This window comes from Apodemus sylvaticus, chromosome 6 (genome assembly GCF_947179515.1).
Source record: "Apodemus sylvaticus chromosome 6, mApoSyl1.1, whole genome shotgun sequence".
Lineage (NCBI taxonomy): Eukaryota > Metazoa > Chordata > Mammalia > Rodentia > Muridae > Apodemus > Apodemus sylvaticus.
Genome location: NC_067477.1, coordinates 131304862 through 131367822, shown reverse-complemented (window position 1 = coordinate 131367822; position 62961 = coordinate 131304862). Strand labels below are relative to the sequence as shown.

The 62961-nt window shown below is 45.2% G+C and overlaps 1 long non-coding RNA gene across 1 annotated transcript; it reads right to left on the bottom strand.

Annotated features, from left to right (window-relative positions):
• Window positions 1-10555: 10555 nt before the first annotated feature.
• LOC127687650 (uncharacterized) lies at window positions 10556-33474 on the bottom strand. The gene is made up of 4 exons (XR_007978446.1): window positions 33306-33474; window positions 19178-19275; window positions 11448-11508; window positions 10556-11112 (listed from the first exon to the last, which is right to left on the bottom strand). It is a non-coding gene; the product is annotated as an uncharacterized LOC127687650 (long non-coding RNA).
• Window positions 33475-62961: the final 29487 nt, after the last annotated feature.

Sequence of the window (62961 nt, the reverse complement as noted above, 5' to 3'; positions counted from 1 at the left end):
GTTTTGGTTTCTTTGGGATTTTGTTTGTTTTTGTTTGTTACTCTGCCTTCTAAACAGAATCATGTAGCCATTTTTTTTAGATTTATTTATTTATTATATGTAAGTACAGTGTAGCTGTCTTCAGACACACCAGAAGAGGGTGTCAGATCTCATTACAGATGGTTGTGAGCCATCATGTGGTTGCTGGGATTGAACTCAGGACCTCTGGAAGAGCAGTTAGTGCTCTTAACCCCTGAGACATCTCTCCAGCTGGTTGGTTACCTTAAAAAGGAAATTATCCTTAGATTATTTTCACTTAGAGATGTTTAAGTACAATTAAAATTTTTTTATTATACTGTATTTAGAGCGCACTCTGTGTGTGTGTGTGTGTGCGCGCGCGCGCACCCAAGTGTTATAACAGAGGAGAAGTTATAGGTTGGCTCTTTCCTTCCACCATGTAGGCCTTGGGTTAACTCAGGTCACTGGGCTTGGCAGTAGGTGCCTTTACCAGCTGAAGCATCTTGCTCAAATTAACTATTTAATTAAACAAAATAAAATATGTACCATTTTTCATGAGCTCAAGTATTACCTATGTTATATGTAGCTATGTCAAGTACAAAGACTTAAAACTTGGTTCTTTCTTTCTTTCTTTCTTTCTTTCTTTCTTTCTTTCTTTCTTTCTTTCTTTCTTTCTTTCTTTCTTTCTTTCTTCCTTTCTTCCTTTCTTTCTCTCTTTCTTTCTCAGACAGGGTCTCAGTCAATACAGGTTGGCCTCATACTCTCTGTGTCCCTGAAGATGATGTTAAACTGATCCTCTGCTCTCATCTCCCAAATACTGTGATCGAAAGCCTGGGTGTGGGAAGAGCTTCAGACATGCGCTCTTCAGACACGTGAGGACACGCAAGACCTGTTGTCAAAGCTCACGACTGGAGATAAAACCACAGCCTCCTTTGCTGACCTGTTTTACTTTTTCTCGTTAGATGGCCTTTGAAAGTAACTGTAAATGCTTGCTTTTCTCTTTGATATTCTTTTTAGTGTCAAGAGAAATTAAGTTTTGTAAAAGAATGTTGTCTTTTCAGCCCCTTGAATTTTATTGTTTGAATATTTTTTAAAAAATGAAACTAGCCAGGTGATGTTGGCACACATCTTTACCCTGGCACTCCGGAGCTGGAGGGGCAGGCGGATCTCTGTCAGTTTGAGGCCAGCCTCATCTACAGAGTAAGTTCCAGGACAGCCAGGGTTACACAGAGAAACCTAAATAAATAAATAGATAAACACATAAATAATAAGATATACTTACTCAGTGATCAGTACCAGTGCTGACTTGAGTGCTGATTTTCACCTAAGACTTCCCAAGTTCTACCTGCTTTCCAAAGGAAAAGATTAGCGGTGTTGTAAGGTCTTGGTGAGCACTGAAATCTATCCTGTGACTTGCCAGCCATGCCTCGCACAGGGTGTGTGTCTGGGGGAGGGGGAGGTATTGTTTCAGGGATTCATGAGTAAATGAATGGACACCAACTGAACCTAGTTTTGACAGTCCCAGTGGTGCCATCTCTGACCAGCTCAGGGAAGAGAATCTCCTAGGCTATAGAGCTTTCCCCCAGTGCTGACCTAACTGGGATGTCTAGGGGTGGGATCTGAACGTGTTGAACCAATAACCAAACTTGTCCATTAGAGAATCAACTTTAAAGTTTCTTTTTATGTGCTTGAGTTTCCCCATTTTAATAGATGTTGGGCGAGCCTTAGAGATAATAGCTAATAATTTTCCTGTGTCCATCAGGCACACTGAATCTTTGCCCCTTAGGGAATTCCCAAGCAGCCGTTTTCAAAAGTAAAATTCTACAAGGAAATACTTTCAAACAGCAATATTAGGATGGAAAGCAGCCAATTAGGGGGATTTAGTTCTCAAAGATAATAACACAGGAAGCTCTCTACTTGCAAATAAAATATTTTCAAAAGGTCATTTGTAAGTCAGTTGTTTGAAATTAGGAACAGTGCTATAAATGATGGTTAGTTTGCTGCTCTGTGCCCCCAAAACATGTAGCGTGCTGATCCTAACCTGCCTGTGCTGAAACCACGGTGATGACAACCTTACTTAACCATCTTGAACTAGACAGGTCTGAAGTTGAATATTGTCCATTGTAAGCATATGTGTGGGTGATGTTGCAACCTAAATACAACGTGTAACGCCATTTAAACTTTCAAAGTGATGACTTACAGATGCCCCATGAGATGGTTCTTATTATCCCGACTCTTCAGACCCAGAAAAGGAATCTGAAAGAATACGGACTAGAAGGGGGTGGGTGATGGGGAGGGATCAGGATTTGAACCCTTATCAGTTTGCTTCTGAAGGCCAAGTTCTTCTCAAGGCACCTGTTTGCCTTTGGTGTTTGGGATTTTCTGGAAATAGGTGGACGCCCCGGGGAGGCAGGGCTCAGTAATACAGTTTGAGAACCAGTGGTGTGATCAAAGATCTGCTTTGTGGAGATTAACCTGTGGGTGGATACTCGGGAGGGGGGAGTGGAAGTGTGGAATCCAATTAGGATTGAGTAGGGATGTCACAGGAGGGACAGCAGTCGCAGAAACATCCGGAAGAAAATAGGGTGAAGGAAAACAATCCACAAAACCCTGGCTGACCCGCTTGGCGGGTGGCCTCCGGAACCGGGGTAAAGGAGGGTCCCCAGGCTCCTGGCGAGGAAAGAATGGCGGTAGCATTTACTGAAAATGGGAAGCTAGGGACAGGAGAAAAATGGAGACGAAAATATACAGTGATTAATTTCCTTCTGTGGGAAGCTGAGGGGAGTCAGAGGTTATCTTTGGCAGCTGGGGCCCAGGCACGTGACCTAAGCCATTTGGATAGTATAAGCGAGCTCTTCCAACCTGGAGAGAGTGGCCCAGTGCTTAAAAGGGGACTGAGAAAGTGAGGCATCTCCCTGATAATGTTGGGGGGTGGCGGCGACAGTAAATACCAGCACAGCGTCCTCACCCGCTTCTGTCCGTAGGTGAAGCCATGATCTCTGTGCCCAAGACTTCCTGGGTTTTCTGCCAGCTTCCTGTGGTTGTTCTTCCAGCTTTCCTGCCAACGAGCAGGCCACTTGATACCCTCTCAGTGAGTTTATTCTCTCCCTGTGTTAGCCAGAGTGGGTTTCTGTTGTTTGCAGTGGAGAACCCTTGAGTGGTACAAATGCCGCCTTTAGTTTTAAACAGACTGCACTTGGTTCATAACCAGATACCCAAAATTGAAGTCTCCACTGCATGGCTTCAAATGCGGAATTCAAATTTAGGGTAAGAGTTGGGGCTAAGTCATAGAAATCATTAGGAGAAAAACTTTGCAAGGGCCTGGGAACAGGCTGAGTGCGGAAGCTGGAGGCGCTCCCATACCAGGCAGGCAAGAGCAGGCGTGAGGAAAAGACACAAGGACAGAAGGCAAGAGGGTGTGGACGAAGCCTGCCGCCCAGCTACAGGGTCCTGCAAAGTATCTCTCTTACGTTTTAAACTATTTATTTTTATTTTGTGTTCATTGGTGTTTTGCCTGCATGTGTGTCCGTGTGATGGTTTCAGATTCCTTGGAACTGGAGTTCCAGACAGTTTGTGAGCTGCTGTGCGGGTGCTGGGAATTGAACCCTGGGTCCGCTGGAAGAGCAGCCAGTGCTGTTAACTGCTGAGCAGTCTCTCCAGCTCCCTGTTAGATCTCTCCATTGAGAATCTTTGGAATATCCAGTATTCATATAAATTCCCCAAATTCTCCTTCCTTCCTTCTTTCCTTTCTTCCTTTCTTTCCTTCTTTCTTTCTTCTCTGTGTATGTGTGTGTATATGTATATGTGCATGTTCATGGGGTTAAACCTGCATGTGAATGTTGAGGTCAGAGGCCAAACTTGCGTGTCTGGCTTTCTTGGCTGGGGCTCTGGGACCCTTACACCTGTGGGGTAAACAGTTTACTCTCTGACCTGTCTCCTCAACCCCAAACACCAAATTTTAAATTCAAGAACTAAAAAACCAAATACAGTATCAAATTATTATAACAAACTCTTTTTTGTTGTTGTTTTGTTTTTTGTTTTTTTGTTTTTTTCAAGACAGGGTTTCTCTGTGTAGCCCTGGCTGTCCTGGAACTCACTCTGTAGACCAGGCTGGCCTCGAACTCAGAAATCCACCTGCCTCTGCCTCCTAGTGCTGGGATTAAAGGTTGGTTGGTTTTCCAAGACAGGGTTTCTTAGTGTAGCCTTGGCTGTCTTAGAGCTAACTCTGTAGACCAGGCTGGCATTGCACTCAGAGAGATCCACCTTCCTTTGTCTCCCAAGTCCTGGAATTAAAGGCATTTGTCACCACCACCCTGCTATTTTTATTATTTGAATGTGGTGTGTGTGTGTGTGTGTGTGTGTGTGTGTGTGTGTGTGTGTGTGCATCTAAGTAAATGAACATTTCAAATAGGGCATTTCTATAATTAAACTGTGGTACTTCAAGTGTTGAAGAATCTATGATTGAATGCTTTTCTACACGCTGGATGCATAGATTATTTTAAAACTGAAAGCTTCATCCCACAACAGCACCATTTTTGAATCAGCCTATGAAATGTGATCTGGCCCTTACACACACACACACACACAGTTCCTAGTGAAGAGGGATTTACCCAATCAAGAATGAGAAGCTGTTCCTACCGAGGTGTTCAAGGTCCTTCAGGGTTAAAAGTGGCAGAGAACACATCTTGCTGTCCGTGCGAAGGAAGGGGCTGCTGATCTCATTTATCCATAGGACAGTGCAAAACAGGGGTCATTATGGTGGCCACACTGCAGGCTTATAAATGTTGGCATAAAAAAAAATCATGGCAGGCATTTCCCAAAGGCAGAAATATAAGTCTGTAACTGCACATAAGAATAGGAATAGCTGGGCGGTGGTGGTGCACACCTGTACTCCCAGCACTCTGGGAGGCAGAGGCAAGCAGAGTTCTGAATTCAAGGCCAGCCTGGTCTACAGAGTGAGTTCCAGGACAGACAGGGCTATACAGAGAAACCCTGTCTCGAAAAAACCAAGTCCAACCCCCCTCCCAAAAAAAGAGTTAAAGAATAGGAATATTTAAAACCTAGTCACCCACCATGTCTGTGCAAGGATGCTTGCAACCATTTTGTTTCTAATTGCTTCAGTCTTGGCAACATCTCAGCTCTCCTGCAGTAGATGAATGGACAAACTAAATACTAAATACCATTGCTAGCAAAGAAGTAAGCTAGGGAGCCATGAGGAGACATGGGGCTGGCAGGCACAGGGTGCAGAGGATGTGGCTCACTCAGTAGCTTGCCTAGCAAGCCTAGAGTACTAGGTTCAGTCCCTAGTACTACAAAAACTGGGCGTGGCATTGCACACCTGCAATCCCGACTTTAGAGAGGTAGAGGCAGGAGGAGCAGAGATTCAAACTCAACCTCAGCCACATGGTAAATCGGAGGCTGGCTGGACTGCTTGGGACTCAGTTTTAAAAAGGTATAGCTAGGTGTCCAGAAGGTCACCAACAAGGCGGTGCCTCCAGTTCAGGTTTCTCCCCTCAGCAACCTGGGCAATACTCTGCTCTGGTCCTTGGCCTGGCAGAGGAGGTGAGGAGGGTAGCGTCACAGGAAAAGATGGGCTGAGACAGAACAGGAGACGACGCTCAAGATGGCAGCATCCTCGACTGATGTCTTTCTCTAGTCGCTGAAGAAGAATACAGCCTTGGGGTATAGAAAATACTCAGGTGCTTTCTATACCCACATAAGGGAAGCTATACTGAGGAGACTTAAGTGCACACTGATATGAAAAAAATCCTACTATAATACATACTGCATAATTCTAAGTATCCAACACTGTATCTAAGTGAAAGGCAGAACTGTAGAGACAATTAAAAGATCACACCAAAGGTTTGTGGGACAGAACAGTAAATATACAGAATGTGAAAGATTTATTTGCATGTCTTGGAAAGTGACACCTACTCTGTGTCATAAAGATGGGTACAAGTCATCATCAGTGCTCAGAGCCACAGAACGTGCAGCACTGAGAATGACCCGGAGCATACCTCGGGACTTTGTGGGTGAGAGTGGATTGTAAAAAATAAAAGCAGCACTTTAGGGAGAAAGGTTGGAACCAGGCAGGGTGTGCACTATAGGAACTGGGCCCAAACGCAATATCAAAGAAAACAGAAATGGGCCGCGATTAGTAAAGAAGAGAATAGAAAAGGGAATAGTGGACTGGGGAGAGCTCAGTGGGCAAGCCACTAGCTGCTCTTCCAGAGGACAGAGCACCATATACATGGAGGGTCACCACTGTTTGTAACTTCAGTTTCAGGGATCTAACACCCTCTTCTGACCATTGTGGGCACTGCATGCAAACAAAACACACACACACCCTCTTCTGACCATTGTGGGCACTGCATGCAAACAAAACACACACACACACACACACACACACACACACACACTGAGGAGGTAGTGTTTAATAATTTAATCACTCAAGAGGCAGAGGCAAGAGGATCACGAGTCTGAAGCCAGCCTGAGATCCTCAAAACAACAACAATAAATTGGTCAACAGAATTCAAATAGAGGCCAGCCTGTTCTATATAGTGAGTTTCAGGACAGCTAGGACTATACAGAGGAAAACTGTCTTGAAAACAACAACAACAATGACAACAACCCCAAAAGAATTCAAATAGAAAAAAATGTGTTTTTTTTCAAAGATTTGTTTTTATTTTATCTGTGTTCATGCCCACGCACATGTATGTGTGTGCGTGCATGTATGCATGTGTGTTTGTGTGTGTGTGTGTGTGTGTATTTTCGCATCACCTGTGTGCCTGGCACTTGTAGAGACTATAAGAAGGTGTCATAGCCCCTGGAACTAGAGTTACAGATGTGTAAACCATCAGGCAGGTGCTAGGAACTGAACCTGGTCCTCTTCAAAAAGAACCCGTGCTCTTAACCCCCTGAGTCATAGCTCCAGCCCCCAGAAAAAATATTTAAAATAAACAATGTAGATAAGAAAGGCATGTAAACAGGACTCCTTTAAACAACTGGCAGAGACCCAGGGTGCTCAACGGATAGGGATAACTATAAGAGCCTTAACCTGTGAGTATCTTTACCTCAGAAATTAAACTTTGAGTACTAAGCCCAGAAGAAATCATCTGAGCTTTACCTGCAGGGCAGTTACCTGAAAATATCTTTTAATATCACAGAACCAGATTTCAAAAAAAAGCTTTTATGTGCAATTAAAGGATCATGATTCTACAAGTTCTAGCTGTAAGCTGAAATACCATTCAGCTATAAAAGTCATAATGTAAGAAACTGTTTAAATATGCAGAAAAATGTTGCCATTTTATTAAGTGAAAAAATTTACAAAATAGTACTATTGTATATTCTTGAGATTTCAAGGAGCCCATAATCTGTACGTGAACCTACATATGAAAAAAGCAAAAACTATCTGCTGATGCGATTGTAATGGCCACTTCTAAGTTCTGGGGTTATAGAGGGTATTTTATTCTTACAGTGTTTCCTACTTTGATACGGTATATACGTGACTTTGGATCCGTGTTTGAAACAAGCAAAAAGGGCCAGGTGTGGTGGCACACGCCTTTAATCCCAGCACTTGGGAGACAGAAGCAGGTGGATCTTTGCTAATTCGAAGCCAGCCTGGTGCACAAAGACAGCCAGGGCTACACAGAGAAACCCTGTCTTGAAAAAAACAAAACAAAACAACCCAAAAAACTAAAACCAAAAGGAAACGCCCAACACTAGTTTGTGTTCTATCTTGATTCAATTGTGAACCAGGTAACTAGGCACAATAGCACATGCATGCTATTCCCAGCATTTGGGAAGCAAAGGCAGGAAAACCAGGAACTCAAGTTGTGTAGCAGTCTGAGTTCACCTGGTACCTATCAGTTAAGAGTTCATTTCAAACAACCAACAAAACGAAACACCGTCAACAACAAAAATTCTGACCCAACAGCTTTTCTGTTAGAGCAGGTGTGGGGTATGGGGGCTGTGTGGGGTTGTGGGTGTGGACCGTGCGTGGGGTGTGTGGAGGGGGACAGGCGGTGGACTGTGGGGTGAGGGTGGTAGGTTAGGGGAATTGGATACCGAGGGCTTAAATTGCAAAACTCAGCTCTAATGTCCTTCTAGAGGATTAGTTCTGCTGAGTCAGAGAAGTCAGAGAAAAGCGGCTTTCTCTCGACCATGGTCATTAAACGCTTGCAATGGTTTTTGGCTAATGCACTCCAGTTTGGGAGCAGCGCTGACAATAGAGCAGTCTGTGTGTAATAAGTACCCAGTTGTGTCTACCTGGGGCTCTAAGCTGTTCATCGTTGTCTCTGCATTAAAGGACACAGTAGAGAGAGCGTGAGGCAGCTGATATGAGGGTGAGCTCGGTCCTGGTCCGTAAGTCTTCGTAAGCCTTCTTATCCTAGCGCTCATCGTTGGGTAAGGCAGATCATCCTAGGAGCGATCTGCTGCCACTTCCGGTTTCCCCCTTAATCTCGCCCCCCCCCCGCCCCGTGATGATATTTACTCTTTTTGAAACTATGTTTTTAAAAAATTTATCTTCATATCGTTTTTATTTTATTTTTTATTTTTATTTATTTTGGTTTTTTGGATTTGGTTTTTTCGAGACAGGGTTTCTCTGTATAGCCCTGGCTATCCTGGAACTCACTCTCTGTAGACCAGGCTGGCCTCGAACTCAGAAATCCACCTGCCTCTGCCTCCCAGAGTGCTGGGATTACAGGCCTGCGCCACCACCTCCTGGCTCATATCGTTTTTTAAATCATGCGTGTCTGTGCATATGAATGTAGGTGCCTGTGGAGTCCAGAAGAGAGGGTTAGATTTTCTGGAGATAGAAGTGGTTGCGAGTCACCTAATGCAGGTGCTAGGAACTAAGTTCAAATCTTCTGTTAGAGCAGTGGTTCTCAACCTGTGGGTCGCAGCTCCTGGGGGGGCAAGGGGTGTCAAACAACCTTTCATAGGGGTCACATATCAGATATCCTGCATACCAGATATTTACATTGTAATTCATAACAATACCAAATTTACAGTTATGAAGTAGCAATGAAGATATTTTTATGGTTAGGGGTCACTACAACTTGAGGAACCATATTAAAGAGAACAGCTTTAGGAGGATTGAGAACGACTGTGCTTGCTTTTAACAGTTTAGCTGTCTCTTTAACCCTAACATTTATTTATTCATTATAGAAACAATTAGCGGTAATACTGGTCCTGTCTTTGTATTCTATTGGCATTTAGTGTAAGGTTCACGGCAACTGTGCCTATGTTGTATAAAACCTAGTAACATTCATTAGTCTAGAGCCAGGAGATGAACTTTCAGAAGGAAATGTCTCAGACGGTGTGTGGTAGCTTGTGTCTTGAGTATCAACACTCAGGAGGCAGAGGCAGGTAGATCTCTGGTAAGTCTGAGCTAGCCTGTCTTTAAAACTACAAAAAAGGAAACTTCTTCATTTGGGGGATAGGCTCACACATAGCCCAGGCTGGCCTGGAACTTTATATGTAGCTGAGGATAACCTTGAACTTGTGGTCCTCCCTCCTCTAATTCCCAAATGCAGAGATGGTGAACACGCAGCCCCACAACTCATTTATGAACCCTGGGGAGCTGGGGGGTCAAACCCAGTACTTTGTACATGCTGGCAAACACATCTACCAACTGAGCTAAACCCAGCCCCTAGGCAGAAACCTGAAAGAGCTGGAGAGATTTCCGTGCCTCCAAAGGATGGGTTCTTTCCCTTTTCACTAAGGAAAGGGAAGAATTAAGAAGTACCACGCAGACAAAAATGCCCTCTGAAGACAATATTATAGCATTTCTCAAAAGTATAAAGACTGCTGTGCAAAATACGTAAGAGCGTTCTTTTTCTTGAAGAAATGGAGGGGTTTTTGGTGGTGGTGGGGTGGTTCTCAGTTACTGAACAATGCCTTCCTGTGTCTATCATGCCCCGTCTCTAAATATTGGCACAGCTCACCTCCCAAGTGAGCAGATAGCTCCAGGAAGAGATGGGGAAATGTGTCCCTGTGTAATCCTTAGTAGAACCTTGTAAAGTATACAACCGAATGGCTTTTTACCTCATCAGAATTGTACATCACCATTATCTAACTGCAGAGTGCTCTCATCTCGCTTACCCACCCAAAGAAACTGTGTGCCCATTAGCAGTCCTTCTTCAATACCCATCAGGTCCAGAGGCGGCTGCCGCTGCCGCTCCATCTCTGTCTATGGATTTGGCTGCTCTGGGCATTTCATACAAGTGGAATCAATTCTATACACCCCTGCATAGATGCAGCAGCTGCAGCAGCAGCAGCAGCAGCACACTTGAGTTATTTCCAATGTTTGCCCATTATGAATAATGCAGCTAGGAACACTAGGTCTTGCATGCACATGTCCCTATAGTTGTGGAGTTGCTGGGTCATCAAGTAACAATCCTGTGATTAGCAGTTTGAGTTACACTGTCATTAGCTTTTAAGGGTCCTAGTTGCTAGCTCATGTGAACACACAAGTTTATTCTTCCTCTGTCTTCCTGTCTTCTCATCTTCTCTCCCCGCCCCTCCCTCCCCCCCCCCCCCCCCCCCCCCCCGCCTCCTTGAAAACATTTCTTTATATAGTCCCTAGCTGTCCTGGAACTTGCTATGTCGACCAGGACGTCCTTGAACTCATAGAGTTCCTCCAACCTTTACCTTCCCAGTGCTAGGATTAAAAGTATGAGATTAATCAACATAATTAATTTTGGGGCCATTATTTGTGACTTCATAAGCCTTTACAGAATTGTCTAGTTTTTCTTTTCCTTAGAGCCCAGGCTGACCTTGAACCTGTCTCACTGGGAAGAAGGCCTTGAGTTCCTTATCTCCTTCCTCCTCCCGAGTACTACACTCTTTACCTGCCTTTGTCACTTCTGCTTCAGACTTTCCTGACCCTCGGGCCCCTTTATTTTGATTCCACTTTCGTAGCCCACTAGACAATTCATACTCTGACTTCATTTGGCTGCAAGTCTCTATCCTCTCGCGCCAGTTAGCTCAAGCATAAGAATATTAAGAAAGACACATGATAAGGGATGGGAGTGTCCAAGAGGGCACAGGTCATAGCTCAGCAGGAAAGGGCTTGTCCAGAAGGTTCAGGGCTCTGTATAATCTCCAACACTGCAAACAGAACAGAGAACAGAAGCATCTTCTAAAAAGCCATGAAAGGAAATCCTAATGGGCTAGCTTCAGAAAAAAACTAGTATTGAAAGTTAGTTTTCAGGGGAGAGCCCCTCGAAGGTGCTTCTGCACAATCCATCAGTTAAAATACACACTGCTTCACCGGTTTCAAGAAGAAAATAGAGGTGGGCCACGCCCCTTCCTGCTTTGCTAGCTGATAAGGTCTCTCTCAGTTTTCATGACTCCTCTGTAGGATAGAATGGCTGTGCCCTCACCTTGTCACCAATAGAAGGGCTGACAGTTCCAGTACAGTCACCCCCTTAGTTCTCACTCACCTCAACGCCTCCATCTTCCCGTTCCTTCTTCCTTTTCTTGGTGGTGGTGGTGGGGAACAAACTATAAAACAAAGCAACAAACCTTAGCCAAACAAGCTAATGGGCCAAGGAGATGGCTCGGCAGGTAAAGGCTCTTGCTGCCAAACCTGCCAACCTGAATTTTGTCCACAGATCTACAACATGGAAGAAGAAAGGCGACTCCTGAAAACCTCCCTGTGACCTTTATACAAGCTACGGTATAACACCCATACACACCCACCCTCTTCCTACACACAATACACAATAAATAAATACTAAAAAGTGTACGCAGTATGACAGTACAAAACATTTGTGTTAAGAGCACAGAGGGCAAGATAACAGCAGAAATGTCTCTGCCCCAGTGTGCTTTTAGACCGACTCCCAGAGCAGAAGGACAGGCGGTCTGTGCACTGGCTGCCCTAGGATCAGGTCCCGCCTCCAGTTCTCTCAGCCATGAAATCGGATGGGATCACAGGATATGAAACACACCTGCTGGGTCTACTACTTCAGCAGGAGCCTACAGCAATAGCCGTGCCCACTAGACGCCATTACTGGAAGAGCCTGGGACACGAGGTGATGGTGGCTGATTTGCTTTGTTGTTCTGGTAGTATAGCCCAGGCTGGCCTCAGACTCTCTGTAGATGAAGAGGATAGTGAGCTCCACCAGCTTCCTGCTTCTGCTTTCCAAGAGCGAGGACCACAGGCCTGCGTTGCTCTGTGAGGCTTGTGTGTTTTTATCTTAATTAATATTTAAGTGAGAATGAATCACCACTTTTGTAACAATGCATTTCTGACTTAGGTTGTAGCCATTCTGCTAGGACGTCGCTTCTTGTAATCGATCCCAGTTTTCTGTACTGTGATCAAAGGCAAGGCGAGCCCTCTGTCCACACATTGCTCAACCACCACCTCCTTGTGATCGATCCAGGTTGGATTAAGCATCCACAGGAAAGGCCATTTGCCTGCTTGGCTACTGTGAACAGCAAAGGCTAGAAACAGGAACTAGCCCTTCAGAAGCCCAGTCTCTGTTCCCATCCAGGCCTTTCCATTCCTTTTTCATGCCACCCACCCTATTGCCTAAGATCCAAGGGGTCAGACTCATAGGCAAGGTTCCCAGGGCACAGCAAAGTCCACGATTCTCATGTCTACTTTCAACATGTCACAGCTGGAACAGGACAGGAAGTTCCACGAGCCAAAAGTCAAGCTTCAGGATGGGTGGAAGACTGGCCCGCAGTCCTGTCTTTCTGTAAGAACATAATCCAGAGATACAAGGCTATTTTTAGGGGGGGAAATGCAGGCTTTAGAATGTTAGGGTGGGAAGTGGCTTTTGAAATAAAAGTATACACTCTTATCATTAATAAAACAACTTTCCAGAACATTATATTAGGAGTGTATGTTTACATATTTTTTCCATTGAGCTTCAAGAAAATATCTGTGTGGAGGGCTGTCCTGATTTCTAAAGATCACAATTCATGCTTTGCCTTACATTTTTCTTTTCTTTTCTTTTCTTTTCTTTTCTTTTCTTTTCTTTTCTTTTCTTTTCTTTTCTGCTCTTTTCTTTTCTTTCTTTCTCTTTTGTTCCTTTGAGTTTAAAAAAAAATACTTCCCTGTGGCTAATGTCAAGTTTGCATTTCCCAGATTGTTTGGACACACTCCAAAAGAAATATCTCAGTCATATCTTTGAAGAAAAAGGCACTTAGTACATACGTCTAGAAGCTAAAATGCTGCCGGAGGCAAGGGATGGGAACTGTGACAGAGGACAGCGACAAGCTTCATGTTCTGTGAGTAAACTTCTGAGCAGACTTCTGGGCCTTAGCGTTTCATGAATATGAGATGGCCAAGCCAATTGTGAAAGACTCAGACCCAGAATAAATCAGAAAAAAAGGTTATTTTCGTGGGTTTTGCACTACCTAATTGGAAATGCATTGTTCCCAAGCCAGCTGCAACACAATTATTTGTTTGCTTTCTGGCTGCCTCCTGACCTGCACTGTGAGTTTGCTCCACAGCAGTCCAGTGCAGTGGGAAGACACAGAACTGAGAGGCTAGAGTCAGAGTCGGCACTCTGAAGGCAGCAAGCTCTGGAGTATCACAGGGGCTTTCTCAGTGTGGCTGCCTATCCCTATAGCAACATTCTTTGGACAGGCTGGCTTTTGGCCAACTGAGGAGTCGTGTGGATTTTGCAGTCACAGAGCACTTTGGGCTACTTACTATTTAGATTCTTAATATATTCCAAAGAAGCTGAGTTCTCATCCATAAGATGGGTATAAAAGGTGACCGGATAAGGGTTTGGGGTTTCAGTGACGTCAAAGTCACAGGTTTTGGAGTGGTACAACATGCTAAATTGGTGCATCTTTAATCCCGGCACTGGGAGACAGAGGCAGGCAGGCTTCATAGCAAGTTCTGGGCCAACCAGAGCTACATAGTGAGAGCCTGTCTTTAAAAAAAAAAAAAAAAAAAAAGAGGGAGGGAAGTTATGGACTCGGTTGAGTGTGGGATAGTTGGTGCATGCCTATAACCCTGCATTTGGGAAGCTGAAATTGGTGCATCCAAGATCATCTTGGGCTACACAGTGAGACCCTATCTCAAACTGAAACAAAACAACAAACAAAGCCAGGAAGTGTGTGGACTCAGGAAGGGGGCTGCTGGACTTGGAGTCTCAGTTCTCTTCCTTCTAGCCAAGCAATGTTGACAAGTCAGTTGCCTGCTCTCAGTTTCCCTATCTGTAATGATAGTGGTGAAATAGTCCTAACTTTGGTAGTGGTACTCTATCAGTTACATTTGCTCACGTAGATGGGGAATATGAGCTCAGATCAGACTACTGTGGAACAGGTTTGTTTTACCCTGCTGATCATATGCATGTATTGCTGCCAGAGTAAAAGGTTATCTATGTAAGATAAATGATATGTGTATTTGTTAGATAAGTAAAGTAGAAAATAAATTAGGGCTGGTGACCAATCCTAAAATTCTCTATCATCCTCAGATAAGAAAAGATCCAAATGCTAGGAATAGCATCAAATTGGGGTCTAATTAAATAAACCAGGGTGATTGGGGTATGAAGTACTACAGCCATTTTAAAATGAGACGTCTGGACTGGAGAGATGGCTTGGAGGTTAAGAGCAACTGCTACTCTTCCAGAGGATCCAGATGCAGTTTCCAGAACTCACATGGATGTTCACAAACATCTGTAACTTTAGTTCTAAGGAATCAGATGATCTATTCTAGCCTCATCACCAGGCATGCATGTAGTATCATATACATACATACATACATACATACATACATGCATGCAAGCAGACCATTCATACACATAAAGGCTTTAAAGGCTTTAAAGATATAAAACAAATATACATGTATATACACACACATATATTTATTCCTAAGTTATATTAAGAGGAAGCAAATTCCAGTATAGCATGTGTCTTAGTTAGGGTTTCTATTGCTATGAAGAGACACCATCCCCAAGACAAAAGGGGGTTTACTTTTAATTGGGGGCTTACTTACCCTTTTAGAGGCCTGGATCATTATCATCATGGAGGGGAGCATGCAGCCTGCAGGCAGGCATAGTGAAGGGCAGTAGCTGAGAGCTTTACATCTGGATCATCTAGTGTGAACCTTTGAAACCTCAAATCCCACTCTGAGTGACACACTTCCTCCAACAAGGCCACACCTCCTAAGCCTTCTAATCTTCTCTAGTTTTTTTTGTTTGTTTGTTTTGTTTTTTGGGTTTTTTTGTTTTTGGTTTTTTGGATTTTTTCTTTTTCCCGAGACAGGGTTTCTATGTATACCCCTGGCTGTCCTGGAGCTCACTCTGTAGACCAGGCTGGCCTCAAACTCAGAAATCTGCCTGCCTCTGCCTCCCAAGTGCTGGGATTACAGGTGTACACCACCACTTCCCGGCTCTTCCAATCCTCTCAAACAGTTCACCAACTGGGCAGAAATACTGTATGCAAATACATGAGCCTATGGGGGCCATTCTCTCTCTCTCTTTTTTTTTTAATTTATTTATTTTATGTATGTGAGTACACTGTTGCTGCCTTCAGACACACCAGAAGAGGGCATCAGATCCCATTACAGATGGTTGTGAGCTACCATGTGGTTGCTGGGAATTGAACTCAGGACCGCTGGAAGAGCAGTCGGTGCTCTTAACCACTGAGCCATCTCTCCAGCCCAGCCATTCTCAGTCACACCACCACACCATGTATGCATATTATTATGAGTACTACCATTTACTAACCATTTTCTGTGCATTGGGTAACACTTTAAGAGCTTTACATACATTAATACCTACTCTCCATATTAAGGAAGAATTCCTTTTTGTTGTTATAGAAATGGAGAAACCTGAGCTTCAAGGACTTAGTTCACTTGTCAGAAGTCACACACTAGTGGGCCGATGAGCTGGAACCTGTATTGGATCACTCTTGTTCCAGTATCCATTTATTAATTACTATGCAAAGCTAATCTCCTAGTGGGATGCTTGAATTATATACAAATACAGCTGTGTACATGGGCGGGGAATATGGTTCAGTTGGTAGAGAGCTCGCCTCCTGTGCACACAGCCCTGGGTTCTAGGTTGAGTCACAGTACCCATAGCAGTGCACATCTGGGGTCCCACCACCAGGAGGTAGGGGCAGGAGAGTCGGAAGTACTGTTGCTAGGTATCCAGTTCAAAACTAGCCTGGGATCCATAAGACAGCTCTCTCAAAAGCAAAACAACAAAACAAAACAAAACACCCAACAATGTATGTATACAGAAAAGAAAGAAAGAAAGGAAGGAAGGAGGGAGGGAAGGGGGAAGGAAGCTGCCTGAAAACTCATAGAAACAAAAGGGAGACTCACACTTTTTGACCTTTTGGTACTGAGCCTTGGCTTTTATCTGCTGAACCTAACTGCTCTCCAGCCTAAAACGTTCTTTTTTTGGGGGACATATACTCGTATATGGTTTGAATTATTTTATGACAGTACAAATATGAATTCACACCGCTGCCTTTGTAATAAAAATATCATTGTAAAGTAAATTAACTCATTTGCCTCAATGAGGGCTTACTTGCGAGACAGAATTATTTCATGCTTTACAAATATTAAATGACTTCATCATAAACAGCTCTGCTTTGCTGATGAGAAGGCAGAGATAAATTATCTCCTGGCTGTAAGATGTACAGGTTGTACTGAGTGTGGCTGCAAATGCTATGTGTGCCATGCATATATCATACACACACATGTGTGTGCACTGAGCCCCCAAAAGTTGCCACACATTTTCAAATACCAGATCAATCCATAAGAATACTCTGTACTGGGTGGTTAAAAACAGTCTTTGAAAGCATAGGGACACAGACACAACCTCAACATCTACTAATTACAGTGGTCTGGGGTTAGCTCAGTAACAATTTTCATTTGAGGACCCTTGATATAAAAATTGGAGGTACTATTGATTTCCATCTCACAAGGGTATAGTGAAGATAAAAAATATTAGTACAGACAGCATGCTTAGCACAGAACACAGTTTTTGTTTTTGGAGTCAGAATCTGTTATGTAGCTCTAGCTGTCTTGGAATTCACACAATGTAGACTAGGTTGGCCTCAAATTCACAGAGACCCATCTGCTTCTGCTTGCCCAGAGCCGGGACTGAAGGCATGCAGCACCACACTTAGCCAGAACCCATTTTATTAAAAGGAATAGAACAATATTAGTGTTTGCCTTTTGTGGGGGCTGGGTCGTATGTACCTCAGTGGTAGAGCCCTTGCTTGGTACATACAAGGTCCTGGACTTAGAAAAATTAGATCCATTTATTATAGAGGTGTACTCTTCCCAACCCAACCCCCTCTGGATGTGTGTGTGTGCATGTGTGTGTATACAGGTTGGAAGTAGCTGGAAGTAGAATCTTCCTCATTGGCTGTCCACCTTAGTTTTAATTATTTTTTTTTCTACCAGTGCTGGAGATTGAACCTGGGGCCTGCCTCATACATGCTAGGTGACATTCCACCACTGTGCAATGGTCCCAGGCCTTAAACTTAGTTTTTGAGAACCTGCCTCTGGGTAAACCTGGTTTAGCTAGACTGGCAAGCTCCATGCACCCTCCTGCCCTCTACCAGCTAGAGAGGAGGCATCCAGCTGTTTTGGTGGATTAAACTCAAATGCAGAGTCAGCACTTTATGCCAACCCAGCCACCTCTCCAGGTCCCTTCATAATTTCTATCAATGTTGGGGGTTGATTTTTTTTCTTTCATCTTGATTTAGACTTATAAGCTCATGTCTTTGGTCTAGTTAGTAGTTCTACTACTACAGTAGTTCTACTGTAAACAATTTGTCTGTCCTTGTATTTTTTTTTAATGCAATGATCATTTTAGGTATTTGCCTATGATCATTGGGGTGTTGTTAATCAAACAATGAATATCTATCTTTACAAACTACAGTTTGCTGCATCAGTTTACAAGCATCCGCTGCACTGGATGCTGTTTCCTATTAAGCAGGGAGAAATAGACTTCCTCCTGCTGAAACCCAGAGGTACATGGGTGTCCCCAGTCCAGGTACAGGGAGCAGAGGGACCCCCCCAAGACAGCTGGATCTTAAGAGCAGAGTTGATCCTAAAGCTCGCAGTTTGTCCTCCTGAACTTGATAATCAGAGAGGCGATGCTCAGCCCAGGGACACAAGGGGACAACCACCCCCACCCCACCCCCCAACGATGCTGAGCGCCCCGGAGTGAAGCTGCGAGCTTCTCCCCTGCAAAGTCCTGTGAAAGACAAGGACATTAAAGGAAGGGAGGAGATCTTTGATGCACATAAGGGAGTATTTTGGATGGAAAATTTGATGCAGAAGATGAATATAGCAAGATCTCCTATGAAGTTTTAAGAAAACATGACAAGCTATATTAATAACTATATATAAAAACCAATCGCCACGGTTAAGCTTTTGGAATATATTGAAGATGAGGGAACTTTCATTTTTCCCTTACTATCCCTTTTCGTCTACTGTTTCAGTTTTTACCCGATGTATATATTTTTATTTCTAAAAGCGTGGCTAAGAGTTATTGAGACCAAGACACGGAGAACCACTCCTGAGGTTTTTTTGTTTTTTGTTTTTTTTTTAATAGCTCTCTGGGAAGAAAAAGGTATAATAAATGCCATTTTTTTAAAAAAAAATACAAACAAGATAGCGTTAAAAAAGTTCTCCCTCTAGCTTTGGGAGTCCTAATGAACTATAATCACAGAGACGCCAGACTACTCAAAATTGGAAGAAACAGCTATAATCACAGGAAAAGAACTCTCTCCACAATTTGAAGGATCCCAGAAAAAGCAGCCGTAATGACAGCAGGGCTGACTTCAGGAAAAGCAGAAACAGGAGCAGCTGCGGTGGCGCCTACAGTGGGTGGGATGCGTGGCAACTCGAAGTGACACCGAAGTGACACCGGGGAGCATTGCCTGTCACCCAGGACCCGAGGACCCCTCCCCACCCCCCGGGGGAGGGGGAAGGGAGGAGAGAATACCTAAAGTGTAAAATCAACACCACCTAAATCTAGGAGAAAACACTGACGTGTCTGTGACTCATGACCCCGCTGGTCCTCTCGGCTAGAGTGACCTGGGAGACACATGGTCACGTCACGGTTGTGAAACTGAAGCATGGTGTTGGAGACACTGGAAGCATGATGGAGCAGTTTCCTCGCAGCCCCAGGTGGTCAAAAGGTCAGTGTGACTGAGCCTGTGAGGAGGGCAGGCCACTTACCATAGCCTTGGACATTGTATTTGCGGAAGCTCCGAGAACTCATTACAAAGCATGCATGTGGCCTAATTCCTTGTCCCACTCTGTCACCAGAACAGACCCTGTAAGAGAATTCCAAAGTACAGTGAAGTCATGTTGCAATCTTGCACATATCACAGGCTAGGTACTTTAGGACCCAAATTCCTTAAACAGCTCTGTTTTACTACAGACTTCACATTCCAGCCCATTCTTTGAAGTGCTCGCAGCTGCTCATGTGAGGCCTTTCTAACTGTTCTCAGCCGTGAAGTGCCCAAGAACAAAGATCTTTCTTAAACTTCCCTACTCACAAAACGAAAGCAGCCATTATATAAGGAAGCTCGGAGCTCCAAGGCTGAGTAGCCCCCGAAGGCGTCCTGCCCGAGGTCACTACTCGGGCAGACACAGAGAAAGTAGAGGGGGAAAACAATTTCTCAGGCAGGAAAATGAGTGTGAGGATTAGTCAGCAGTTAGATGGGCTCCTACGTCCATGAGGTTGTAACTTTATCTTGACAACATGGTCTTTCCTGGAAGAGACTTGAGCAGCGAATTTATCATTTTATAATTTGTGGCTTAAATTTGAGTCATACACCAAGCAGCTGTGTAGGTCTGAGACACTTTGGACTCCTTTTAAAGCCCAGGAGACACAAAGAGACCACTTCAAACTTGAGACCCCCAAACTCCTCGGGGTGGGGGTAACTGTGGACGCATCAAGGGCAGGGTTTCTGCATTGGTTTTCTTAGGAACTGTTTGGAACCTGGACCGCACGTCTTTGTGGCTTTGTTTGCTTTAGGTTTGGGGAGGGAGCAGACTGTGATAGTCGTTGGAGCCTGGAAGGGGGAGGGGCCGCTCCTATCTGGTGACAGCGGGTTTTCATATATTCCAGGGTCCCCCTGGGAAATGAGAAGTTGGAAGCGGAGAGGGGGGAAATGGGTGGAGAAATGGGAAGCCGAGGGAAGGGAGGAGTGCCAGAGATAACTGCTGACTTCACAGTTTTCCACCGGGGCCTGCCCTGCCTACCTCTGTTGACATCAAAGCTTTCCCAGCGCCTTTGCGTGCCTGCTCAGTGGCCCTGCCTGCTGCCACCCCGGGAAGAACTGGCGGCTAGCCCTGCAACAAAGCGGAGGACAAATTCTCTGCAACGAGTCTCTCATCAAAAACACCCGCCCCCTTCCAGTTCTGTGCAAGAGCCCTGCATCGCCAGGCCGGGGGTTCAATAGTCGTAGGCCTTGTACAAAGACAGTTTTTACAGGGAGGTCTCCAGGAACGTGGGCAGCTTCCCAAGGTGTCTCACGGGTTCTGGGCAGCGCTGTCTGTCTGTGGGCCGATGGGTGTGTCTTTTGCAATCCTGTTAGGGCGCCTGGATTTGGGAAGTCTTGGCTCCTTTCCTCAGAGAGACGCAGGGCATCGGATTATTGCTGGCAGCTGAGCCCCAGCGCCCTCTGCCATTCCATCTCCTTTCTCTGCTCCCCCGCTGGGATTTTCATCTCCTTCTCTAGTCTTCTGGGACTGGCTGGTCTCTCCCCAGGGAAGTAGCAAAGGAAATAAGTTGATCATGCCTGTCTACCCCTTCCTATAGCCCCACTCCCACCCCCACCCGCCCGCCACAAATCTACTTGTAGCTGGAAACCCGGGATCAAAAGGAGTCACAGAATCCTTACTGGGGGATAGCATCACCACTGGGCCCACATTTTGAAACCAAGAGGACAGGTTTGAAACATAGAAGATGCTTCACAGACAATGTGGGGCTGGCTCTCCTCATCGGTGTGAATCTGAAGTTAAACCCAGGATGGGTGCAGGATCCTAGGAAAGTGGTTGGAAGTGTCTCTCACTTGAGCTCAACAGGAGACAGAGTGCACGCTCAGCTTACAGGTCCCTTTCTCAACAGCCAACAATTAAAAAGGGGCAGGGGAGGTTCTGTAATGGGCTGGGTTAGCATTTAAAGGCTACCAACATTTTCTGTCTTTTGAGCTCACTGTGAGCTCCCACGGCCCTTGAGAAAGTTCCTAGAAGGATAGAGGTCGGACTCTTCTTAAAAATGGCCACACCGAGGACTGACTGTTATCTGCTGTGGCCAAATGCAAACTTGGACTGTAGGGCATTTTGGAAAATAACGTAATACTAGAAATGGCACATTTCAGAGAAGAAACTGGTGTGTGTGGTGCTGCAAACTCTACCTGTAACGGCAGGGATGTTAAAAACAGAAAATGAGGGCTGGAGAGACGGCTCAGTGGTTAAGAGCATCGACTGCTCTTCCAGAGGTCCTGAGTTCAATTCCCAGCCACCACATGGTGGCTCACAACCATCTGTAATGGGATCAGATGCCCTCTTCTGGTGTGTCTGAAGGCAGCAACAGTGTACTCACATACATAAAAATAAATAAATAAATCTAAAAATAAGAAGAAAAAAAACCAGAAGAAAATGAGAACTTATAAATGCTGGTTATGGGATGGTGAGATGGTGAGATGGGTAAAGACTTTTGCCACCAAGCTGAGGGCCTGGGTTGACTCCCTAGAACCCATGGATGAGGACTAACTCCAACAAGTTGTCTTCTGACCTCCACACATGCACACATACAAGTAAATGTAATAAAAATTAAAGTTCTCACTACCTAATCCCTTAAACAAGAATTAGTACCTGAGTTGGCCACAGTGACACACGTTTTCACTTCCAGGAAAGAAGTGAACACAGAGTCTCAGTCTCAGGACATAGAGTTAAGCAGATCTCTGAGTTCGAGGCTAGCCTGGTCTACAGAGTGAGTTCCAAGACAGCCAGGGCTACACAGAGAAACCCTATCTTGAGACCCCACCCCCCACCCCAGGAGTCTCAGTTTGTAACAAATGAGGACCCAGAGCCAGTTAGGCACAGCACCGGAAGCCTGGCACCCAGGAGGGAGAGGCAGGATGAGGTGCTTGACCCAGCTTGGGGTGTGTAGCAAGATACCGTGTCCATATTTAAAAAGGAAGGAAAAGAAAAAGAAAAAGAAAAAGAAAAAGAAAAGCAAACTCTAAGTGAGAATGTTCTGCTAAGCCAAACTTACTAGAAGTGATGCATTACCCTCCAGTGGTCAGGGTAGTGAAACTGTGCCTGGCGTTCTAGACGCAGATGGTCTCTTCCCAGTCTGTCAACACCTTTGAAACAGATTCAAATGCTTTTTTGGAGAGCAATCTTGATTCAGCTTGCAGGCGTTCTTGGGGGGGGGGGGGGGCGCGGGGAGGTTCCAAGAAGAAATGGACTGGCATGCTGCTGGGCTGGACCCAAATCAGCTCTGCCTGCTTGGGAGTGTGGTTGGCTCCTGCTGCGTGTCTGAGGCAGAGGGCTTCAGGCTCTCCCTCCTCAGTCAGCACCTGTAAATCCCGCAGCGCTGGCTCTGTTCACAGGCTTTAATCGGCAGCTTTCCATAGCTGAGACAATCCTTTTCATAAGGAGATAGTAAGGCTATAATAAGTTTCTCTCCCCAGATTCTCTCTCTCTGGCTTTTGTCACACCCTTGTGTTTTATTTACTACATCTCTCAAATGACCTGGGTGCTCAGGGACACAAGGGAAACTTGGTCCCAGCCTCTATGATCTTTAAAGGCTGTGGACAATCACAATCATGTTCTAACTGTTGTGATTATAAAAAGATAAAGCGGTATAAGAATATGTTCTACGGGGGTGTGGTAAGGTGTGGGGGAAGGGGGTGTCTTAGCGGGCCCATGCTGAGGCGTCCCTTCCCCCCAAGGGACCAGATACGTGGTATAGTATAGAACAGAGTTTATTTAGGGCATAGGGAGGGGAGTTAAGAGAGTAGTAAAGGCAGAGAAAGGCAGAGAGAAGGAGAGAGTAGAGAAGAAGAGGCCAGCCATGAACACGTGGAGGGAAGGGGGGTCTGGAATGGGGAGAGAGGGGGAGCAAGAGGGCAAGAGGGAAGCAAGTTTAAGAGAGGGAGGGAGCAAGCAGCCATGGTTTCTCCGTATAGCCGTTGGCTGTTTCAGTCACTAGACCACTCTGGTCTCATACTCAGAGATCCACCTGTCTCTGCCTCCTGGGTGCTGAAATTAAAGACATGTGCTACTACCACCCAGCTTCTATGTTAGAGATACTTTTAAAGAGGTGATAGACACCTTACAGCCTTCTGTCCCCTTCACCTCAACCTAACAGAGTCAAAGACCTGATGTTTGAGTTCTTGGCTGTTCTGGCTCATATCCCAGTTGTGGTCAAGTTTTCCAACCACTCCGTCTTTTCTAGATTTTTATAGAATTGCCAGGAGGGCAAAGGCACAACAAATGCTTGGAATGATCTGCTGAACCGTGACCGACTTGTAGATGGTCAGAGTCAGAGGTATTGGCTGCAAGCAACAAAAGCCAACCTGACTTAAGCAATTTGTTGAGACACTATAGAACAGCTCACACTTACAGGAGGGTTAGAACTGACCCAGAAAACATGGGATCGTGGGTCTGAGGGTGGAGCTCAGCTGGAACATCACTTGCCTACCATGAGTAAAGCCCCCGGTTCAACCCCTAGTGTTACATAAACTGGCCCTGGTGCTGCATGCTTGTAATCCCAGCACTCTGGAAGTGGAAGAAGGAGGAGCAGTAACACAAGGTCGCATTGGAGACGTGGTTTAGTGGGTAGAATGCTTGTCTAGCAAGCATAAGGCTCTGGGTTCAAACCTCAGCATGGAATAAACTGCGCGTGGTGATTTATGCCTATAATCCCAGCACTTGGGAGATGGAGGCAGGGGAACCTTCTCAGAGTATCCTTAGCTACACAGAGTTCAAAACTAGCCTGAGGTACATGAGACCCTGTAAAAATAAAAAATTGACAGCAATAGTAACAGCAGCAGCAGCAGCAGTAGCAGCAACAGCAGCAACAACAACAACAACAACAACATCTGCAAGCAAGCACAGGAACCAGAAATGGAGGATCCCAGCCGAGGCCCTACAGTACAGTCACAGAATAGAGAGGTGTGGGGGTGGGGCATGCGCACTATGGAAGTTGGGGAGCAATTATGTGCGAATCAGTTCTCTCCGTCCACTGTGTGGATCCTGGGGATAGAACTCAGGCCGTCAGGCTTGGCAGCCAATGCTGAGCCGTCTCACCTGCTCCTCACTACACAGTTTCCCACCTGTTCAGTTGGTAGACTTCCAGTCTGATTCCATGACGTGGCTGGGATTCTCTCAGGTTACTAAGCTTCATAAAGCAGCAGATACTCTAATGAGGGCTTGAAGGGCGTTCAGAGCCAAGAAGCCAACACACTCCTCATAAATCCCCTTCCCCTAATTCCACGAAAGCAAAGGGTCTGTGTCAGTGAGGCTGGCTTGCCAGAGGACGGAAAATGAGTCCATCACACATATTCTGGTCCTGAGCCTAGTTCTTGCTGACCCAGAGGCAACCTTGCTAGGCAACAAGGGCATGGTGATTTCCTTCTCCTTTCTCCTACAAGAACCCCCCTCCCAGACCCAATGAAGCAAGGACAGGGAACGGAACCTGGGAGGCTCGGATGCCCTGGCCTGCTCAGGAGCCAGGCCTGCCTGCTGTAGCCATCCTCTCCACACCAGGAGGAAAGTATCAAAGCTGCTGCAATCCGTATAGCAATCAAACAACAACAACAAAAGCCAGAGCCTGTGTTAGAGGCTTCTCCCTTGGCCTTGGTCTCTCACCTCAGACCTGGTGTTAAGACTTTTTCTTTTCTTTTCTTTTCTTTTCTTTTCTTTTCTTTTCTTTTCTTTTCTTTTCTTTTCTTTTCTTTTCTTCTCTTCTCTTCTCTTTTCTTTTCTTTCCTTTTCTTTCTTTCTTTTTTTTTTTTTTTTTTTTGGTTTTATGGATTTGTTTTGTTTTGTTTTGTTCTCTGTATAGCCCTGGCTGTCCTGGAACTCACTCTGTAGACCAGGATGGCCTCGAACTCAGAAATTCTCCTGCCTTTGCCTCCCAGTGTGCTGGGATTACAGGCATGCACCACCACCACCTGGCGTGTTAAGACTTTTGATAATTATAGACCTCAGTATGTATTAGAAAGGACAAAGGAACTTGCCATCACTGGACACTCAACACTAGGGACTAAGGTGGGGACAGATGGACAGAAGAGGGACTTATTCCTTAATCAGCCCCAGAGCCCCAGGCCACAGTTTCCTCAATGATATTGTCTAGAAGGGATTAAAACAACAACAGTCTGTGGGCTGGAGAGATGGCTCAGCGGTTAAGAGCACTGACTGTTCTTCCAGTAGGTCCCGAGTCCAATTCCCAGCACCCACATGGTGGCTTACAGCCATCTGTAATGGAATCCGATGACCTCTTCTGGTGTGTCTGAAGAAAGTGACAGTGTGTTCACATACACAAAATAAATAAAAATCTTGTTAAAAATGTTTATATAAATAAATAATCCCAACAATCTGCGACTTCTTTTGTTTGTTTGGGTCTCCTGTCTGTGAAAAGTTGTTTTTTTTTTTTTTTTAAAGGCCCCAAATAAAACTAAAAACGGAAAATCTTATTTGAGTCATCTAATTATTTGTTTCTTGGTTTTTGGAAGCCAGACTAACTGAAAGTGTAGCGCTCATTAAAGGATGCTCCACAGGACCAGGCGGTCCTCTAGTCAGTCTCAAGATCCTTCCCTGGGGTGGCCCTGGTGACACACTCTTTCCCTTTATCCCTTTCCTGGGGATGTGGCTGGGGAGGTGACCTCCAGGCGGAGTGGTAATTCTGTCTGGTGCCTAGGGAGAAAAGGGCAGGCCAGCGAGGACAATGGTCTGTTTCCATTTCTTTCCTCTCTCTTCTCCATAAACAGAACCTGACTCTACTCTAGCCCACCCTTTCCTCAGCCCAAGAGAGGCACACCAAGACTTTCCTTAAACGCTGGGCAGTTAGCAGGCTGACAAGATGCCCCCGTGCGTAGACCACCTGAGCTGAGTCCCATCTCTGAACCCCTCATGGTGGAAGGAGAGAGCTGGCACCCACAACTTGTCCTCTGATCTCCACATGCACATGTGCACAGGCATGTAAAGTAAATAAACAAAAATGTAACTTTTTTAAAAAAAAGCTCTGGAGCAATTAAAATGTGAATAAATCTTTAAAAAAAAAAACAGCATCCTGTACAGAGCCATATTGGGGCAGTCTTGCACTTGGTCAGAGTTTGACTTTGGTCAAGGTTAACTTCTCCCAGTTAGCCAGGATTCTGCTCCACTTAGGGTGGAGCGCACGTAGTAAAGGTTAAGTTCATTGTTCTTCCTGGTATAGGGATTCCTGAATTAAACAGGTGACCCACCCAGCTGCCGGAGCAGTCAAGACGAAGACCTCCAAGAGAAGCTAGACAACTTCCACCGGAACTCAGCCTGGAGTCTGGGGGGAGGGTTTGCCCAAACTGTTAAAAGGTCCGGCGCCATTAAAGTTTACGGCTTTGATCAGTGAACATTGACTTAGCCGTACTTTTCGCCGCTCTTCCCTATGACCCCAAAATTCTCTCAACAGGTAACCTGGTTTACATGTAGCTGCTGGCGGCTACATAGTGGCGCCTGAACGTGGGGCGACCTGGCACGAGAGAATTTCTTGAGGTAGCCCTATCCAGCGAAGCTTCGTGGAAAAGGTGAAAATTAATGGTGTCCGCACGGTAAGCAACATAGAGGGCAAAACTAGCGCTAGTGAATTCGTGTCTATGGTTGTGAGTGCAGGAATGGATACAGTTTTTCAAGCATACTGCGTGGACCCAGCGCAGGACTGCTTGGGTTGATAAGATAGGGAAATATGGGGAAGGAATTTGGTAGGCATTTGCCCAAAGCTCGTAAGAGCTGATTTCGGCGAAAAGAAAGGGGTTTTTAAAAATAGGCATATGTCCATAGCTTCTAAGAGCTGTTTAAAGAGGAAAATGGATGCAATTGCTTAACAAGCATGCTTAACTTTCTGTGTATCTTTCCGTGTTTGTCCCGGTGCACCGACTGTCTATGTGTATGTTTATGTCCTCTCTGTGTCTTTGTGTGAATGACTGTTTCATGTTAAAAAGAAAAAATTGGTAAAGATTACATCTGCTGGTAACCTCTTGAGCTAGCCACAGTTTGTGTGGGGATTGATTCAAAGCCACGCCGCGACAGCGCAGCTCACTCAAGAGGCAAGCGTGGCTGGGGAAAAAGCCGCTCTTAAAAGCCCAGAAACCTCGAGATTTGGGAAGACTTTGGTTTGGCTTGTGAAATTCATGTAGTCGCCTTTTACTTGTTTCTAATTGGTTTTAATGATATAAGGCTTTACATTTCTTGACTAAAGAGTTATAAATTAATTGGTTATTATGTAAAAGGTATAGTGTTATTAAGAAAAGGTTAGTTTAAAACTGGTGATTCAGTGTTAGAGCTATCTTAACTAACTACACGTGGCCTAACGCCACTCATGCCTTGTTCTTGTTTATAATTGGATTTAAAGGTATATTTTGCATGTCTTGACTATAGAGTATTGGCTTAAGTCACTGCACATGATTTAAAAGGTATAATGTTATTAACAAAAGTTAGGTTAAGGCTGGTAGTTTAGGGTAGTCGCCATTTTGAACACGTGGCATGATGGTTAAGGCTGGTAGTTTAGGGTAGTCGCCATTTTGAACACGTGGCATGATGGTTAAGGCTTTTAGTTTAGGGTAGTCGCCATTTTGAAGAACACCACGTGGCATGACGCAATCCAGGAAATACAGGCCTTTGGGACGCTCCTAAATTGGCATGGTGTTTCATGTGAATCTTGGCCTGGAGATTAGACTTAATGAAGATTAAGATCTAAAATATTGTCTCTTTAATAAGTTACACTGTTATACACTTGAACATAAGAACTGGCATACAAACCTTGTGCTGTAAATATGTGTTTGCCATTAATTTTAAAGAAAATAGATTGTTTAAAATTGAGATTTGCTTCCAAAATTACAATTGTGCTCTAATATTGCAACAAAACATTGAGTTACAATAAAAATCAGTGTGTCATTGGCTACAGTTTTCAGTTTGCAGGCTCGTAATTGTTAACATTTTGTAATTAAGATAATTTTGAGAGTGATACAGCTATGGGTTTTAGGGGCCCATTGCCACTTTTCCACAAGTTTATAGGCTACAATGGTAGGAGCAAAATTTAACCCTCCAAAATTAAAAAGGAGATCTCAGTGAAAATGTATTTGATATCAAGCAGGTTCCTTTGACCGTGGAATTACAGGTTTCTTTTGTTTAATCCTTAAATTGTCCTTGTAGGTTTGGGTCTGGTCTTAGATAAAAGGCTCAGATTAGAAGATATTTACATTTGAGGAATCTCATACAATGTCCTTGCCAAGGACTCAAGGTGGATCCTAGGGCAGATAAAAAAATTTACATTTGAGTTAATGCAAAGCTTAGAGCTGCCTCAGGGGAAGCTAGTGAGGAAGTTTTGAGAAATTGTTTCTGCCTTACAGGCCCCACCTAGGGAGTGTTTGGCTTTAAAAAAAAAAAAAAAAAAAAAAAAAAGGTTTTTGACTTATCCAGGTGTGGGTTAAAATGCAGTTCAAATCTATGAAAGGTCAAGGAGGCTATAAAAGCATTAACATTTGGCCTGTCTACTCCCTACAAAATTATTGTAAATTTAAAGGGTTGGTTTTTTACTTTACATTCTGATAATTATAAAAACATTTGCTTCTAATTTTAAAGAAACAACAAAGCAATTTCATTAGAAAGTTTTTGCCTCAAGGAATGGCTAACAGCCTTATGTCCTGTGAGAAAAAAAATGTTTGTCTCTCTTTCAATACTAGAAGTTAAGATCTTAAAATTTTCAGTGTATAATGTTCATAGAATGTTTGTTACAGGCCCTTGCTCCTATAGACTTTTAGAATTTTTAGGTAAATGGCTTTCAAAGGTTGTTAGGATATATTAATTGGCTTTATCTTATATTTACCTCATTTTAAGCTTGCCACAGAAGGTCTTAAACCTCTGTTTTCAAGGTAGGAAACATTTGTTCCTTGCTTCAAGCAACAATCAAATTTATTATTAATGGTTGGTCTATTACATGGTAAGCATTTTTAGGCAAAATTAATAATTGTTATCCAAAAGATAATTTGTACTATCAGATCACATGTTTATTCCTTTAAGTTTCTCCCTGCTTCAACACAGTTACCTGAATTGGGTGCTATAGCAGCTATTTTTAAGATGTTAAAGGTCAAGCTTTTAATAATAGTAGATATACATAGCTCATGGTTTATAATTGCTTAAGATTGGTCCATTTTTAATACTGCTAATTCTTAATTTCTACAGTTTATACAAATGTGATTCAAATTTCTAAGAACAAAGGATATGTTCTCTAAATGACTGTCCTTTAGGTATTTGAAATAATTTTATATTTTGTGCACATCAAATTATAAAGATTTGTTCTTGATGTCCTCAATTTCTACCTCTACCACGTAATGGTGTTAATCCTAGAGGACTTAGTTATTACAGATAAATGATATTCATATTTCTAATTTAGAAGATTAAAAAATATGTACATGTGACTAATGATTCATTTTTAGGCTGTCTAGTTGCAACTGCTCTAACAGAAAAAGCAACTATATTTTATATAATTACATAGTTATTGCCTATGTTATGGTTTATACTTTGTGTTCCAACTTAAATTAATAAAACAATATCTTCTTGGAAGAAAGAAGAGAGGGGAAATTGTGTCCCTGTGCATATAATTTAAATTATGCTTACATGTTTTTAAGAAAAAAAAAAAAAATTTTTAAAATTTGGATGCCAAGAAACTCCTTGCTAAATGTATATGACATCTTGTAATTAGACATATTGATGTCTAGGTGAAATGAAGGAATTCACTTACTAACATATGCCATGATCCTGATTTAATATTGGGGGAGAAGGCATGTCCTCTGTTTTTTCCACAGAATGCTGCAGAAGATATGCTGACTGTGTGCTTGCTGAATGCCCAGACCATGGTAACATAAGAGCTATATTGGGTATATGTTCTTGACTTACCTCAATTGTTAAATGTCCCAGGTTAGATAAATTGCCTAGCTTCAAGCTTTTAGACTTTGTGGGACAAAACATGGAGACTGTTATGCTAGCTTAGGAAAAATTAATTAGAAGAGTTAAAATGACTCTTCTCCTTATTGTGCTCAGCTGACTCAACCATAGACTGGTCTAGAAATAATTCCAATATTGAAGATTCCAATTTTGAGGATGGCTAACAATCTTCAGCCAGCTGTGTTAATTTAACATATAGTCTCCACTTTTCCTGAGAAGTAACAGCTTAATTCTTGATTCACAAGGCTACCTCTCCCACCTCAGAGGCCAAGCTTTGGATCCTTAAAGTTGTTAATTTACAACTGAATTGGATACTTCTGGGACAAGTTAATCCTATTCCACCTTTAACTCTTGACCTTGTCTGTTAAGCAGACTGGCTGTCTCCACCCAGGCTCACCTGGATGGAGAGATTACATGTCTGTTAAAGACACTTGCAGACCCCCCTGGCTTCAAAACTTACACAAGTGGATCTCCAAAGAGGGAGCCACATAGAACTCAGATCTATGTGTGTTTGTTTTTGAACAAACATGGGTACCAGCGAGACGTGCGAGGCAAAGCACTGCATGGGGAGGTGAATTTCTGCTTCTGAGTCCCCAGGAAGTACACCTAATTGCATAGGGGTTAACGTCGAGAGGCTGTCCTTAAAATAATAAGGGAGCCTATTACCCCTCCTCTGAAAAAGACGTTATACAATATTTAAGAGGAATTACGGTCAATGCTTCCCCTCCTGGTTAAGGCCCGCCTTCTTATGAAGGATATTTATCCACTTGTTTTCTACCTCCTCGTGTTCAAATTAATAAAAAAAGGGAGGACATGTACAGAGCCATATTGGGGCAGTCTTGCACTTGGTCAGAGTTTGACTTTGGTCAAGGTTAACTTCTCCCAGTTAGCCAGGATTCTGCTCCACTTAGGGTGGAGCGCACGTAGTAAAGGTTAAGTTCATTGTTCTTCCTGGTATAGGGATTCCTGAATTAAACAGGTGACCCACCCAGCTGCCGGAGCAGTCAAGACGAAGACCTCCAAGAGAAGCTAGACAACTTCCACCGGAACTCAGCCTGGAGTCTGGGGGGAGGGTTTGCCCAAACTGTTAAAAGGTCCGGCGCCATTAAAGTTTACGGCTTTGATCAGTGAACATTGACTTAGCCGTACTTTTCGCCGCTCTTCCCTATGACCCCAAAATTCTCTCAACAGGTAACCTGGTTTACATGTAGCTGCTGGCGGCTACACTCTAGCCCACCCTTTCCTCAGCCCAAGAGAGGCACACCAAGACTTTCCTTAAACGCTGGGCAGTTAGCAGGCTGACAAGATGCCCCCGTGCGTAGACCACCTGAGCTGAGTCCCATCTCTGAACCCCTCATGGTGGAAGGAGAGAGCTGGCACCCACAACTTGTCCTCTGATCTCCACATGCACATGTGCACAGGCATGTAAAGTAAATAAACAAAAATGTAACTTTTTTAAAAAAAAGCTCTGGAGCAATTAAAATGTGAATAAATCTTTAAAAAAAAAAACAGCATCCTTAGAAATTGATACAGTTAGCCGGGAGGTGGCAGAACATACTATTAATCCCAGCACTCCGGAGGCAGAGTCAGATGTACCTCTGAATCTACGGACCAGCCTGGTCTACAAAGCATGTGCCAAGGCTACATAGGAAAACTTTGCCTTGAGAAACCACAAAAAAGGACACTGACACATTTATAATATGTTAGCTTAGCTCACTTTAGAAATGCCTTAAATCAAACCAAACCAAACTAAAACTCCAAAACTTAGACTGTTGCAAAAGGCCTGTGATCAATATGGAAGGTAGAGGAGGGAGGGTCAGGAGTTCAAGGCCTACCTTGTCAACATCGTAGGTTGGAGGCCGGCTTTAGATGCAAGAGACCAAGTGACAGCAAAGGAACAAAAATACCCCAGCAAGTCAAAGCTCACGGCTGTCGGTCTGAGTCTCTTAGAGGCAGACAGATACAACCAGGAAAAAGCAAACCCCACCTTTAATTTTACATTTATTTTATTACAGCGTGTGCCTTTACAGCAGTGCCACAGGTTGTATAGGGAGTCCACGGGCTTGGTGACGCCATCATGTGACTGCTGAACTCAGAAGATCAGGCCTGATAGTCAAAACCTCTCAGGCCTTTGTGCCCACCCCAACCACCTTTCTGTGTTGTTTAAAACTCCCCTGAAAACAATCTGCTCTTATTCAGTCCTCACTTTGAGGAGCTGACAAATTTCATTCAGAACTGAACCAGAAGGCAAAGATTCCATTTCCTCAGGAGCCCCTCTTGCTTCCTCTCTTCAGACAGCAAGGATGATATAACCATGGGTGTTTCCTTTTTTTTTTTTTAATTTAACTGACAAGAAGCCCAGACTTCAGTTTAGAGTCCATTCATAAATTATCTCTGTCTTCCTTTGTGTGATTCCTCCTCCTGCCTTTCATCTTTCATTGTTTTACCCTTGCATATTTCATCTGATCTGCTGCACCAGGAATTTGTTGTTTTAGAAACAGGCAGTAGGGCTGTCATCACGATCACTCAGTGGGTAGAGGCGCTTGCTTCTTGCTTTGAAAACCTGAGGACCAGAGTTCACTCTCTATACCGTGCTCCCAGGTAGAAGGAGAACGCTGGCTGTATGAAGTTGTTTTCTAGTCTCCTCACACAGGTCTTGGCACGCACGCATGCATGCATGCACACACACACACACACACACAGAGACACATACTAATAATATATTTTAAAAAACTAGGATCCCCTTTGAGCAGCTGAGTGAGAACGTTGTTCCTTCCTCAGGTGGTGTAGTGGGTAGGAGGACCGATCTGGGGGCATTTCGCTCTTTTTTCTTTTCTTTTCTCTTTTTATTTTTTGGGTTTCTCTGTGTCGCCTTGGCTGTCCTGGAACTTGCTCTGCAGACCACATTGCCCTTCACGGACGCTGCCCCCTCTATGGTAACGTGCTTAGCATCTTGTTCCCCCCTCCATCAAATACCAGTCTCAACCCCGCCATCAGTCATCATCGGGATAATCTCAAATGCCTACGTGTTTTTCCTAAGGCCCTAGGGGGTATGGGTGGGTGAGTGGCCCCATTGATGGCTTCTGCCTTTCCATCAACTACCCGAGAGCCCCCTCTCCAGTATACCCCGTCCCACACTCACCTGGTTTACAACTGGAACCTTCAGATTGTTACAGTTTTAATGTATCCCCTCAAAGTTAACGCCTGGGAAGTTTAATCCCCGGCACAACAGTGTTGAGAAACAAACTTCACCTTTAAGAGATGGTTGCTTTATGCGAATGATGTCAGTGTAGAGACAGCTTCCTTTCTTGGGAGTTTCTTACTAAAAAAAGAATGAGTTCTTGATCTCTCTCCCTCATCCCTTCCGCCCTCCCCCCTCATCCTCTTCATTCTGCCCTGTCATAACAGAGCAGGAAGGCCCTGATCAGATGCCCAGCCTCATAACCCTGAGACAGACGAAGTTTTGTTTTGAGACAGGGCTTCAGATAGCCTAGGCTAGTCTCAAATTCAATGCAGCCAAGGATGCCGTTGGACTCTCGATCCTCCAGCCTCTACCTCCACGTGACCTTAGATATCCCTCGATAGGCTTGCCTTGACAGCACCACGCCTAGTTGATGCCTGCTATCCTCATTCTTGGGCTGTAAGTTTGTAGGGTACAGAGATTGAACCCAGAACCTTGTGCATGCCCCCCATGCCTCCTGCAAACTGAGTTATGGGCTCAGCTCAGTAAATACTTCTCATTAGATGGGCCAGTCACTTTTTCTTTTTGTTGAGATAACACTCACGGTGGGGAAGGCACAGCGGGCCAGGGTGGCTCTGTCCGTGTTTTGGCGAGAGCTTGCGGCAGGCTTGTTCACGGTGTGGCTGATCAGGAAGTAGAGAACGGGACCAGGCTGGGGGCTGGAGTACCACCTTCAAGTCCAGGCCCTAGTGGTCTATGTCTACCAGCAAAGCCCTGTATCACAAAGGTTCTACAGTTTTCCAAGACAGTGCCATTGGCTGGAGACCAAGTCCTCAAACACGCAAGCCAGCCTATGGGAGACAGTTCACCTTCAAACTTCAGATGAACCAGTTTCTAATACTTAAGCCATCCTACCCAGACACTATTTTACCTTAATGTGGCTAAAGTATTTTCCTGAAGCACCCGTTCCCCCCCCCCCACACACACACACTGAATGGTAAGAGGGTAAACAGGAGATAAGTACTATTCTTTAGGCGGACGACTGAAGCCACGTGACCTTACATATCCATGCTTCCCACACCGGACTGCACAATGAGAGCTAGAGACAATATGGAGGCCAGATTCTTCTGGGGTGGAGTCTGGGCCGGGGGATTTTTTTTAAAGACCACACCCCTTCCCCGGGAGGTTCTAGCCTGCTGGCTGGGTTGTAGATTCACTGCCCTGCTGGCTGAGAGAGGAAGGTGAAATGAGCCCGGGGTGGGGGTGAGGGGAGGGGAGGGGGCGGGAGTGGAGAAAGTCCACACCCCGACGTCAGGTGCTCCACTTGGCAGTGTTAATTGACGGGATTTAAAAGAATGGAGAGACAAGCACATTCCAACCGCGCAGGGAAAGCCGGGTTCCAGAAAGTAATATACTCCGAATGTGTTTGGTCTTGAGCAAAACAGATGTGAAATGGTATTTCTGAAGAACCCAGCGAGAGCTTCAATTTGTGCCAGATGCTGGAGATGTCCTAACTTAAAAAAAAAAAAAAGACAAAGAAAAGAAAAGAAAAAACTTTTTTTTTAATTAAAAAAAATTTTTTTTATTACCTAGCCATCTTAACCAATGCCAGCAGCAGGTTCAGAGCCCAGGCTGCCGAAACCTAAGGCTTTGCTAGTGTTGGCCAAGGAGCAAGCTTGTGACATCACCTCGGCGAGCGAGGCTCTCCTCTCTGTTCTGGGCAGGATAGGAGCCCAGGATGCCATCACTGTGCCATGAACCCAGGCCTGCTTGGCCTCTGACAAGTAGGTCAGTGTAGACAAGGCTCGAGTCTCCACCGAAAGCTGTTTGCCACTGGCAGGAAGTTGCTTCTGCAGACTTAAAACCCATCAGAGCTGATCAAAGGAAGTGCAGGGCAGGCAGGCCGGCAGGCAGGCAGGCTGGCGGGCGGGCGGGCCAGATCCTAATCTCTGCCTGCTAGCCCCACACACCAGCGCACATGAGTCACCCCGCTGAGCTCAGCGGACATGATGTTTGGATTAGACTTTTATGGGGAACTTTGCCAAACTTGCCTTTGCTGTCTCGCAGCTGAGAAGTGAGGGAGAAAGGTGGCCTTGTGGCTTAGATGTAGTCTCTCAGGTGCCAGGGAAGAGGGGGGGTGGCTCTCTAGGCTCCAGGGCGTGGCTATAAGACCCAGGGTCCCAAAAGCTCAGATCTGGCTGGTACCAGAAGCAACTGAACCCACAGCAGGCCCACACACCCTTCCTCCCGAGCCAGCTAGCCAATTAAGATGTACTATTAAAGGCACACATTTTGCCTTCCCTGGACTGTTTGCCTCTCAACCAGCAGAAATTCCTTTTCTCAAAAGCAGGCAACACTTCACCACTCAGGCATCTTGCCTCAAAAGCAGCGCAGTCCGTCGGGGAAAAAAAAAAAAGAGGGAGGGAAGTCAGAAAATAAAAATTCCTAAATTAAGAGCCAGCCCATAAAAGCAGGGCTTCCCTTAGTGCCCGGTTGGTGTGACATCACTGTGGATTACGCAATGAAGATGGTGTCAGGGCAGCAGCTGGGTTAAATGTGGAAATTCTCCCCCAGAAATAGAACTGCAGAAAATAAGGAGGGGCAGAAATCTCCTACTCTGCACGTGGGTATTTGGGGCTGAGTTCCTTGGGCCGAGAGCTTGGTGGGATTCTCACCCAATATGGGCCCAGGTGCTCTGACATGGGAGTGGAAATAATCACCAAGTTTTGCATAGTTTGTTCTGCTCCACTCCTCTGGAAGCCCTGGCAGGAACAGGATCAAAATCTTTTGTTTCAGATTCTGCCAAGTTTTGCTTCTGTGCATGGTAACTTGGGAAGAAGCAGCCCCCAGTCTTTTGTAAGCCAGGCATTCTTGGCTTGTCGTCTCTGCTGGGATTCTGCTTAGAGTATTTTAGACTCTCATTTATTACAGGCTTATAAGTGGAGGTGGCAGTCCTTGACTCTTTTCAGAATAAATGTTGCCACCAGTTTCTACGCTGCTCTTAACGATAAACCTTCAAATTCACCATTTTAAACAATTAGATGCAATTAACACACACACACACACACACTCCTTATCAGCTTTATTATTATTATTATTATTATCTGGTTCCTGGGTGGTAGTGGTGCACACCTTTAATCTCAGCACTTGGGAAGCAGAGGCAGGTAGATCTCTGAGTTTAAGGCTAGCCTGGTCTACAGAGTGAGTTCTAGGACACCTAGGGCTACACAGAGAAACCCTGTATAGAAAAGAAAAAGAAAAAAAAAGTTCACTTGTAATTCCCTTGTGGTCAAATCGGTCATGAACCTTCAAACTGGGAATGGAAACCCAGTGCATACTTGAAAGTCTTTTTATCAAGTGCAGGGAGCAGGCAAGCAGAGGTAGAGGGGTCAAGGCTGCCAGGCCACCCTGTTACAGCCCTGACTTCACCCCCTATTAGCAGTCTGAGCCTCAATAGTGTCCTTAATCCCCATCAGCACAATCTGTTCATCTGTGAAATACAGATAATGACAGTCCCAGTTCTCATGGGAAAAGCTTCAATGAGCTAAGGTAGTAAAAAATTGAGTGAAGTTCCTGGCACCCAGTGAACATGTACAAAAAGTATCATTATTTATATTACAATAATTACTCTGCAGCCAGCATTGTGTAGCGAATGGTAGTGAGCTTAATTGGAGTCTTCAGCCAACAAGCCTTCCTTGTGAAATTCTCCAATGCCCAGAGCTGGAGTTTGTTTTAATTGAAGTAATTAGCTCAAGGTGCCCGTGCTTGGCCAGGATTGCCCTCTTTCTTGGTTAGGAAAAAACCATGGTGGGGAGAGAGGGGTCCTGTGTAACTGATAGCTAAGAGGCATTTGGGCCAGTGAGATGGCTCAGCAGATAAAGGGCAGGCCTTGCCTCCAAGCCTGTCTGGAAATCCCTGGGACTTACTTGGTAGCAGAGACCTGACTCTTTGTCCTTTGATCTTTGTCCTTCACATTCATGCCACTTCCTGGCAAATAAATAAATAATTAATTAATTAAATGGCACTGCTTGTTTTGTTTCAAAAAGATACTGGCTGACTTTGGTAGTATATACCTATGAGCCCAGAACTTAGAAGGCTGAGTAAGGAGGAAGGATCATGAGTTCAAGGCTAGCCTAGAACATAGTGAGTTCTAGGCCAGGAAGATCCAGTCTGGAAAAAGCAAACAAACACAAAACAAAACAAAACACAAAGCAGCCCCTTGCTCAGCATAAGACCTCATCTCAAAAACAAAGAGGGGCTGGAGGCCCAGCTTAGTGGTTAAGAGCCCTTGCTGCTCTTCAGAGGCCCAGAGCTTAGTACCTAACACTCAAGTCCGGAAGCTCACAACTGCCCATAACAGCAGCGCCAAGAGACCTATCACCTTCTCCCGGTCTCCAAGGGCATCTGGACTCATGTGCCCATACTCTTCCCCAAGACCACACACGCACACACACACACACACACACATACACATGCACGCACGCACGCGCACGCGCGTATACACACACACACACACACAATTCTAAAACAACGAAACCCAAAATGAGTAACAGCAACAGAAAGGTACAAAGCTAGGCTGTTGAGATGGCTCGTGGGCAGTTACTTGCTCAGCCTGACAACCTAAATTAGCTCCCAAGACCCACATGGTAGAAGGGAGAACTGACCCCTGAAAGTTGTCCTCTGACCTCCACACAGGCTGTGGCATTTATCTGAACACTCGAGTGAGTACACAAGTAAACAGATAAATGTAATAAAAATTTTAAGAAAGCGATATTCTGGCTGAAGGTTTTGTTTCGTGGCGTGGTGTGATATAGTATAAGCACTTGGGGGTTTCTTCCTAGAAGCAGAAGAGGAAAAAAGCCCACAGTTCTCAGCAGCCTGTGACGGGAGGGTAGACTATATTTGCCTTTAACGAGAACCTGTTACTAACAGAGATTTAGACTAAGGCTGTCCCCCCCCACCCGCTTCCTCTAAGAGCTTCTCATAGGTGATAAAGCCCTAAGAGGAGAGAGGAGGGGAGGACGTCTTTTGGCTTCATGATGGCAGAGAAACTCTGGAAATAACAGGGAGTAGAGACTTGAAGTTTGCTGTGACTCAGCCTGAGGGTAGCTAAACAACTCCGAGTGCAAGGACCAAGCTGGTGACCACCAACTGATGATCTCCCTGTAGCAAGACAAGGGAGCAGGGACAAGGGTTGGCTGAGACCTGTCTCTGAGGACATGGTGAAGGTCCACTAGAAAGCAGTCAGGCTCGGAGTTTTGTCTTTTGTGAGCGTGGATCCGTCTGCTGCACTTAGAAAAGCACCAATGGCTTCCCTCTGTGACCTTTGTAGTGCATGCGTGTGGCCACTGAAAGTACACATGTGGATTAGTTTCCTGATCTGGAAGTCTTAAAACCTGAGATGGAGGCACCGGTGGGGCCAGCGTTTTTCAGGAGGTTCGAATCCAGCAGCAAATATCCTCTCGGCCTTTTCAGATTGCGGAGGCTGCCTGCATTCCTTGGCCCCTCCAACCTCGCTGCAAACCTCACTCCTCCTCGGCCTCTCCTGCTTTGCTCCTTCCCTTATAAGGGCCTTTGTGATTACAGCGTGCTTTCCAGGCTAATCCAGGGTAATCTCTCCATCTCAAGGTCCTTAGCTTAATCATATCTGCAAAGGCCATTTAAGGAAACGGACTCACAGGTTCCAAGATGTAGGCAGCTCTGGGGGTCGTTATTCTGCCTACTACAGCCCTAAGGCCACCATCGGTGTCACATCTAGGGAAGGTGGCAGCCCTGAGTCATAGGCCAGAGTCCGTGGTACCTAGCGAGCAGATTAGGAGCAGGTGAAAGCAGAACCAGCTAGCAGGGACTGGCTCTGCGAATGGGAAACCTACGCCCTCTCTGCAGATCTGCAGAGCAGCAGCAGAGGCAGAAGGCAGATGCTGCCCTGAGTATAGCGGCTGCCCAGGCAGCAGATACATCGGTTAAAAACTCAAGCCAAGGGCCAGCCAGATGATTTGGTGGCTTGCCACACAAACCCAAAGACTTGAATTCAATCCCCAGCAAACACGTGAGAGCAGGAGAGAATGAACTCTTCAGAGTGGTCCTCTGACTTCCCTATGCATGCAATCCACAGAAAATTAAAAACAGCCACTGAGAAAAAAAAAAAAAAAAAAAAAACTCCAGCCAGTTTGTTAATTGCCATGCCTGGTTTCTGGCAGGCGTGCAATTCAATAAGAACCGTCCATTATTAATGGCGAGAGGGACCCAGAACCCCAGCTGCCTGGGGAGGCAGCCACAAAGCCCTGACACTCAGGAAATAGAAGAGCCTAGGGAAGAGGGGAAGGCTAAGAGGCAGGTGTGCAGAGGTAAAGTTTCAAACGCTATTGTAAAGTCTTCCCATGTCACCGAGGAGGAAGTATCTGGCCGGTTCTTTAATGAAACTTGGAATTCATTGCGGCAGTCAAGAAGGAAATATTCCTGCGGTTTTTCTGTGGGGGAAGAAAGTAATAAATCGTTGTGTTGTTGAAGGAACACCTTTCTGTGGTGCGGCTGCAGAGGGATGGGTTAGCCTACGTGCCTGAACGCCTTGCTAACGCCGAGCAGTTGGGAAGGGTCACGTAGATCCCTGCAGGGCAGGGACAAAGTTCAGGAACAAATGACACAAGTTCTGTTGACTTCCTTAGAGGACAGAGGTTTAGACAAGAGGTATAGCTACAAACCAGCAAGACTTTGGGTGCACTGGCTGTGGAAGAGTCTCCTTATGATTTCTCTGATGGGTTCCTAATCCCCAAAGGAGCATTCTGTGATCAGTGTGACCTTGTTTGGTAGAAGAAAGCCTTTGTTCTGAAGGAGACCTCCCTTGCTACGCTAGAGTCCAGAGTGTGTGCACACCGCTCTGGGTGTGTGTCAGGTGGGTGGGGTCCGGTGGTGACAAGTGATAATTAACTGTGATAAGAGGAACAGAGACACACAAGGCAGAATAAGGGGCTCTGCAGAGGCAGTGGACTGTCTGCTGATGCCAGACCTAATAATGGAGAACATGTACAGAGACTGGAGAAGAGCAAAGCAGGCAGAGAGATGACTCATGACGGCATCCCCAACACTTTTCCAGTGGGGGAGCTAAAGTATACGGAAACCGAGCTTGTCTTAGCAAGGGCTGGGGGTAGGGCAGGTTTCTCGTCACGTGTCAGCTTCGGTCATCTTGTTAGGCATAGCCCTCACACACAGCTCCAGCTCCCAGTGCCTCCTCCGTGTAAGTGACCTAGCCTGGCAGACTGTTGCAGAAAGTGAAGAAAAGCCGGAAGAAGGCGATAGGCAGCAAGATCAGGAGTTAAATGAAGGGAAAGTTCACACACAGCACCTTGTGCCTGTCAAGTGGCAGATGATCTGGCTCAGAGACCTGGCCACACACAGGTAGTGGCCTAAAGTCTATATGGGGTTTTGGTGACTTGGGCTGGGTTTATCAGTTTGTCCTTGAGGCAGAGGCTCTCCACAAGCTGTGCTTGTGACCTTCCACTTAAAAATAAAAAGCAACTGCATTATCATTTTTGTGCATGTATGCATGTGTGCACCCCCCCCACCTCTCTCTCTCTCTCACTCTCTCCCCCCCTCTCTCCGGCCCCCCCTCCCTCTCTCCCCCCCTCTCTCCCCCCCTCTCTCTCGTGTGTGCCACTATGCTGATATGGAGATCAGAAGACAGCTTTATAGAGCCATGTGGAATCAGTTATAGCTTCCTACCACGACAGTGAGTTCAGGTCTCCAGGCTGTGTGACAAGCAGCTTTAGCTGCTGAGCCTCCTCTCCAGCCCTCACCCACGTTTACTGAGGTAAATGCACCCTGCTCTAAGTTCTCCTGAGTCTAGATGTGCAGAGTAAGTGTGAGACTGCAAAGAGCACCCAGAAAAAAATAAAATAAAACATAAAAACTGTTCACTGCGATTACTGTATGTGAAGAACAGTTCCTGTCTGTTCTACATACAGTCTGACTAGTAGACCCAGACACTGGATTTTCCAAGATGTTTCTGCAGAATAGTGTCTTTTCTTTCTTCCTTCCTTCCTTCCTTCCTTCCTTCCTTCCTTTCTTTTTCGAGACAGGGTTTCTCTGTTCTGGAACTCACTCTGAAGACCAGGCTGGCCTTGAACTCAAAAACCCACCTGCCTCTGCCTCCCAAGTGCTGGGATTAAAGGCGTGCGCCACCACTGCCTGGCTGGAATAGTGCCTATTTTTAAGGTACTACCTTTACCTGGGACTTGACAATAGTCCTTTAAATAATAAAGTAGCTAAGAAGAAAAATAGATGTGCAGACAAGGAAGTAATGCCAAAGCCCTTTTAAAGTATCCTGAGTATCAGAGCGAGAGCAAGAGAGAGGGGGGGAAGGGAGGGAGAGAGGGAGGAAGAGAGGGAGGGAGAGAGGGAGGGGGGAGAAAAAGAGGGAGAGAGAGAGGGAGGGAGGGAGGAAAGCCCAGCCCTTCCCATCCTGCTCTTCACTTCTGCTGACAGCTCCGCAGGTTTCCAGTCTCCCACTTGCTCTGGTCTGCCCAAGCCCCTTCTCATTAGGAAAATGCAAATCGTAATAGTTTTAGAGGCAGGGCATTTCTGATTTGGGGGGCGTTTATGATCCCAAGTATTGCTCTGTTGACTGTAATTTCATGAAATAAAAAGTATAGTTTCCATGGTTTGTTGAATAGATAACTACTAACCAGTTGCTAGTAAGTATCTAGTAATTCTTAAGTAATTAATAGCTCCTGCTGAGGTTGTTAGAGGAAAAAGCCAGTGCTTGCTGGAGATGGGTGCAGACGTACTGAGGAATGAACCGATGCTACACCTGCCCGTACTTTTCAAAAGCTCAGGCAAGGGATGGAGAGATGGCTCAGTGGGTAAAGGTTCTTGCCAACAAGTTTGATGACTTAAGTTCGATCCCTGGGACCCACAGAATGGAAAAGCCAACTGACTCTCGAATGGTTCTTTCTCTCCCGATGGATGGGTCTGAAAGTTTTCATTATTTAAAATGGTAAGAAAGCCAGGCAGTGGTGACACCCTTCAATCATAGCACTTGGGAGACAGATGCAGGCAGATCTTTATGAGTTTGAGGTAACCTGGTAGACAGAGCGAGTTCCAGGACACCTGGATCAACAGAGATACCATGTCTCAAAAAACCAAAATCAATCAATCAATCAATCAATCAATCAAACAAAATAAGCCCCTGCCCCCAAACAAAAATTTTGTATGTGATTACATAGTGAAGCAGAGAGCCCAGCATGGGGAATTTGATGACACTAGTTTTTGCAGGACGATTCCAGCAAAGAAATGCTTGATGGATTCTTTCTGGAGAATGGAGCCATCAGGGTTTCCAAGAAAAGGGATGGTGAATTGAGTAATGATGGTCCTCCAGCTCCATGGTCAGGTCCACAGGGCTCCTAGGAAGTTGTGGAAGGGAACAGAGATGCCTGTGGAGTTCACTCCTGACTTGTGTGCAATGCCGGAAAGACCCATGTAAGCCCTTCAGTTCTACTCAACACCGATAGTGGCATTAATTCATGCCACATACTCTTGGCTATGGGCAGGACTAAGTGGCCACTGAAGGTCCTGAATGAATCTTGGCTGTCTGGATATGGTATTCTCAGAAGCTTAGTGTCTTCATGGAGACATTGTGGAAATGGAACTTTGCTGTGCTGTCATGTAGCTCACAGCCAGTCTCCAGCATGATCCCAAGGCCAGCAGGGAGGGATGGAATGCTATTTGGGAAGATCTCTTCCCAGCCTCGTCATTGGCTCCTAGGGCGGGGTTGGAAGTTGGCTTCTGGGTGACCACACCCAGCTCCTTGTCTACAGAGACATCCTCCACAGCTGTTGTCTGTGTTTGGTTCTCAATTTGGCTCCCTTAACCTGAATTGCAGAAGCCATTTAGAGAGAACAACTGAGACACTGGTGTTTCGGTCTTATCTTGCTTGGATTCCTTCCCCATGGACCTCTAGCTGCACATGTGTCTCAGGCTCAGGGAGTAGGTCTTTGCACCAGGGTTTGGGGGATCTCTTCACAAGTTCACAATATAAGATATAGGAGGAATTGACCTATATATGTGTATGTATATATATGTATGTATATATGTGTATATGTATATATGTATATATGTGTATATGTATATGTGCATATACATATTTTTTTAGGGTGTGGGCTCTTTAGAGAATGAAGAATAGGACAATCTTACATCATTTGGATCATTCCAGGTTATGAGAACACAGTGAGTGATATTTTAGGAGCTATCTTCCCATGGGCCTTGCTTCCCCTCTGCCCCAGGGTCCCATAGCCCAGGCTAGCCTCAAACTCCCTATATTCTTGCTTCTGTCTTCTAAATACTAGGGTTATAGGAGGCATATACTTGTATGGTTGGCTGAAATGTCTTTACCTTTCTACATCATAATTAATCTTACCAATCAAGATATGACTTATGGGGCTGGAAAGATCATTCAGTGCTTGCTGAACAAGTACTGAGGACCTGAATCTGAAGATCTCAGCATCCCTTTAAAAATTTGAATGTGTGTCTGCAAATCCAGTGTTGTGAGGTGTGTGTGTGTGTCTCAGAGACGGGAGAGTGGCTAGGGCTTGCTTTTATCAAAAAGTGACTTATTCATAATAAGGTGACCAGGGTAGAGGGTCACAAAGGATATGAGGATAACAAATAGAAAATACATCATAGATCAAAGAAAGCAGTTTGGGGGTGAGTTGTTGTGATGGTTAAACTCAGTTGTCAATGTGATGAAATCTAGAATCATCTAGGAAGCAAGGCCTCTGGGCGTGTCTGTGGGAAGCTGTCTTGGTTAGGTTAATTGAGGTAGAAAGGTCTGTCCATGCTGAATATTTACAAAGAGGAACAAACTCATAGGTTCATTAGTCTAGTTGGGTTAGATGTTGGGAGCAGTCAAGAGCAAGACAGAAAACACAAAAGGTACCGTAGTCATCTTTCCCTGTGTCTCCTCACATGCACATTGTTCTGAAGTTATTCTTTTATTTACATCCTCTCCTCTCCCTGGAGGCAGCAAACAATTTACCCAGAGGAATGACTAAAATTACCACCGATTTAATGATAAATTGATTGATTGAGACAAGGTCTGGCTATCATTCAAATTGACCTCAAACTCATAATCTTCAGCCTCTCAGACATGTGCATTCCTGACTTTAAGCTAATTAAATAAAATTAATTCTTGGCTAAATTAATTGATCATAGCATGCTATCATTTGGAAAGACAGACGCGCGCGCGTGTGCACACACACACACACACATACACACACAGAAACCCAAAACCCACAGTAGGCTGGAGAGATGATTCAGTTAGTGTACTGTAAATCTGAGGACCTGGTTTCAGATTCCTAGCATCTACTTAAACATCCTGAGCATCTGTAATCCTAGATCTGGGGAGGCAGAACCAGGAGGATCCCAAATTGATGAGTATTAGGTTCAGTGAGAGATCTTGCCTCAGAAGATAAGGTAGAGAGTTATAGAGGAAGACATCCAGTATCAACTTCTGTCCTCCGCATGCACACCTACATACACATATACACTCAGAAACACATACATGTATACACTCAGAAACATACACATATATATTCAGAAACACACACACGTATACACTCAGAAACACATACACATATATATTCAGAAACACATACACGTATACACTCAGAAACACATACACATATATATTCAGAAACACATACATGTATACACTCAGAAACACATACAAACAGGCACACACACACATATACACACACATACACACACACATACACACACACCACAAATGTACCAAAAAACCCTAACAGAACACAAAACACACAACACACACACACATATATATATATGAACACATATATATATATATATATAATATATGAACAAAAGACAATGAAACACAAAACAACTTTTACACACAGGAAGTACGTCTACCTTCCCCCAAAGACAGTCTTCTCTCATCATCTTGTCTTTTAGAGTAGTTTCCAGCTAAATCTGGATCCTGGCAGCCAGTATTTAATTGAGTGAGACAGACTTGTCTGCAGCCTGGAAGGGTTTTCTAGAGAAAAGTGTATGTGTCAGGGTTAATCACAACATGACTTAAACCTTAGATTGAAGATGGAACATGAAAAGGGCACATTGACAATTACTATGTTGTCATCTGAACCAAGATCAACAGATCTTTGAAGGAAAAAATGAAAACCTTTCCAATCTTGTCTTCAGGGCACAGAATCTGTGGTAGGTCTGGTGAAAATTAATGTGTGGGTTAGATGCAGTTCTTGCCCAAATTGTGTATTAGCAGGTCAGGATAGAAATATAAATGGGGTGCTGGAGAGATGGCTCAGAGATTAAGAGCACTGACTGCTCTTCCAGAGGTCCTGAGTTCAATTCCCAGCAACCACATGGTGGCTCACAACCTTCTGTAATGGGATTTGATACCCGCTTCTGGTGTGTCTGAAGACAGCTACAGTGTACTCATATAAAAGTAAATAAGTAAATCTTGAAAAAAAAATGGGAGTCAATCAACACACATCCTAGGCAAAACAAAACCAACCAACCAAACGTGATAGGCTCCAAGTTAGGAATCTTAGATTTCTACCCCGGCTTGATGCTATTCAGATATGTTTTCAGTACAGTGGGAGCTAATAGTGCTTACCTCAAGGGCAGGTCCACAGATTAGATAAAACAGTGTGGTTAGAATAGCCCAGCTTATTTTCCAGCTTCAAGTAGATTTCACTATTCACTTCCTGAATCTCTTAAACCTACAATGGGGACTATTAAGACAATGGTTCACAAGCCTGGCTGCACACTTAAGTCCCTGGGTGAATTAATAAAAAGACATCCTGATGCCCGGTTTATGCCTGCAGGGAGTCTGGATTAACTGGGTGGGTATGTGACCTGGTCAAGAGGAAGCTAAGAAACACGAAGGAGAAATGAACAGAGCTATAGTTTCTCTCTCTCTCTCTCTCTCTCTCTCTCTCTCTCTCTGTGTGTGTGTGTGTGTGTGTGTTGTGTTGATATGTATGAGTGTGCAAGCTGGGGGAGGTTAGAGAACAACCTCTGGTGTTGGTTTCTGTCTCTCTCACTGCTGTATTTGCCAGGCTAGCTGGCCTCTGAGCTGCTTCTCAGGATTCTAGTTCCTGCCTCTGCCTCCCATCTCAATGTAGTCTTCTTAGGTCACTCATGCACAGTACTGCCTCAGACTCTGTCTGGGGACGAAAGCATCCCCAGAGCCATAAATTTGTTGGGAGATTTCAGTACGTTTCTCTCATCCCTCTTCTCTCATCGTAGCAGAGCAAGTAGCAGACGATCTGTCAGGAAACGGGACAGCACTGTCCTATAGTGTGAGCGACAATGTCTGTCCACTGACTGACCTGACATTGGGACACACGCCACACAACACCAGCAAATATACTTTTCTAAGACAGAACATTTTTTAGACCATAAAATCAGTTTTAAGAATTTTAAAAAGATTAAGGTTAAATCAAATGTGTCTTCTGATTCCAATGGAATTTAAATACTGATAAGATGAAGTTCTCTGAGGGCTGGGGATGTAGCTCGGGGGTCTAGTTTTGGCCTGCCGTGTGTGGGGTCCTGATTTCAGCTTCTAGCACCCCAAATAAACAAAAGCAACAGCAGAAGACAAAACAGACAAAACCAAACAAAGTTATCTGGGATATGGTCAATTATTTGGGAACCAAATTATATGTTTACTTCTAAATAACTCCTAAATTAAAGAAATCAAAAGAAAAAGGTTTTAGAAATAAATAAAAACAACTCAACCAAATTTTATGAGTGTCATCTAATACATACTCACAAAGGCATTTCTAGCATGAAACACCTATATTAGAAATGAAGAGCCAGGCTTGGTAGCTCACACCTGTAACCACAGCATTTGGGAGGTAGAAGTCTTAGAGTTTAAGGGCAACCCCAAGCCGGGCAGTGATGGTGCATGCCTTTAATCCCAGGACTTGGGAGGCAGAGGCAGGTGGATTTCTGAGTTGAGGCCAGCCTGGTCTACAGAGTGAGTTCCAGGATAGTCAGGGCTATACAAAGAAACTCTGTCTCAACACCCTCCCCCCTCCAAAAAAAAAGGTCAACCCCAGCTTCTAGAGAGTTCAACACGTGTAGTCTGGGCCACAGGAAAGCAGTTCTCAAAAAAAAAAAAAAAAAAAAAAAAAAAAACCAAGCAAGCCACATAGCGTTGATGTGCTTCTTTAGTTCTAGCACTCAAGAGGCAGCGGCAGGAGGATCTTTGTGAGTTTGTGGCCACCCTGGTCTACAGAGCAAGTTCCAGGACAGTAAGTAGACAGGACAGACAGAGCTGTGTGGATAAACTCTGACTCAAAAGAACCAAAAATAAATAAATATAAAACAATAATAACAACCACCACAAAACAAACCAAAATGAACAACAGCTAGGTATGGTAGCTGACATCTGAATCCCAGTATTCAGAGGGGTGAGAGGAACATTATGGGTTCTACGGATAGAAAAAGTATCCTATGTAACATTTTGAAAAACCATATGCCAATACATTTTAGCAATCTAGACAAAATTCCCTCACATATTTGAATTATCAAAGCTGGTTAAATAAGATCTAGACAAATACTTCTTTCATGTGGTGTATGTGTGTGTATGCGTGCATATGTATGCATGTGTATGCATGTGTGTGCATGTGCATGGGGAGGCTACAGGTTGAAGGCAGGTGCCTTCCTTCTGCTCCACTTTGAACTAAATAAACTTAATATTACTATGTTGATTAAATAAATTAAATTAATGGTTAAAACCTGCATAAGTGGCCATTAGGGAAATTTAAATGACTGCTACTATTATATGTGCTGGCTGGTCTTAAGTCAACTTGACTAGAGTCATTTGAAAAGAGGGAAGTGCTGGGTGGTGGCGCACGCCTGTAATCCCAGCACTTGGGAGGCAGAGGCAGGAGGATTTCTGAGTTTGAGGCCAGCCTGGTGTACAGAGTGAGTTCCAGGACAGCCAGGGCTACACAGAGAAACCCTATCTCAAAAAAAACCACAAAAAGAAAGAAAGAAAGAAAGAAAGAAAGAAAGAAAGAAAGAAAGAAAGAAAGAAAGAAAGAAGGAAGGAAAGAAAGAAAGAAAAAAAGAGGGAAGCTTAATTGAGACAATGCCTCCTTAAAATTCAACTGTAAGGCATTTTCTTAGTTATTGATGGGGGAGGGCCAGCCCATTGTGGGTGGTGCCGCCTCTAGGCTGGTGGTCCTGGGCCTATAAGAGAGCAGGCTGAGCAAGCCATGGGGAGCAAGTCAGTAAGCAGCACCCTCCATGGCCTCTGCATCAGCTCTGCCTCCAGGTTCCTGCCCTGCCTGAGTCCCTTGCCTGACTTTATCTGATAATGAACAGTGATACAGAAGTATAAGCCAAATAAACTTTCCTCCTTGTTTTCTGATCATGTTGTTTCATTGCAGCAATAGAAACTTTAAGTAAAACAAGTCATTAAGGCTGAAGAGACAGCTCAGTGCTTAAGAGAACTGACTGTTCTTCCAAAGGTCCTGAGTTCGAATCTCAGCAACCACATGGTGGTTCACAACCATCTTTAACGGAGAGCATCTAAATCGGAGAGCATCCGACGCTCTCTTCTTGTGTCTCTGAAGACAGCTACAGTGTACTCATCATATAAATAAAATAAAATAAAAATGAATTGGCTTCAAAAAAGAAAAAAACAAGTGGCTAATAGAAATACCAAAATATTGGACTGGAGAGATGGCTCAGCAGTTAAGAGCACTACTCTTCCTACAGACCAGGATTCAATTCCCAGCACCCATGTACTGGCTCAAAAGTGTCTGTAACTTCAGTTCCAAGGATCTGACACCCACCCTCACACAGACATACATTCAGGCAAAGCACCAATGCACATGAAATTAAAAAATGGAGGGTGGAGACACTTTTAATCCCAGCACTTAGGAGGCAGAGGCAGGCAGATTTCTGAGTTCCAGGCTAGCCTGGTCTACAGAGCTAGTTCCATACCAGCCAAGGTCACACAGAGAAAAATCCTGTCTCAAACAAACAAACAAACAAACAAACACACAAACACACTCATCATTGCCACATCTTCATATTTACTTGAAACTTTAATTTTTTTCAAAGTCTACTTTTAATGATGGTTCTTAAATGGTTTAACTTCCCTTCTAGCCTGCCACCCAAGAGAGGTAGTGGAAAAGAGAGGAAACGAGGAAGGAGCTGGTTAGAAAGGTTCTTTGGAGCAAATCCCATCTGCGTTGTCAGGAAACCAGCAGTTCAGTTCACAGGTCAGCAGCGGCTGTGGCAGCAGCAGCAGCGGCAGCAGGAGCTGCAGCGGCAGCAGGAGCTGCAGCAGCGGCTGTGGCAGCAGCAGCGGCAGCAGGAGCTGCAGCTTGATCCACTCACAAGCACTTCATGGGCACACCAGCAGTCCAGTTCAGCCGTGTCAGGATAGCACACTGTGTCAGGATAGCAAACACGAATCAATCGCGGAGGTGGCACTGCCTAGCAGAGACAGCCAGGCCTGAGCCGAATCAGCACGAGTCAGCAGGAGGGGCCAGGACCCACACCACAGGAACGCCAGAAAGCAAAGACAGCTAAAATGCAGGAACAAGAAGCGTTGCACAGGACAAGCTCCTCTCGCTGGCCTTTGAGTCCTATTTATACTCCCTCCAAACATCACGTGTCCTCCAAGAGTTGAGCCTCGCCATGCCAGTCTGTCTCAGCTGACCTCACTCTGCCAATCGGCTGGGATTTGCAGAGCTGGGAAGAACCCGCAGCACACTGCCAGTTTTTTGGAGCGGCTCTCTCTATGGTGTCCTGGCAAAAGGAGCTCAACTACACCACGTAAGGAGGACCAATACAGGCGTGATGTTAGCAAAGAATCCTTCATCACGTGTCCTGTCACGTGTTGTGTCTGCTTCAGTGAAACGTTCCTTCATGTGTCGCCCCAGCAAAACACCATCCAACACAACTTTCCAAAGACCCCTTAAGTGTCCACTTCACTTACTCAAAACATGAACACACCTTTATCTGTACGTGAAGGTTTGTAGTACATTACTCATAACTGGCCCCAAAGGAGAAACATTCCAAATGTGTTTCAGCGGCAAATGGTCACACTAACTGTATGTAGCACTGTACAATGAAATACTTAGCAACAAAAAGACGTGCATTTAATACCTGTGACATGGGTAAACCTCAGGAAAATTACACAGATGGAAAGATGTTAGCAAGGTACCCATTACCTCCCTGCAAACGTGCACACCTACAAGGTGGTTCCATGTCTATAGAATCCCAGGAAATGAAAGGGATCTACAGCAAAGAGAAGCGGGTCAGCGGTGTGGACGGGGTGGGGAGGCGTGGCCTTGAAAGGGGAAGAAAATCTGGAGCGTGGTTAGCTTGATCCACTAAACTGTCGTAATAGTTTCATAAGAATATATGTCAAAACTCATTCAACTGTCTGCCTAAGGATCCATGGCTTATTATACGTCACCTACACCACAGGAAAGCAGTGTTGGGGAAAAAAAAACAAAAAACAAACAACAAACAAACAAACAAAAAGCATATCAGGGCCTAGGGAAATAGCTCACTGAGAAATGTGCCCGCCTGGTGAACTCAATACTCAGAGCCTGTTTTTACACAAAGTGGGCTAGCCCAGAACATGCGGGTTAGCTGAGGACACCCAGAGCCTTACAACTACTGAGAGGAGAGGCATGGGCTACTATGCCAGCAGAACACATTTTTTTAACAAGCTGGGTGTGGGAGTAGGTATGTAAAATCCTGATTCTGGGGATGCAGAAATGGGTGGATCCCATGGCTTTCAGTCTAACCTAATTGCCAAGCTCTAGGCCAATGAAAAGACCTTGTCTCATAAAATAAGGTGGGTGGTACCCAAGTAATAACACCTGGCCCTGACACGTACACAAAGACACAGACAGGCAGATGGATGGACAGATGGATGGACAGACAGGTGGTGATTCCACCGGGCCGTTAAAACGGAGATCTCTAGAACATACACACATCACTCTCCAAAGTCCTTCAGCTTCTGCTCTTTAAAAGCAGAACTGCCATTAACCCTCAGAGTCCTCTCCCGTAAGAGCCCAGGGCTTCTGTGAGCATGCAGCACACAGGACGGCTTCAGAATGGAAATTCAAATCCCCTGGGCATTTCACGGTCGTGATTCCAAGGCATTTGTTCCAGGCCACAGGGAAGCACTGGATAAAAGTTACTACTCGGAAATGAAATCTAGCCAGAGTCTCAAGCCTTTAAGCTTCTAGAAGTCATAAATCATCGACAGTGCAGAGACAATTTTGGATCTGATAATTTGGTGGAACTCCTCCTCCCTTCCATGGGTTAAGCTTCTGTATGTCTCTGGCTCTGTCTGTGGCTGTTATTTGAACCCATTGTGGGCTTCCTTTCCTTTGACTCGATCTTCAGTGCTTCCAAGAATAGATACTTGAAGGGATTGACAAGGCTGTTGCCTTTGTGAGAGAAGTGAGACTTCCTTAAATAAGTTTATCTCCCCTTTCCTCTCAAGGACTTTACAAGGTTACTATAAAACACTCCGACATTGGCTGAGTGAAGCCGGTTTTTATGTCCAGTTTTGCTCGGGAGCAGGGGGATGACTTAGAGTGGCATACTTTAACCCTCTGTGTGCCTGTGAATCACCCGGGGACCCTGGCTGCGAGGTACTCCAAGAGTATGGCGAACCCAAGACTGCACCTGGACTGCTTTTCCCAGGAGGCACCGATGCAGCTAGTTGAATCTTAAGGCAAGAGACCTTCCAGAGTCATCTCAGGGACACTGTGAAGCAACATTATGACCCCAATTGAGAAAAGATCATTCAAATCAAAGTGAGGCAGCTTCTTAGCATTGCCTTCAATTATCCCATCAAAAATTCTCTTCCTTATGTAAATATATGTTTACGAATTTGGTAAGAAGAACCCACTTGCTGGGCATTGTCCAGAATTATAAAATACATAGCTCCGAGTTCAGATCCCCAAAACCCACATAACAACAGCCCAGGACATACATAGACATCTGCAACTCCAGAGCTGGTGGGGATGGAAACAGGTGGGTCCTGCAGGATTTACTGACCAGACAGTCTGGCTGGGCTAGCTGGAGCTCCAGGATCTGAGAGACTGTCTCAACAAATGAGATAGAGAGCACCTAACACTGACTTCTGTCTTTCATACACACAGGCCTGTGCACCTGCACACGTACCTGCGTACACAGACACACAGAAGCGTTGTTGATTGTCCTTACCCTTTTCTGGAGAGGCTTTGTAACAGCATTTTTTTTGTGGGTTCTATTCAGTTACCCCGTCGAAAGCCACCTTATTCTTGCATCCAGCTACTTCTTGTGTGTATTGAGTTTCATTCACTTTTAAAAGGCATGCAATCTTGAGACAGGAGGCGCTTAGACCTAAGTACATCATCTAGCTATTGTTTTCAGTCCCCATGACAAATGAGTTGATCTCTTCCCCAGATAGTGACAGGATCAGGTTGCCGGTCTTGAAATTTCCTCTTTTCGAGGCAAAAGATAAGTACTGGAAACAGCAGCAGTTGCTTCTGATGATTTAGAGTCGTAGTAAAGTATGTTGAAATGAGTTGCAGAACAGTCTCGAGACATGGTCGTGAATCTTCTGGGGGCAGCTGCCTGTGCCGCTGGTTGGGTTTCCCCGACTCCTGACAATGCCCTCCGCTTTGTAAGTCAAATTGCATGGACTTTTTCCAAATTAAATACTTGATTTTTGAAAAGGAATAACATAGCTCAGTTCTACCTAAAACTGATGAAGCTAACACACACACACACACATTCATACATAAACATGTATGATACATTTGTAAATTTAAGAACAGACTCTTAATATGTTTATATTTCAACCAAAATTATTTTCAAAAATTACTTTTAATTTATATGCATTAATGTTTTGCCTACATGTGTGTGTTGGATTCCCTGGAAGTGGACTTACAGACAGGTGTTAGCTTCCATGTTGGTGCTGGGAATTGAATTTGGGATCCTCTGGAGGAGCAGCTAGTGCCCTTAACCATCTTGTGGGGGCTGGAGAGATGGCTCAGTAGTTAAGAGCACTGGCTGCTTTGCTAGAGGACCCGAGTTCAGTTCCCAGCACCCACGTGACAGCTCACAACCATCTATAGCTCCAGTTCTCAGGGATCCAATGCCTTGCTTCAGCCTTGAAAGGTACCAGGTGTATGTGTAGTACACAGACATACACGAAGGCAAAACATCCACGTGCAGAAAACCAACAAGTAAATAAAGAGAACTCCCTCTGTTTTTGTGTTAAAAAGAACAACGATAAAGAAAAAAGAAAAGAAAGAAAAAGAAAAAAGTTCTTACTACAGTAAGACTGGTGATTCCAGTCTGTACTCACCTTACTAGCTAAATGAACATAGGATTTTCAGTGCAGATCACTGAGGAAAAGGAACTTGTAAAGATTGAGCACAGTCCACATCCGTGGCTCCATACTCTGTCCAGGAATCCTTAGGAAGTGATTTCAATTTTCTGTCTTTCAAACGTATATATAAATTTTTCTCCCAGAAGAGCATGAATCACCCCCGCTGGAATGGTTGTGCTAAGGAGTGGCTCTGTCCCGTTGCGGTGGCGGGAAGGAGAGCTGGAGTGAGCTGTCTGACTGTGGCTGGGTGAGGTTTGGGATATTTTAGTTGTTGTTTATTGCCAGAAAATTTAAAGGTCAAAGGGCATGGGATATTGATTGGGTCTGGACTGATTGACACCTACTGCTAGCTAATGTTTTACACATGGTCTGCTTTGTGGCTAAAAAGAGGTGCAGCCCGATTATCTAAAGCCCATGGCCAGCTGCTCCCCACTCTTTTCCTGGTCTGTCGATCTGTCTGTCTTCCTCTCTCTTTCCCTCCCCCCCCTTTTTTTTTGTTCAAATTGTGGCCATCCATTAAGTGGTAGGTATTAAATCTCTAGGAACAGAAGGAAACGTGAGTGTCCCAAGTGTCCCTGATCTCTCAAGTCCCACTGGCGCCAGCGGACCTTCATGGCTTTAGCTTTCTCTAACCCTCCTGCTCCAGTGACATGTTCACTGGGGAGAGCTGGTGGAGCCTGTCTGCCGGTCTTTCCTTTATCAAGTTTATCAAGTACATTCAGATCTGCTGATAGACATTTCTTCTGTTATTTAATTGTCATTAAGAATTATTAAGGTAGCTACCTTGAGTGTGGCGGCACATGGGAGGCAGAGGCAGGCAGACTCCGGTGTGTTCCACACCAGTCTGGTCTGCAGAGCAAGTTCCAAGCCAGCCAGAGTGGCATGGTGAGATCTCGCCTTAGAAAATAACGAACAGAAAAACAAGTTGGGCTGTGGTGGCACAAGCCTTTAATCCCAGCACTTGAGAGACAGAGGCAGGAGGATATCTGGGAGTTCATGGACAGCCTGGTTTGCAGGGCTAGTTCCAGGACAACGAGGGCTACACAGAGAAACCTTTTTTCCCAGGTGGTGGTGGTGGTGGTGATGGTGTTTCAATACAGGGTTTCTCTGTATAGCCCTGGCTGTCCTGGAACTTGCTCTGTAGACCAGGCTGGCTTCAAACTCAGAAATTCACCTGTCTCTGCCTCCCAAGTGCTGGGACCTGTGCCACCATTACCCAGCGAACCTGTTTTGAAAAACCAAACACCAAACAAACAAACAAAACAAAATAACAAAATCACCCCAAACAAACAAATAAACAAATAATATGTTGCTAATTTGCTGAGTGCATTTTCTAAGTATTTTTACATATATCCTCTTATTCAGTCCTTACTATACCCATAATATAGATGAGGAATAGAGAGACAGGAAGGTTATATAATATGCCCAAAGGTCATAAGTACAGTCATGTATAATGTTTTGCACAAATACAATGGTGATCTCCTAAGAGTACAATGAAGCTGGACCGCCTCTCCTCCCTCTTCTGCCCCTCCCCCTTCTCCTTCCTCCTCTCCCTGAGAGGAGGGGAGGGACTCAGCCCTGCATATCCCAGTCAAGCACTCTGCTACTGAACCTCTGGGGCAGCCCCCAGGAGCTGAAGCATTCCTGTTCCTGTGCGAACAGACCTTGCGGGATGTGTGTCAGTGTACGACATCTCCCTGTGTAGTGTACATAAGGCCTGTAACGAGTGACATCACTGGTCTTGTGATAACTTTAGAGAGTGCTCTGGCTTACAAGGATGCATGTGTCACTTTGATGACAGCAGCTTCATCCATGGGATGTTGACTGTGTCCATTGTCCAGTCAAGAGACCAGGTCAGGGTGCAGACCATCTAGTCCAACTTATGATACGTACACAGTGGCAAAACTGCCTAACCACACACTTCTCGGAGGGCTTTCTATGGTTAAGGGGCACGCGACTGCACTGTACAGGAATCTTAGGATCACCATGGTGGCCTGCTTCCCTTTGCCATGGTTTCTTTCAGGATCTGGGAGCTACAGGAATGTGGGAAAGAGACAAAGATACAGACTACTATTAAAGCTACTCTAAACCTTCCAAGATATCCACATCTTATCCCACTCAGTTTTTTCAGAATATAATTTCAACTAAATCCCATCTCTAATCAAGAACCTGTTTACAATGGATAGCGGTTGGGAGAGGGAAAATCAGTTTTCTTCAAAGAAGTGACACTGGGTATATAAGCCACGCTCCAGGCAGGCCTCCTGTTTAGGAGTAGCTGGCTAACACAAAACAGACTCCGTGTTTTTTTTTTTTTGTGTGTGTGTGTATTATATTTTTATTATTTTTTAAAAGATATTTATTTTACGTATGTGAGTATAGTAGCACTGTCTTCAGAAACACCAGAAGAGGGCATCAGATCCCATTACAGATGGTTGTGAGCCACCTTGTGGTTGCTGGGAACTGAACTTAGGACCTCTGGATGAGCAGTCAGTACTCTTAACCATTAAGCCATCTCTCTAGCCCGTGTATTTGTGTGTGTGTGTGTGTGTGTGTTTAAAGAGAATGAGAAAGAACATGAAATTAGCAGGGAGGACTTGGGGCAGAGGAACAAATTATCAAAATATATGATTTTTCAATTAAAAGTTTAAAAAGTACAAAAAATTAATAAAGTCAAAGTATCATATTTCACACCAGATAGCTTTTCCTGGTGATCTACCCCCTGCCTCTCCTGACCCAGGTTAAATCTCCCACACCCATGCTTATATTTTAAAACTATCTTCTTGATTGTTACTTGGTGTTGCTTGGAAGGTCCCTTGCTACTTAGCAAGATTCTGAAATCTGACTTTCAGGGGAAAAAGCAGAGTTTCTGACGTGTCTGGAACTATAACATGCAAATCCTGTGTGATGTGGAGACCAAGGGTGGGGACTGAAGGGAGGAAGGCAGACTGGCCAGGGGAGGAGAAAAGGACAGACAGAATACAGAGTAGATGTCGGATAGACAGGGGACTGTCAGCTTTCCACATCACGCTAGTCCTGTGTAAAGCACCTTTTATTTTATGTACATTGGTGTTTTGCCTGCACGTGTGTCTGTGTAAGGATGTCAGATCCCCTAGAGCTGGAGTTACAGGCAGTCGTGAGCTGCTACGCTGTTCCTGGGAATCAAACCCAGGTCCTCTGCAAGAGCAGTCAGTGTTCTTAACCTTTCAGGCCCTTTGTAAAGCATTCTTGCTTCCTTAAATGTGCTCTGCTAAGTCAGGCACATGGTTCTGTGCCTGTAATCCCAGTGTTTGAGAGGCGGAGACCTGAGGACCAGGTGTTCAAAGTCTTCATGTCATAGGGTGAGTGAGAGGCTAACCTGCACTATGTGAGACACCCATCTCATAGACAAGACAAAACAAAACAAAACAAAACAAAACAAAGACCCTGGATTCAGCCAGGACTTACAACAGAGGTTCCCAACCTGTGGGTCTCAACCTCTTCAGGGATCAAACTATCCTTTTACAGGGCTTTCATATCAGATATCCTGTCTATAAGATACTTATTATAAGATTCATAAACACAGCAAAATTATAGTTACAAAGTAGCAACAAAGTAATTTCACCACAGTGTGAGGAACTGTATCAAAAAGTCACAGTATCAGGGAACTTGAGAACTGATGATTACAAACAACCTCCATCCTCCATCCATACAGTCCACACGCCCCCTGTTTGAATCTGTAGCTGTACTCTGTGAAGCCAGGCCGTTTGTTTACATCCTACCATGAGGCCAGGCTTCTAAAGCTTTGTTTTCTTCTGTGCTGCGTTTCAAACCATCTGTGGTTCAGTCACGCTTATGTTTCACAGATCACCAGAAGAGATGCTTCATGATTTAAAACAAAAAAAACCTGCTGTGGTCAAAGATGCCGGGAAAGCCAATATTCTCCCTTCAACAAGTATACAAAAGGCTGAAGTTATGAACTATACCCCCAATACCCTCCCCCTAAAAAGCCAAACACAGCTTGAATTTGTTTTTCTTCTTGGCATACCACCTAGAGCCTATGGGAAGATGTCTATAGCTTTACCATAGGTCAGACCTTCCTGTGGGGGAGGGGTCCTTTGCTCCCATGCATCGTGTATGGGTGATTTGATTTCCCTTATTATCTCCCAAATATCACTCTGTGTTTCTGTCTTTACCCGGCTTTTGCCTTCATACTGAATGCTTCAATTCAGATCCCGAGGCCCGAGGCCCAGAGAGTTCCCTTGCATTTGACTTTGTGCACCAGCCTCTTGTGGGCTGAGGTCAGCTTTTTTTTTTTTTGGCTAGGCGTTGCACTGACCCGAGAATGTCCCCAGAACTCGCTGATAATGGAGGCACTGTCGTATGCAGACATCTGTGATGGGATCAAAATAGCCACTGCCTCCTTCCTTTCCCAGACTGGCTGATTCCTCTCATTCCCCTCTCTCCGCGTCACTCCCTTCTTCTCCCTTAGGGAGAAAATGCTCACGGACTTTGATATCAGAACCTCCTTCAGGAGACTAAGAGGGAGCAGGGGGTTGGGGGAGGCAGAAGATCAGATGGCAGCCATGCAGGAGTCCCGCACAGCTCAGGCTGCACAAGAAGTGGTTCAGGCCAGCTGCGCTACTGATGTGGGGAAAGAAGACAGGAAATTTGAAAGCAGCCGGAAACACAGCAGGAATCCTCATGTTGGAAGAATAAAGGAGAGGGAAGGGGCATTTTAAAAAAATCCTATGAGGTAAGGTGGTGCATGGCTGTAATCCCAGCACTCCAGAGCCAGAGGCAGAATTGCCACCAGTCTGAAGCTAATCTAGTCTATATAACGAGTTCTGAAACTACATAGCAAGACCCTTACCAAAAAAACAAAAAAACAAAAAAAACAAAAAAAAACAAAAAAAACACAAAACAACAGAAGAAACAAAACCTCCTGGTGCCTCGTGGAGACATATGGCTATCCCTGATCTATGGGACTTAGATTCCAGCCAGACTGGCTGTGGCTGGAAGCCACGCTCCAGGTCATGAGCCCACCTCTGCAGCAGGAGTCCCTCACAGAATGGTCCTTGTTTTTCCCCTGCGCTGTACTGGTTTTGTGGGGTTGTGGGCTCAGGGTCTGACATAGATAGCTCTGTGGCACAGGACTGCCCTCTGCACTCACGGCTTGACTTGATTTATGCTGATACGAAGAGGCTGCTTACGTAACAGTGGTGGCTCAGAGAAAGTGGATGCTGGCCTGCAGCCTTGAGGCCGAAATCCTCACGGGAAAAGGAAGACATGGCCTCCAGAAAGCTTCTGTTGGAGAGGCCATGGTGGTGCCAGGCAAGTGGAGCAGTTAGCCGTCTTCACCCACATGACCCTAAGACGGAGGAACTGGTCTGCAGGCAACCAGGCATGCCCAGCGTAGGCTCAGAGAGAAAGGGCGGAAGGGTTTCTTATTCAAAGGTCTGACTCATGGGGTAGGAAAGATGATCAGTGGTTAAGAGCACTTGCTGTTCTTCCAGAGGACCTGGGTTCAAATCCCAGCACCTACACAGTGGCTCACAACCATCTATGACTCCTGTTTTAGAGAATCTGATACACTTCTGGTCTCCCTGGGCACCAGGCATATATGTGGTATGGATATAAATGTAGGCAATTATCCATACACATGAAATAATACGTTTTTTTAAAAGGACTGTTGAACAGTATTGTGTGTGTGTGTGTGTGTGGATAGCTGGAGTCCAGTCCTCATAAATTTATTTACTTGCTTATTTTTTTGAGACAGGGTTTGTTGTATCCCAGGCAGACTACAAATTTCCTATGTAGACAAACTGAGTTTTTGATCCTCCTGCCTCTACTTGCAGAGTCCTGGGATTACAGGCATGCTCTGTCATGCTAGGTTTAGGCAGTGCTGAGGATGGAGACTGGCGTTTGTGCATGCCGTCTATCGATTGAGCTACACTCCAGTGTCTTAGGATTTCTCGTACTGTGATGAAACACCATGACCGAAGCAACTCGGGGAGGGAAGGGTTTATTCTGTTCATAGTTCCACATCACGGTTCATCACTGAAAGCATTGAGGGCAGAAACTCACACAGAGCAGGAACCTGGAGGCAGGAGCTGACGCAGAGGCCATGGAGGGTGCTGCTGACTGGCTTGCTCAACATGGCTTGCTTAGCCTGCTTCTTATAGAAGCCAGGCCCACCAGCCCAGGGGTGGCCCCGCCCACAATGGAATGGGTCCTCCCCCATCAATCACTAATTGAGAAAATACCCTGCATGCATTTTCTTAATTGATGGTCCCTCCTTTCAGATGATTTTAGTCTGGGTCAAGTGGATGTAAAAACAACCATGACCCCCAGCTCAGGGGACAGCAGTAGTGGATTGTGTAACCATTGCTTTTGAAGCAGGTCTGTTTTCTCTCTAGCTGTCTCTGGCTGCAGGTATCTCGGCATTAGGTAGACTGAACTAGACAATGACTGAGTCTACTCTCAAGCCAGCTGGGTATGACAAAGAAGAGAACAAATGACTGACGGTACCCAGAGGGCCAGGTTGGTATAACGACTGACCGTGGAACTGATTCTGGGTCAGGAAGGGAGTGGGGACATCTGAAGGGTAGGCAACAACAGTTGAAGGTAGAGGGTCTGAGAAATGCTGATGGAGTCAAAGGGTGGTCAGTGAGGAGTCGAAACAGAGAGCTAGGGTGCAGTAAGACTGGGGTTCACGGGGTAGAGATTAGGAAGAAGGTGCTGTTGTCAGTAACTGCAGCTGTGGGTGAAGAGGTTGGGTGTGGGCAGGGTCATCTGCATGCACATATGTAAGACACCACTGAAGTAAAATGGTGTGGAAAAGCAGATAACAGAGGAGAACCAGACTCTAATATACTAGAAAAAACGACCTCTGGGGGTTCAGAGAAGACCTAGTGGTTATATAACCAGATGACAGAAATTCAGTGTGGAGTGCAAGGGTTATGGGGGAAGAGAGAAACTTAGCAGGTGATGAGGAGGAATAAGGACTCCTGACTCATCTCCAGGTCTAGTGGGGGGTTATGAGAGGAAAGCCGTGCCTGGCTGGAGAACGACAGGGCAGGAGGGGTATGCTGGAAAATATGTGGATAGGTTTTGAGAACAGATGGAGAAGCAGGGACATTTTGCCCGCCATAGATTAGGAATGCCAATAGGGCAAGGAGGAAGGGACCCAGGATTGGCCACAGGGGTGGGATATGGTGGCGGCGAGGACACAATAGCAGAGCGCCAAAGCCTTATGGGAATCAGCAAGCTGGGAGGTGGGGTGTCCTTCGAACCCACAGCTGGACAAGGCAGATGGTGATGATGAGGCTGAATGTTGGGGTTCAGGAGCCTCAGGGGGGAGACTCTTCTCCATTTGTTAGTGGGGGGATGTTAGGAAGAGCCCCCTACCTAGCACGGAAACTTTGCAGGGGTCTCCAAGCTTCTGGTCCTGCTTTTTCATTGACCATCCTCACTCTGGCACATTAACCACTGACTCTAAACAAGAGTCAGCGGGATGGGTACCTTCTCCTCCCGACTGACGAGTTTCTGGTTTTGCTAGAATCATATCTCCTCCTCTCTCCCTGCTGCGCTGTGCATACACCTGTCACACAAACCAGCCTTTGCTTGGAAAGGTCTGCATTCAAATAGTCGGGGCTGAAACCCTCCTGGATATTAGGCAGACCAAGGCAGCCAGAAGTCCCAGGCCAGCCGAAAGAAGGCCCTGCTCCCACACCTCCATGCAAAACCTTAACTCGCAAAGAAACCACTGCCCCCCATACTAACTGAGACAGTCTGGACAGCTGACAGCTCCCAAGGGGGGAAGAGTCAGCTTTCTTTATAGATATGACCTCTTGTAGACCAACCACGCTCTAGTGGATGGGCTCACGGGCAGCCCAAACTGGGACTTGGGGAGTTCTTTTTCTTTTTTCTTTCTTTCTTTCTTTCTTTTTTTTTTTTGGATTTGGTTTTTTCAAGACAGAGTTTCTCTGTGTAACCCTGGCTGTCCTGGAACTCACTCTGTAGACCAGGCTGGCCTTGAACTCAGAAATCCACCTGCCTCTGCCTCCCAGAGGCAGGTGTGTGCCCGGCTGGGGAGTTCTTAAAAAACAAAAATCTTCAAAAATCTTTCCTCACTCTGTTCCTTTCTGCGTGCACAATAAACTGCTTTGGCAGGAAGCTCTCTGGCTCAGGGGAAGATGCTTTTTGATCCGTGCTCCGTGCTCCAGAGCGCACAGCTGCTCACCATCTTGGTCAATGAGGGTGCATGCTTCGGTTCCTGGCTGCCCAGACCCCGGTTAATCACTGGGGCCTTGTGTTCATTTAGCTCCTCTCCTGGGCTTGGCTTGGCCCTCCTTGGAAGCTAAGCCCACTCCTTCGGGCTCGCTCAGAGCCTGCGTCCAAGCAGCAATCACCTCCAGGCCTTTCTCTGCCCATTACCCAGGGCATGGACTTCCAGAAGATGGACAGATGGGCCTGGGGACTCTAAAGGAGCAGAGCTTGCTGCTTGCGGACTTGACTGAGAAAGGGCACAAGGTCTTAGGAAGGAGGTGGTGTTTCTGGTGCTGGCTCCCACGTCAGGGCAGCTCTCCAGGCATAGATTTTTCTGGTTTTCTAGAAGCCCCCGAAGCCTCTGCTGTGCTCAGGCATCGTCTGCCGCCTTAGCTAAGAGAGTTGTTCGTGTCTGCTTTCCTTTAACAGTCCTCGATTAATTTTCCTCAGTCGGCTCTCAAGAAGAGCCCCTCACCCTAGGATGAAGCTGGTAGGCTCTGGAGGAACTTGAGTGGTCTTTACGTGCCTGTGAGGCAGGTAGGGGTGGCCCTGCAACCCAGTGGCAGAGAGAGGTAGGATAGGGCAGTGAATCTAACCTGTAGAGGACACGGCACTGCGACAGGATCTTCAGATTTGCAGGGAGAAGATGCTGCCATCTCCCAATTTAAAACTTTCATTGATTTAACTTCATTATTTTTTCCATTTGTGTGCATGTGTGTGCGCATGTGCGTGCAGGTGCCTGTGTGCCTGTGTGCCTGTGTGTGGGGGGCATGCTCCACCATGCATGTGTGGAGTCAGAACTGCCTGAGGGAGGTGGTGCTCTCCTTCCACCACGTGGGTTCTGGAAACTGAACTCAGGCTGTTACCTCTTTTTCTTCTTCTTTTAAGTACTTCCTTACTCCTCAGAGCCATCTCGTCAGCCTTGATTTCACTTTTAGAAGGCAAAAGCGAAACTGTATCTTTGCA